The following is a 70,954-nucleotide window of genomic DNA, read 5'->3' on the forward strand; positions in this document are numbered from 1 at the left end:
GTCAAGATGGGACTTGTAGAGGAAGATTTTAAAGGGTCTTTAAAAAATGGTACAGAATCATTTATTTCATGAGGTTAAGTTGTTCAGGGAATTAGTTTCTGGCTGTGTACGCCCAGAAAATTGGCGGAGTCTTTAGAGAGCATCTGGAGGCAGATGTCTTGGGACAGCATAGGAAGGAAGGATGCTAGCAGTAGGTTTTGCAAGTGTTGTCAGATTTGTTCCATGACTTGCTCTTATCTAAGATGTGAAGGGAAGGGTAACTTCTGCAGTGTGTATTTATATTTTTGTTTTGTTTCCCTACATGGAATATGGTCTGGCATGCATTTTTTTATATTCCTCTTTTCTACCTGGGTAGAAGGTAGTTCAAACTGTGCAGTTCAAGCACCAGCATTACACAGCTCTTAATGAGAAAGAAATGAACTGTTCTGCAACATATAAGCAGGTTTACAGGGCTTCTTGTGTTATGAGAAAGGTGTGGAAGTCTCTTATACCCAAGATTACTCTAATTAGGTTAGGCTTGTGGTTTGACAGAAAATTTGATCTCATGGTGGCGTACCAGCATGGAAATTGAATCATAGAATGCAATCATAGAACCGTTAAGGTTGGAAGGGACCTCTAGAGATCATCTAGTCCAATCCCCTGCACACGCAGGGTCACCTAGAGCACGTGGCACAGGACTGCGTCCAAGCGGGTTTGAAGATCTCCAGAGAAGGAGACTCCACAACCTCTCTGGGCAGCCTGTTCCAGTGCTCTGGCACCCTCACTGTTAAGAAATTTTTCCTTAAGTTCCTGGGGAACTTTCGGTGTTTCAGTTTGTGGCCATTACCTCTAGTCCTGTCGGTGGCCACCAGTGAAAAGAGGCCAGCACCATCCTCCTCACTGCCTCCCTTGAGGTACTTCTAGACACTGCTCAGGTCCCCTCTCAGCCTTCTCTTCTCCAGCTGAACAGGCCCAGCTCCCTCAGCCTCTCCTCATAGGGCAGATGTTCCAGGCCCCTGATCATCCTTGTGGCCCTGCGCTGGACTCTCTCCAGCAGCTCCACATCCCTCTTGTCCTGTGGAGCCCAGAACTGGACACAGTACTCCAGATGCGGCCTCACCAGGGCTGAGTAGAGGGGCAGGATCACCTCCCTCGACCTGCTGGAGATGCTCTTCTTAACGCACCCCAGGATCCCATTGGCCTTCTTGGCCATGAGGGCACCCTGCTGCCTCATGGTCACCTTGTCGTCCACCATGTTGACCATGAAGGTGAAATTGAAGGTGGAAATTAATTGTTTCCCTGCATTGTATGCCTTCTGCATAAACTCTAGTAATTGGATCCACCACGGAACATGTAAATTTTCTTGTTGGCCTGAACAGTTCTTATTCTAGGCCACTGCTCCTAGGACTTCCTGCGATCCCTCTGTGTGTTGTTGCACGAGCTACTGTAGCACCTTGTGCTTTTTGTAACAGTGTCTGTCTCCCACCTCCTTTTCTGTCTCTCTAGCAACATAGTTTCTCAGCAACTGGGAGATGCTAAGTAATGCCCCTCAATTTAGAAATACTGCACTCAAACCATAAGAAAAAAAGAAAGTTTTGAAACAACGATCAAATAAGTTTTATCTTTAATAATTCAGAATATTTATTACTAATTAATTAGTGTTCTCTGTTTTGACTGCTGAGATAATTACCTGATACTTTGATCTGGGCCTTTGCCAGGCATTTGTTGTGAGCAGCAGCATTGAGTTAAAAGCAGAACCTTTAGAACTGTGTGTTGAAGTCAACTTTAGAACTGTGTTGAAGTGCTGTAAAGCTATTGGACTTCTCTGTAAAATGTCTTTCTGTGCATTTGTAACTAATTTTTATAATTCTTTTTTGCTTTGGAAACATTTATAATAGTATTAAGGGGCACAGGACACACTACGACTCCAATAGTGCGCCACCGAGCAATGTTAGTTCAGATGTGACACTTGGGTAGACAGTTGCTGCTTCTACATTCATATTTGGTGTGTTATAGGGTAAATGTGCTAAGGTCACCAGAGTAGATCCTGCTCATTTCACCCCAGGGCTCCTGTACTGTTAAGATCCTAACTCTCCATAGGGTGTTTCTATATATGTAGGCTGTGTGTATTTTAATAATGCCTTTTATAACTTTTTGGAGGCAGGGTTCATTGGCATAACATGTAATGACCTTGCTCTGTGACAACCACTAAAACACGCAAGCACATAGTTAATTTTGAAACTGTGAATACCCTATACAAGAGTATAGTGTGTTTATCCATATGGGTAACTTAAAGGATGTTGGTTAGACATTGTGCTAGGGAGCTTGCCACCTTAAAAGATCAAGTGCTAATAGATTATGAATGCTGTTTAATTTAGTGAATTCAGGGGGATCTGTTCTCACTTGAGAACATATTTGAGTTCTAATTGGAGCTTGACTTGTGTGTTTTTATATTCATTCTCTTGCATTATCTTACGTATGTTTGGTGGAAAAGAAAAAAAAACAGATGATTCACACAGTAAACTGTTCATTTGCAATTCTATCTTTCAGCAAATATCTGGACTGTGTGTTGCTCCATGTGGCTTTCACTAAACACTTAACTTTAATTCACTGCTTATAATTTTCTGATTTCATTAATTTCCCTAACACAGTGTTTTTTTTTTTTTTTTTTTCCCAAATTGTGTAAAGTTATATACTGCTGCACTCAGTTCAGGAATGATCCATGCAAAGTGGATGTGAGCTCTAAAGTTTAGTAGAAAAACAAACAGAATAGTGAGGAAGCAGCAGGGTGGTATATCTATATATCTATATATCTATATTTTTTTTTTCAAAGAAAGATTTCAGTAAGAATTGTGGCAGTGTAGTCTATAGTGAAGAAGTAAAGTAAACCTGTATCCCATTATTTTAAATATTTTTAGGTTACTGAAAGCTAAAGTTGTAGCTTTCACCACCTAAAATGGTGAGCAACACATCTGTAATAGACTCAGTAATTATAGAGCATTGAATATTTATCCATCATAATTGGCTTGTTTGCTTTAAAGTTTGTGACAAATGATCAATCATTCTGACTGAAGAATATAAAAAAATTAAACTTTGGATAAGTTCAGCTTTATTTGTTGTTGTTGTTTGTTCTATCAAACCTCCTTTTTTTTCCCTCCCATTATAAGATGTATCTATGACCTTTGGAGAATCATGTAACTTAGTAGATCAGTTATACCCAGGGTTTTTCAACTTTATCAGTAAACAAAATACAGCTACTATACTGAATTTATAGGTATGTTTTTAAGTTTAAAAAGGTGACATAATTTAGCAGATTAATGACACCAGACCTGAGGTAAGACTATAAGTTCCCATTATTATCAGGAATACCATGATCACTGCTTTCAGACATGTCTGAGGAGTTAAGTTCATGGTTTTACTTCCTTTTCCCCTTCATTCTTAGCTCAGAAAGAGGTAATCTTAGCTGATGACTTTACTTCAATTTCAAGATTTTTAAAGATAGAGCTGCAAGCAATAGCAACCAATGAATCTTGGGAAGGGGCTGGTGGAAAGGGAGATTCTCTCTTCCCTGGAATTACACACTATCAAATGTGTGGTAATCCTGTATGTGCACAACAGAGCATCGAATAGAAATCAATCCCATTTCCTACGCTTCAAATTGTCGCGGGTCTGATTTCCTCCTCAAGCAATTGTACAGCTGCTAGAGTTACTTCTAGGTTATTCTGAGTAGAAAGGACTACAGATCCTTTGCAAGCAGTTTGGTCAAGTTTCTCTGCATGTGGCAGCAAGACTTTTATGTTGTTTTATGCAATTTCTATCCAATTTTATCTTTGAATTGCATCCAGTAAATTGTTCAGATTAAAAAGTTTGATTTGAATAGACCTGCATGTCTCTGTCTAGAAACTGTGCTTTTATGTTTCAGTTTGTTTCATTATAGAACACTTAATACCATTTCAAATGGATCTGGACCTGCAGGGTAAGGACTTCTTTCTATCAGTTTTCTCTGTTTTTCTTATGAGACATTTCTGTGTCTTTTTGGACACAAACTAAGGAGCTGTGTTCTGTCCAGGGGATGATCTTCATCTCTATCAGAAATGAAAGGTTTCAGTTGTGTGGCTTCAAATATCCTTGGTAAATAATAATCCATAATAATTAAATTATTAAATTAAAAAATAAAATAAAAATAAATTATATCAATTAAATTACTATTAATAAATATTTATTTGTATAAGTGATTATAATGATTAATTAAATAATTGAATAATTGATAATTAAATTATAATAATATTTTTGTATTTAATTTGGGCTTTTTATTTCTTAGTGTGGCATTTACCTGTGTGGTTTTGCAGGTTAATTTTGGAATTATTGCTCGACAGATGCAGAATGTCCTTCTTTGAGCCCACAGATTGTTGATAAGGACAGACTGAAATAAAAAATATAGTAAAAAATAAATGACTAGCAGATGGGCAATAAAAGAGGTTCTCTATGCTTAGAAAGTGATCTCTCCCAATAAAGGCACTTGAGCTGCATCATCTGTATGTTTCTAACATTCACATTCCTTCTTGGAGAAAGAAAATTAACATTTGAGACTTAAATCAATGCCTGTTGAAAACAATGAGGATCTTTCCATTACTTTCAAAATAGCTTTCTGTCAGGTCACTGAAGAAAAAGGACTAATGATACTACACTGAAAATTCATTTTCCACATTTCATGACATACTCCACCACATCTCCGAATAATAATATCACAAAATATAATCTAACTCTGTGTAGAACAACTCTGGATGGTATAGTAGATACAGGCTTATTTCCATACTCTAGACAGCACCTGGAAACCAGCAGAGCTCATAATTTTCTAGTTATTAATATCAGTCGGGGACATTTGTGGGGAACCATTGCACATATATTGGCCTGTTTCCAAAGTAAACAGTGGAGAGTTTTGTGTGTTCCTGCTACTCGGTTATGCATATTTGCTGTTTGTCCTTCATCAGCAGTTGAGTAACTTTTTAAACTACAGGGATAGATAGTCCCTGAGGATAGGAGGATAAATGATAAATCCCATGCTGGTTTCTAAAGGTATTGTGACCAAGCCTCTTTTATGGTGAAGTTCTAGGTACGTGTGTAAAGCATCAAATATAGGTCGAGTTTTGAGGCCCTCTACTCATATGTCACTTGGAAAAATATCATTTAGTGATGTGAAAGGGACGAGCTGAAGTCGTGTAAGGGCAAGGGATTCAGTCAAGCAGTTTGAATAGGGTTACTAAGCAGAGATGTCAAAAGCCAGTTGCTCTGTTAAACTGCTTATCTCCTGGGAGAGCCCCAGATACTGATCCTGACAGAAAATTTGATTACTGTTTGAAACAATATGCTTCCAAACAATAACCCTGCTGTGTGGAGTGACAACCTGTCCATTGTAGAAGAGCATCTCTATTCTGATCAAGAATGTTTTGCTTGAAGATGTAGTATTTCATTGTAGCCTTAGCTAGAAGTATGCACATTGGATACTGCTTTTTTCTGCTCCGTGAATACACTTGATGCTCTAAGATGTGCAGTGTATGCTAAATATTATTTTTATGATAAACAGTATAGCCGGTCATAAGAGGACCATTTTCACACCAGAACTGTTGAAGGGAGAGGGAAAGAAAGTGCTTTCATTTCAATCAAAATTTTTCTACAAAATGTTGTAGGTTTTGGTCAAGACCAAATTTGGGTATTTCAGGTTTTGATTAAGCAATGTGATCTTCAGTTTTTTTATTGGAAGGAACTGTTCTATTGTAATATGTGTTTGTTTTCTTATATACCTAACGTCATACCTAACGAAGGAGCAGAAGGACCGAGTCCGCTCCTTCACAAGGTGCAGCAGTAAGCGGTAATGAAAGGAAGGAAAAGAGCAATATCTGTAGCCCTAAGACACTCAGGTAAGGAGAGAAAAGGCAGTAAATCCTAATAATTTACAGAATAGGGCCTGGAAGGAGAGACAAAAGATCAGAGTCACCATCAACTCCTAAAGAAGCAAAAGGCATATTGCAAAACCAGCACGTAGTGACCTGATTAGGAAGAACCCAAAAGGACTAAGGAGGCCTCAATACTTGGTATCTCGTCTTCTCTGTTGTCTTTATACTAAAGCTTTTTATACTAAAGCTAAAGAGAGAAGTTTCTGTCTGCTGCAGACATAATTTCTACATCTTTTGTGTGAGACATAAAAGAATTGGTAGTAAACTGGTTTTCTCATAACTTCCACACTGTTGGTGCTTGGCTAGGTAAGTCTTCACATTTTCTTTACCAAGGAGCATGCAGCTGAGTGGGATATTTCGCATGTTTTTCTTTACTGTGCTGACACCTCGTGGTAATGTCAGACCATTTGAGAAGCTGCAAGGACGCACGCTACATGTTTGCTGTGTGTTTTCCTGTTCCATGTGTCAGGGCTTCCCCATGTTCTGCACCTAATCTAGGCATTTCCTGGAGCAGTGGGGTCTGTGTATCATTGTCCAACTTAGCTCTCAGCAGCCGTGAGCCTCTTCAGCTGTCAGGCGGGTGGATCTCTGCTTTCTCCTGGCTGGCCTTTGCCTTGGTCTCTATTATTGGCTTGTTTCTTATTGTTTCTGGGTAGAACTTGTTTGACACTTCACTCCTTTCTTGGTTGTTCATCATTCCAATAAATGTCAGCACAGGCAAATGCAAAACTATTTCTCCACACTGTCAGGAACAACCTATTTCAAGAGCACTGCAAAAGAAAGGCTCAAAGAAGGGCAGGTCTGCAGATAATGGAGAAAAAGCCTTTCCTTACTCTAATAATAATAATAATAATAATAATAATAAAGTCTGTGAGTTTGTTTCCAGTCAATTGTTACTCCCTGAATAATTTGTGTATGCTGTAACAGTCTTTGAGAAAGTGACTTGGTTATGACAGACAAGCATGTAAGTTTAAATAGTAAGTTGCTGCACAGTAGCTTACCATGTTCTATAACTTAATTATGGTTACCGTGACCAATTGTCTTGTAAAATATAACCTGAATTATGTCCTCCTTCACTCTTTCCTATTGTCATCTGTCTTTCTCCATGCCCTTTATTACCATGTTCATAGCAATGCAAATACCTAATACCTATCCCTGAACATGCTTTTAAACAATCCCTCTCTCTCAAACTCACTGGAAATTAACTCTGAATGTTTCCTGCATGTGGCCCATAGTATGTTAGCCGAGTCATTCTCCTGAGTCCTCCTAAATGGTTTCTGGAAGTACACACAACACTGGGTGGCTGCTCTCTTGCATCAGCATTTCAGTTCTTTCTGATCAGTTCTGGTGTGCCTGCTTTTAGGTATTGTGTCCTCCGCCACCGCAGCTCTCTGCTCTCCGGCCCGCCCCCCGCCTCCTCCGCAGCCCTCCAGGACACCCCGGGGAAGCGGCCGGCCCCGCAGCGCTCTCCCCGCCGCCAGGACGCGGCCGCGCGCTCCCGCCGCGCCCCCCAGAAAGCACTGCGCATGCGCACACACCCCAGTTATTGCAGTACCCGCCGCCCGCCACGCGATGGCAGCAGCGAGAGCGCGGAGCCCACTGCGCACGCGCACCGCTGAACTCCCGCACTGCCGACACGTGACGCCGGTAACGAGCCAGGCGGAGGCGCACGCGCTCCCCCCCCCCCCCCCGCAGTCCCGGCTTCGGGCGACGCACGGCGCATGCGCGCCGCAGTTCCCGCCTTCTTGAGGGAGCGGCGCGGGGGCTACCGGGCGTTGCGCAGTGGCAGGACAGCTTTGTTAGTACTTACAAACCACAGAACTGTGGCTGCTTTAAAATTAAAAACACTCAAAAGCTCTTCTATAGATGTAGATGCATCTACCTCTTACTTCACATCTCATGAGGTTCAATAAGGACAAGTGCAGAGTCCTGCACCTGGGCAGGAATAACCCCAGGCACCAGCACAGATTAGGGGTTGACCTGCTGGAAAGCAGCTCCGCAGAGAGGAATTTGGGAGTCCTGGTTGACACCAAGTTGCCCATGAGGCAGCAACGTGCCCTCATGGCCAGGAGGGCCCATGGGCTCCTGGCTGCAGCAGGAGGAGCGTTGGCAGCGGGCGAGGGAGGGGATCCTGCCCCTCTGCTCAGCTCTGGGGAGGCACCTGGAGCACTGGGGGCAGCTCTGGGCTCCCCAGGACAAGAGGGATGTGGAGCTGCTAGAGAGGGGCCAGCGCAGGGACAGGAAGATGGTGAAGGGACTGGAGCATCTATCTTATGATAGCCAGTGTGATTGTCAGTGAGCTGGGCCAGTTTAGTCTGCAGAAGACTAAGAGGGGATCTGATCAATATGTTCAAGTACCTGAGGGGTGACTGTAGGGAACATGGGGCCAGGCTCTTCTCGGTGGTGGCCAGTGACAAGACGAGGGGTAATGGGGCTAAGTTGAAATATAGTAAGTTTAATTGCCGTATGAGGAAGAACTTTCTTCCTGTAGGGTGACAGCCCCCGGGCTACATGATACCAGTTGTCAGAAGGCGCAGGTACATCCCATTTCTGTGGCAGTAGTGGCATTAGAGCAGGCCGGCCCAGCACTGAGCACAGCAAATGCTGGCGACAAGCGTTTTTTTCGGTTTTGCTTTGTTTTCTATTTTGTTTTTTTAAAAGAGTGACTGCAGTCAAGCACCTGGGAGTGTATCAATACTAACAACGTGTGCTTTGATGTTGATATGTATGTGTCCACCACTCTTACCAGGGCTGACGCAGGCCGCTTCTCGCAGGACAGCTCCAAGCAGAACGCTGCCTTCCGCTCTGCACTCGCTGTTTCTAGAAGCCTCCTCGGGCGCTACCGGAGCGGCCGCGCGCCCCATTCGCCGTTTCCGCCAGCGGGCGGGCGCGCAGTGCGCAGGCGCGGCTCCTTCTGCGCGCAGCACCGCCCTCGCTGCGCCGCGTGGCCGCCCTGCCGCGCAGTGCGCGCTCCTGGGCACGCGGGGGCGGTGGAAGGGACGCGCTCAGCACCACGAGTGCTGCCCAGGCGCGGCCGCCGCCGCCGCGGACACCGGCTCAGTGCCGCGCACCGCTCGCTGCCCTCGCCGCCCCTGCACAGGCCTCAGGCTCCCTCGGCGGGAGGGCAGCCGCTGCTCCCGGCCGCGCCCCGCGGCGGTCCTGCGCCAGGGCCTCGCTCCGAGCAGCGGCTGCCGCTCCCTCCACCCGCCCGTCCCGGCTCCCTGGGAGGACAGGGGCAGCTCCCCACAGCGCCGCGGCGCCGGGGGCCTGCGCAGCGCACGGTGAGGACAGGGCCCGTCCCGGACGGGTCCCGCGGGCACAGCCCATCCCCGCCGCGCCAGGCACCAACCGCTGCCGCCGGCCCGGCCCAGACCGGCCCTGCGCGCGGCGGCGCCCCCTGGCGGCCGCTCCGCCGCCAGGCAGGGAGGCAACGGGCGGGCGGGGGGAAACAGACAAGAGCCAGGGAGAAGGGGAGAAGCGGGAGACAGAGCGGAGAAGAGCAGGGCGGCGCAGAAAGCCCCGAGAAAGGAGCGCGAGATGAGTGACAGGCAGAAGGAGCACAAGGGAGGACAAGAGGGAGGCCCAGAGAGAGGAGAAAGGAAGAAGGGAGAGACGACAAGGAGGAGAGTAAATAGGACAGAGAGCAGAGAGCAAGGGAATGAGAGTGAGTGAGGAGGAGGTAGAAAGAGAGAAAGAAAAATGGGGGGGAGAAGAGGGAGTGGGAAAGTAGGAGAGTGAGAGAACAAAGGAGAGAAAGTCCAAAAGAAAGGGCAGTAAAGAGAAGGGAAAAAAGACAAACAAATAGAAGGAGAAAGAAGTAGAAAGAAGGGAAAAAGAGAAGGGGGAGAGAAAGAGAAAGGGAAGAAAGAGATACAAAGAGAAGAAAAAAACGGAGAGAGGGAGAGAAGAAGAAGAGGAAAGGATCTGAAACAAAAAAGGAAGATGGAGAAAAAAAATGGGGAGAAATAAAAAGAAGAGTCAGAACAAGTCAAGAACAAGAAGAGAAAGGAGGAATAGGGAGAGAGAATGAGAGACTAAGAGGCTGAAAGGGAGAAAGAAAAAGAGGCAGAGAGAAAGAGGGAGGGACAGAAAGAGGGAAAGAAATGGGAAAAAAATACATGAGACAGGGAAGAGGCGGAAAAAGGAGAGGGAAAGAGCAAGAAAGAGCAGGAAAGCAGGAAGGGGGGAACATCTAGTTTAAGAGAAAAAGAAAGATAAAGCAAGGTAGAGATGGAAAGAGAAGGGATAAGGGAGAAAAAGGAAAGTAAGAGTGGGAAATAATGAGGTAAAGAGAACAAGAGAGAAGGAGGGAGAGAAAGTAAGAAAAGAAATTGTGAGAGAGGAAGAGAAATAGAGGAGGCCAGAGGAAGACAGCAACTCAGAGAGGGGAAGGCAGAGAAAATGACAGAAGAGACAAAAGGAGAAAGGGAGAGAAGAGGAGAGAGAAAAAGAGAGAGGGAGGAAGAAGGAGAAAGACTGAGGAAGAATAAGAATTAAAAAAAAAAAGGACAAAAGATTGAGAGGAGAAGGGGAGGAAAAGAGAAAGAAGACAGGAGAGTGAGGCAGAAACAAGTAGACTGAAAGAAAAAGGAGGAAAGGGAGAGGTTTCCCACACTGAGCAGAAAAGGGGGATCAAGAAACAGAAAGAAAAAAAAAGAGAAAAAAAAGAAGGGAGGAAGGGTGGGAAAGGCACTGTCCGACTGTCAACATTGGCTGTTTTTTCATACCGATGGGCCTTAAGGAGTATTGCTTACCCTTTGCCCCAGGCACCTCCCCAGGTCCCAGTGATCCCAGACACAATCCAGTTCCCACACTTAACACCAGTCTCTCCCCGTCCCATTCCCACTCCTTCCAGGTCAGGTCCCCAGACAAGGCCACAAAAAGCACACCAAAACACACACCCCAAAGCATATTTCAAGTCAATATAGATATTAGCACGCTTTCCTTTCGGTAACACCTGAGCCCCTGTTAAAGCAATCGACTGAGATCAATTCCTGAGAAACCAGCAGTTGCACATCATCTTCCTCCTCATCCACTTTTAAACATTTTTTTTCCCATCTTATAAGCCAAACAACACCAAGGCACCTTCTTTTTGTCTTCCATTGTCATTAACACGCTTGAATTGCAGGCCAGCAATTCACATTTCTTTCTTGTTTCATGATCAAGGAAAATAACAAATTTACCCATAGGATTTCAACCCACTTAACCTGCCTTCTGCAAAACAACATAAGTTACAAAATTGTGTTATAATTTAATGCTGCCATTTCCAGCCATTTTTCCTCATCCAACTTCACCACCGAGTACAATATTCCTTTAATTTTCTCCTTGTTAGAGGACCCCTACCAAACTTTCCTTATGTTTCAGGATGCATCCTAAAGGAGGACAAGGGGTCACCTCTGCAGATTATCCTGCCCCCATATTACTTCCTCTAAAAGAATGTACTTACTAATCCTGCTTTCGTACACTCCAGTCGTCACTATCCAGAAGTGTACAAAGCTTGCAATATATTAAACCAAGTAATTATTGTCCTTAAATCATCCCTTAGATTATGATCACTACCCTTAGATCATTACCCCTAAACCACTGCCCACATGCAATGTCTCTTAATAACTGTTGCGCAGCACCTTTGAGTCACTTACCTGCTCTGGCTGGGGAGGATGCTCGCCGAGTTCCCAAACAAAAGGCTGGTGCACGCTGGAACCTGGAAAACAGCATCTCCCCATCAGGAACTGGCTAGACAATCCAGGCTAGGCCCCTACAATGGTCCCATCTGGAAAGCTGCTGTCCAAATGCAGATTCACTGCCCAGTGTGCAATCAAGCAATAATACTCAGGTGAGACATTTGCTTGTTTATTTTGGAGTTGTGCCAGCCCAGGTGCTCAGTGGTTTCTCACAGATCAAGCACATGCTCCCGACTTTCCAAGTCATGTTTATATATTTGCAAGAACATCCATCTTACACTGATCAGTTAGTAATTTACCTACGGTTATAATATCTCTTACTCAACATTTCCACTACTATGCATGCTCAGGGGAAGAGTCTTCCTCTGGGCGAGGGTCTTTTTGACCTATGAGCATCGTTTTTAGTATTATGGAGACAGTTCACTTAAGGATACACGGACCTTGGAATTTCCTGACAAGTTTGCAACGTGTAACAAAACTTTTTGATTTAATGTATCCTTATGGCATAGCAGTTCCAGGATGTCCTTGGTTAAAGGATGCAGTCTTTTAGATCCTTCCCTCCTGCCAAAATACAGGGCACATCTGTTTTGCATCCTTCAACACTTCCAACACCATTTGGTTGTGTAAATTTATCTGTTTTTTAAACTATAATTAATAGGTATCATTTACTACCCGTGCTGTAAAATGTATAGATTTTTTAACAGCTTCTTGACTCTTAAATCTATGGTATTTCGATACAAACAAAAAGCATCAACCAAAGCTCATATTGCTTTTTATTACTGTCTGCAGGCTGATGTCAATATTACTACTCAATATTACTACCACAATATTACAGCAATAAAAAAATGACACATGCACAGAAATATTACCTTGTGCAAACTCCTCCAAAATACAGTGGCTTCAGACACTAAAAGAAATAAGAAAGGAAATTCCACCTTACCTATCCATCTAATGGCAAGTGCATGAGCCTCCATATGATGAACGGGTATGAAAGACTTCTTATACTTGTTCACCAAGACATAACACGAGTCCTGGTTTCACTACAGTAGCAATAGCAGCAAGTTCATTTACAGAAACGCCACTGGTACTGAGCACCTCTTTTGCTGTCTGCTCAGTGTTTTCTCTGTGAAGTTGCTTTGTGACCAGCGGAATTATCACACCTCTTCTAGTTAAAAAAATAAAGAATCATAGTACATTTGTATTTCCAAACAGGCAGAATTACAGGAAGAGCAATTTAAAACACCTCTTAACCTTGACATATCTTGCCTCTTTCATTAGTACGTTCTCAACTGCTTTGTTTAATCTAAGAGACACCTATGTACTGAAGAAATCCTCATTTTCACTGGGTGCCCAGAAGAGCATATTACTTGCTCAAGTTTGATACATATCCCTCTTAAATGTAGCCAAATATTGTAGCAAAAGAATTTCTGCAACTGAATACTCAAAACAATTGACCCCTAAGTGTCATTGCAGACATTGAGCCACCAGTTCCTATTTTCTTTAGTTTTCTCTTATAACATTTGAGACATTTAGGGGGTTTAACTAAAAATAATTTGAAGTTTAATTAAGCTAAACAATCAAGTTAAATAACCTGACTCCTTAAAAAAAAAATGCTAGAGGAAATTCCTTAAATTCATGGCATTTCTTACCCTATCCTTTCTAATATTGTAAGAAAAACATGTTGTGGCCCAAAAGATAGGTCTTTACAGCCACACATTTCATATCAAGCATTCTGGAAAAGCAAACAGTTTGCAAAATGAAATAAATCCACGAATAATAATATACAACCACAGCTACAGTGACATAACCAAGCCCTGGCAGTCTGTTCTTACGTCAGATGGATAAGAAAGTTCAGTTTGAGATTTACATACATATATATAAATATGTATCATCTCTTCACAATTTCAAGTTTTACAGTGTTTTTTAATCAAGACCAGGAACCAGCAATTACTGAAGAATCGACAATAGTCATCCAGAGAGTTATTTCCCAAGGATTCATTACATCCGCCTTTAAAGGCGGTTTAAATACAACACCCACCCAGCAGCACAAAGGTGCTACATTTTTTACTTTTCTTTCTAATCTTAAAAAAAAATCCCTATGTGAATTAACTGTGTAAAAGTCAGGATATTTTAACCTGAAATGCTCTGAAAGGGTGCTTATTCCAAATACGAGCGGATACGTGTGCCCTAAAAGGCCCCGGGAAAAGTGTCATGCCCCTCACACGAGCCAGGACATAACACTTCGCTTTACCGGCTGCCTGGCTTCCTGCTTTGCTGAGACAGACTCGGACCGCAGCACCTTCTCCCCGCCGCCCGCTCACGATGGTCCATCCCCGCGCTCCCCTTTCCCTGTGCTCCCCTTCCCCTATGGCTCAGCACGAACTCGACCCGCTCTAGCTCAGCCGCCATTTCAGAGCGTCCTCCCCTGCCCTTCCCGCCGCGCTGCATCACGTGGCCCCAACGGCGGCAGCGCGGCCGTTAACGGTCCCTGGAGGGGGCGGCGGTGCCTCATGGCTGCTCCCAGCACCCCCTTCTCCCGCGCGGGATTTAAAAAGGAGCTGGTCGGCGCTTCGTGCACAAGGAACGTGGAAGTTTATTCACTTCTAGGCCTTTTTTTCCCCCCTCACCTCTTTCTCCTCTCTCTTTCCCCTCCCCGCCCCCAGAACTAACTCATTAGCCTTTTTTTAACATCTTTAACCAATAAGTAAACTGTAATTTCTCCAACACTAACATACAAACATAAATATGCTACTTTGGCTTTTTTGTTTTGTTCCTCGTCACAGGCTGTGGTGGCAACCAAAATGTGAATTGGGGCCATGATTAAATGAAAGAAATTGAGACATCACCTTTGAGGAGTCTTCTACGAATCCTTTTTCACCTGGCAGCCCCTTGATAGCTTTGAAAAATACACCCTTTTCCCCAAAGATACAGGAATAAGTGCTCAGTGCTCTAGTTGGACCTCCACCCCAGTTCCAGAGGCAACAGCACACAAGATTACTTAACAACACAGAGTACCATTATAATGACACATTCCTGCACATTTCCAAGGCATGCAAATTACGTACCTTTTTGTTTGTTTGTTTGTTTTCTGCAAATGCATACAGAGAGGCCATGAGTTACCTAATCGCCCCTTTCTAGTTAGGCTTCTTTCTACTCTAACTTACGCCCTACACAGTTCATCTTACATACTCTAAAACAGTTATTCTCTAATAGAGCTGCTGCTGCTACAACAGCAGCGACTGTCCCCCCACCAAAATACAGTCTGCAAGTTAAGTACCAAAAAAAAATAGTCAAGTTTCAGCTTTTCAGGATGTCTCATTTACACACAGAAAAATCAATGACATTCTTTTTTGCTGGAAAACAAATAGGAAACCGAACAGAAACAACATTGTCAATTTGTAGACACATAGATAAACTGAGCTCATCAGGTTGATATATAAATCCCCTGAGTTGACAGTTAAGGACTTTCAGTTTTTGTGACAAAGATCACAGGAAAAAAAATAAGGCATTGATTATACCATCAGGTTACACTAGTTGTCACAATATTTACTGAGACAAATTTCTCCCATGAAATAACAAAACAAAATCACTTACAATCCAAAAAAGTAGTAACTAGCTCCTTTTAAATAATCCAAGAATGTAGCCTCACCAGATTTAAATATTAAGTTACCATTTGTACTATGGTTGATTGGGTGGTCGTGAAACACTGCCCTCATTTCAACAGCTCTTCATATAGCTCTTCAACAGCTCTTTTTTACCAATTACTTGCAACAGCCAGACATGCACATAGTCTTAGTGTTGATTATGCCACAGAACTGGGCCGACCCAGCTCCTCATGGAAAGCTTTCTTTTAGAGGTTTCCAATCACTTTTAGGTATACGGAGGCATCTTTTCATAAGCTCAACTTTCATTCCAGACTTCGCAAGAAGTAGTAGTCGGATCTCAGAGGTAAAAGCATCTCTCACCGGGTGCTGTCAGAAAAGAGGCACAGCAGCAGACTGCTGGTTTCCTTGTCCGGAGGAGAAGCAGCAGTGGTGCCGGGAGGTGTCCATGTCGCACCTTCTCCTTAGTATTTATTGATGCCAAAGATCCTGACACCATGTAGCTGTGGCAGCTTGGGGATGAGCACCGTCAGCAGAGAGGTTGTGTTGAGGATGAAGTGTGTTGGGTCATACTTGGTGTAGAAGCTTGCCAGGAAGTACCTGTAGGAAAAAGCAGCTGATAACAACGCTTAAAACAAACAAACAAACAAACAAACAAACAAACAAACAAACAAACAGACAGAGCATAGTTTAACAAGGGGCCTAGTTAATCAGTAATAGTTCATTCACGTATTCCTGTACTAGAAATCTCGCTTTAGATTCCAGGTATTTCAGCAAAGCAATGGGCCAAATATCTTCTTCCCACACTTGTCACAGTGCTAAAAAGGACCTCACATCCTCCAACATTTCTCCCCTGCAACTTGGGGGTGTCTAACTGCCTAAGTTAAAGCCCAATTCATTATATCAAATTTAAATAATATAAGACCCATTAGCAACATGTATGTATCACAGCTACCCCAACCAGCTCAGTGACAAAACAACTGGCATTTTTCAATGCACAAGTCACTTATGTTGAGCACATTTGTGATCAGCATCTTCTTGAAATGTTACCAGTCTAACAGATACTTCCAGGACAATTTTCTTCAAAGCTAGTCCATCACTTGTTCAACTGGGAAAGTAAGGGGACATGTCTCAAAATCCAGTTCACATCCAAATTTCTTATACTTTGAACCAATGACTCTACCTCATTCTTTGCAAAAATTCGTTGCATGAGTAAGACTATCAGATTTTTTTTTTCAGCAAAAGGAAAGTGTTTGTTCAGCTTCTTGCACACTACTGGTGTATGCAGAGAACTGTTTACCTAGGTTATGATTATACAAGTCCCACTGAAAAGTGGGACGCTGTCTCTAAAGAAAGTTGTTTTTGCAGAGATGTATTTTGTTTCAGTTTCTATCTGGTGTTGAGACAGCTTTCTAAACTAGAGGCAGGATCTTACCTTTCTCCCCCTTCCTAGCCACACAAATGGCTGGCTTAAAGGAAAAACATCAGGGCTTTTTACAATTATCTATTATTTCCTGTAGTTACACAACTCTATTTTTGCCAAGAGACATGAGATGTAGTATTTCTACCAGAGTTCTGTTTACATAACTTGTGCAAACAGAAAAAGTCTGTACAAAGCAAAACTGATGGGCAATATCATAAAGTATCCCATACACCAAGTACTGTCACGTCTCTCACAGTTCAAAAACTGCAAAATGGTCAAATAAGTGCCATAAAGTAATGTACACATAACTAAGGGTTTTTAGATTAGCTTCAATTTTCAGTACTTGCAACTTCCCAATCTCTTAAAAAGAGTTCATAGCAAGTTTTCTTTCAAGGGTTTCTAATCTGTAAAACCTGTTGCATTAGAAATTGTTAACCAACTTTGATTTCAGTATTTGCATTAGAGTGTTGAAAGCCACATGAGGAAAGATTGTCAACTGCATGGCCTATAAATATGTACTCCCTAAGTCTATGATGCAGAAACAAAACATAAAAATCAAGAGGAAAAAAAATGCTTTTTAAAGGTAAAGTGCAACTCATTTAATTGCAGCATCTGAAATCACGACTTTAGGATTCAATTCGCGCATTCTATAGATTGGAACTCACAGTATTATAGGGGAGATTGTGAAGAATTTTCTTGATGATGTAAATTGTACTCCATAATCCAGTTGCTCCCAGTGTGTTAGCAGCCTTGCTTTCCCCTGATCAGGTGTTTCAAAAGGAGTTCCTTTAACTGCATGCAGAAACACATACATTCCCTGGGGAAAACAAAGAGCAAATATTATTTATGTTTTATGTAACTGTTGCATTGTCCAAAGTATTGTGTAAAAAAAAGAAGAAAGGTTACCCAGACAGTGACATAGCCAGAGTTAGAGCCAAAGTCTATGTGACATCCAATCCTGTGCCTTATTCTCTACATTAGATGGCAAAGATTGAATGAACTCAAGCAAATTTTAGTAGGCATCTTAACAAGTTTAGGGCTGCCAGGTCAATTTTATGTTTTTTTCTAACACCGTGGTTAACTGAGTGATGCAGACTCTGTGCACAGCAAAAATCTATCTACTATTTGTTGAATACTATCTCCTTTACCACACTGAATTATTCTTTGTTTTTGGAGTATGGACCCAAATCATGTCTCTGAAATATAAATTCGAGCCCACTGTTTTTAAGTAGTGGAGTCTGCTCTTTTCTAGTCTTCATAAACATTTTCTTTTCTATAACTAGGAGATACACAGGAATCTCTATCAGCAAATATCAAAGCTTTACATTTTCTGTTCTTCAAGTGTGTTTATTTCTTTTGGCACATATATAAATTGCTAGAGAAAATTTTCTACAGAAAAAAACACAGTTTTTCACAGTTCTTATACAGGAGACAAAGGATAAGCAGGTCACTTCAAGTCTTATTCCACTCTATTAGGAACAGTCTCTTGACTGGTGGCATATTACCACAGATTGAGAACTTACAAATTCTTTAACCCATGATGTTTTCTGTGTTTCAGTTTTAATAATGAAACAGGTATTTTATTTTTGTTGCTCCTTAGGATGTAGTCAAATGCTTACAGCCCATTTTATTTTAGAACCATAGAGTCATTATGGTTGGAAAAGACTGTCAAGATCATCGAGCCCAGCCGTAAACCCTTCAACACCATCCTGCTAACCATGTCCCCAAGCGCCACATCTACACAGTTCTTCAACACTGCCAAGGAATGGTGACTCCACCACTTCCCTGGGCAGCCTGTTCCAGTGCTTCACCACTCTTTGCATATAGAATTTTTTCCTAATATCTAACCTGAACCTCCCTTGGTGCAATTTGAGGCCTCTGTAGTTCTGGAGAAGAGATGAGATCAACGCCCGCCACACTACAACCTCCTTTCAGGTCTCCCCAGCGCCTCTTCCTCTCCACACCAAATAACCGCAGCTCCCTCAGCCGCCCCTCATAAGGTCTGTGCTCCAGTCCCTTCACCAGCTTCGCTGCCCTTCTTTGGACACACTCCAGCACCTCAATGTCCTTCTTGTACTGAGGGGCCCAAAACTGAGCACAGTGTTCAAGGGGCGGCCTCAGCAGCGCCGAGTACAGGCGGACGATCCCTTCCCGGCTCCTGCTGGCTACACTGTTCCTGATACCAGCCAGGAGGCCCGTGGCCTCTTGGGCTCAGGCTGGCTCCTGTTGAGCCGCCCGTTGACCAGCACCCCCAGACCCTTTTCTGCCACGCAGCTCTCCAGCCATTCTGCCCCCAGCCTGTAGTGCTGCGTGGGCTTGTTGTGACCTAACCGCAGGGCCTGGCACTTGGCCTTGCTGAACCTTGTACAGTTGGCCTCAGCCCATCAACCCAGCCTGGCCATTTTGCGCTGGTGCCTGCAGTAAGGAACAACCACAAGCGAGTCCAAGAGTTATCCAATAGCGAAACCCTAGTTTTTGTTTGTTTATCAAACCTTTCAAGATTTTCAAACCTTTCAAAACTAGCTCTGTTTAAATACTGACATACCCAGAGTACAGTTCACACCCCTCTTCGATTATTCCATGGGAAAACTACTCACCAGTGCTTGTCCTCATCCCTGTTGATGACTTGCAACGAATTCACGGAGGTTTGGGGGAAGCTTTCCAGGCTTATAGAGAACATCACACAAGCTTTTAGGGCGACTACCATTTTCATAAGTAAGATTCAGCTGGCTGGCCAGCCTAGCAGCGGCCGAGCCCCTTGGCATCCGCACACTCACCAGGTTGTGGATCACGTTGGTGAGGGTCCAGGCGACGGGCACGCTGACACAGGGCACGCTGAGCAGCACGACGTGCAGCAGGCCCACGCCGAGCGCGTAGCTCAGCCACATACCCCGGCTGCTCATCACCCGCGTGTTGGGGTTCACCTCGCTGTGCGCAACGCCCACGTTCATGGCTGCGCTGCGATGCGGCGCGGCTCGGCTCGGCGCGGCTCGGCTCGGCGGCCCTGCAGCCGCCGCGAGAGGCCCCGGCACCTGCGGCGCAACCGCCTCCGAGCGCGGCGGGAGGAGCGGGGCGGAGCGGGGCCGCGCAGGGGGCAGGGCCGCGGCGCCGCCCGCCCCGCGGCGGGAGCGCGGGCGCAGGTGGCGCAGGCGCGGGCCGCGCTGAGGTGGGAAGGGGCGGTTGGGCCCGCCCGCCCTTCTCCTCGCGTTCCCCGCGGGCCGGGCCGGGCCGGGCCGGGAGGCGGCCGCGGCTCCGGGAGGCCGCGGGGCTGAGCGGGGGCGGCGGCGGGAGGAGGCCGGGGCCTGGCCGGTGTGTTCGCCCGCGCCAGGCGGAGCTTGTGGTCTTGTGGGAGGGTCGGGGCGGCTCGGGGGAAGGGGTTGTTCATAATTTTACCTCAGGTTTTTCTTACCTCAGGCTTTTCTTTTTTTCCCCTCCTGCAAAAGAAGCGCCGTCGCTGTTGGACAGAGGAGTGTTTCTTCTGGGCAAAGGCAGGGCCTGGGTGCACCACCGCAGGCAGCAGGGACCCCAGCTCCCCGAAAGCCGTGCAAGCCCCCTCAGCACCCTTTAATGCTCATTTTTGGCTCTACATCCTCTAAATATCTTAAATTAATCTTTCTCTGAGCAAACACATTTTTTAATATATCTCCTTGTGAGGTGCAGGGGATTTGTGGTCCGTTTTGGCAGAACGTGCTGTGTTTGCGCTGCTCCCGTGGAGGAGGACCCCACTGCCAGCACACTGGGTGCCTATCACTCTGTTTCTATTTTCAATTTTGTTTTCATTCTTTCCATTTTGGCAGGGTGAGTCCCAGGAGCTTTACCAAGAGGATGCTGTGCTGCTTCTGAAGTTTGAATAAGCAGGCACGTATGACTCTGCTTGCTTTAGGGCTCTGATGTGTCCGGCAGCGCTGCGTGTGACCATTCGGGTTCCAAGGGAGAGGAGGCATCACACGGCCCTTCCCTCTCTCCCAAAACACCTGCGTCTCTGATGCCTCATGGAAAATTGCCCCTGCGATGTGCAGCTTTTCTGCTTTGAGACCCTCCCTTGTGTTAGTCAGTGTTTTTAACAGCAATATCCAGCTCCAATCTGGTGTTTGTCATTAGTAAATCACTTCACGCAGGAGTCCTGTATCATGTTGAGTGCATGAGGAAACTTGCTTTTCTAAAAATGATTAATATTTGGTGTTTCCTCAACAACCATTCATCTTCCCATGTTCCTTTTCTGCTATGCTTGGTGAAGAAAAAAAACCTGTCAGATCCTGTAACCACATCTGAAAGGCAATAATCTTTTGAAATGTAAATAAGTATAAATTGATTTGTAGATACTTTTTGCTTTTTTTTTTAAAGTAACTTCATTTTTGTTTTGTCTTCTATGTTTGAAATGTGGTACTCTTTAGAAGCATGTCTGTGTTGGAAAGTGTCCTGTAGATGCGGTTTCAGCTCTGTGCACCCCGCAGGACAGTTGTACTCTGTGGTGTTGACTGCTCCCCTCTTGCCCCGTGCCCCCTTTCCAGCTTCTGACTGTGTTGGAAATGCGGGCTTGCTCCATCCTCTACAAATGCTCGTGTTCTCCAAAAGGATTCTGAGCATGCAGCTTTGGGGAGAAGCAGCCCTCCTCACGGGGTGTCACACTTGTATTGTTCCTGGGGTATAAAGAGCTGTCTCGTAACACTCTGTCTTCCTCACAGCCAGGATCCTGCTATCTGGCACAACACTTTTGTTTTGTAGAAGTTTAGTCTGCTTAAAATAATGTTTTCTAGTCCACAGCCATTTGTTTCTCACTCAAGTCAAACACCCGTTGACTTTACTGCAAGCTGGATCCTCATGTATCTTGAAAAATGTACTCTGTAGCTATGTTGTATTTATTTAAAAGTCCCCGAAAAACGGCTCTCTCAATTTTTTTTTTTGTAATATGCTTTTTACATTGCTTTTCTGTTATCTTTCTTTGCAGCTTCTCCAATCTGAATTCCATGATGAAACAGTTGTCAGCAGAAACTATTCGTCTCCTTTCAAGCTCTCAGGTGATTACATCAGTTGTCAGCGTAGTGAAGGAGCTCATAGAGAATTCCTTGGATGCCAGTGCCACAAGTATTGATGTTAAACTGGTATGTCCTCTCTCTTTTACTTATTACAGAAATTAGATATCAAATAAGATGTGGGGAAAATTGTTGCACTGTCTGTGTATTTTTTAGGGTGCAGTAGTTCTATGGAGGGATTTGATATCACTTGTACATATATATTAACCTCAAATAAAAGTGGTCCAAGATCAAGCCCCTTAAAAATTTTTGAGACTGGATCTGTAAGGCATATTTGTGCTGAATGCGTTTTCAGGAAAAAAATGCTGTTTTCTTCTCTTGCAATATACTTTTTTTTTTTTTCCCTTAATAATAATTTTAAAAGATGTTGGACTTCTGTTTCACTGCTAGACTGGTATAGCTGGTTCTCACAATGATATATTGGTAAGAAGATGAAAATGGAAACTGTGGAAAAGGTTTATTATATCCATGCTCAACATTTTTATAATACAAATCATCATATGCTCCCTAATCAACATGATGTACTCTGGCTGCTATTAGCATTTAATTTTTGTAAGCTTAAGGATGGTTTCTGAAACAAGAAAATACTGGCTATGATTAAAAGATGTGCTCTTCTCCCAAATTTGGAAAATAATAAATTGGTTGGTTTCTCTTTCTGCCGTTAGTATTTTTGTTTTTGCAGTATTTGGTCAACAACTGCGTAATAATGTAATCTCCCACTAGGAAGAAATTGTGTTGTTATAATGTGTGTAAACAGGTGTATCCAGAAATGCAGTTCTTTTTTTTTTCTTTTTTTTTTTTCTGCAAGTGGGAGTGAATGTATAAGCTCTTCTTGAGTAACCAATCAAAAAAGTAAATGTTAGACAATAATTTAATACTTCTAATTAATAGAGCAGTATAATTTCCCTTTGTGGCTTGGATGCAGGGATAGGAACAAGTATCACTGCGGCCTTTCCTGGGTGAGTCTCAAGCAGCTTCTCCCTGAGCGTAGTTTCCTGAGGCTGCTGAGGAAGATGCTTATTTGTTCTTTGCCTTATCTGAACAGAAGGTACTGGTCTTCACAATGATCTGTGATGGCCTGTGTCTTCCCAATACTTACATGGTGTAATGTCTTGCTCCATGAGTAACTCTAAAGTGAGTAGTATATGTATAGTTTGGGGGATAAAAATACCAGAAACTGATTTTGCCCACTGCTTTGTAGTTGATGGAAAGCCACAGAAGGTTTTGGAGCCTTCAGTAATTGTTGGAAGAGAGCTTATGTCTTTTACTGGGGCGACAATACAGAACCTTACTGAATTCTGCACAGTGTGGCTCTCACTGTGCAGTAATGGCTCTTTCTGTAGTGAGAAGACCCAAATCAACTGAAGAGTCATTTCAACCAGAATCCTTAGCGTAAGTCATCCACACTAATGTTACTCCTTGTCAGTTCAACCTGTCCAGATGGCTTCATTTCTATAACAAATAAATGCTATGTTACTTGACTTGACTCCTTTTGTCAATTACTAAATGAGATTTGCTGATTATTATTTGCTGTGTGCTGAGTTACAGAAGAAAACCTGCAACACACAGGTGCACCAAATATCCATTTCTCCTGCAGCCAAAGCAGGAGAGGAGGGGAAAAAAAAAGCCTCAAAATTTTGGAGAGCATTTAGAAAAAATACATATTTTTCAGTTATAAGTCACTGACTTTAAAGAATGTGAGGTTGCATTTGTGATTTGAAAAAATCAATGCCAAACAGGTAAGAAAGGTGAAAAAGAACGAATAGTCTTTAGTTTTTCTGCCATACATTTTTTGTAAGGTACAAAATAGGTAAATAAATAAAGTACTTCCACAAACATAAACTGGGTAAAACTGAAAACTGGAATTTTGTGTTGTTTCCAGCCAACAGGGTATAAATTACATAATTTGAGCGACCATCACTACAATCTTTATGTGTTTGTGTGGGTGTACACACACATGACGATATATATTCATTTTACTGAGATTTTTTTTTGTTGTTCAATTTATTCAAGTAAGCAAAAATCTCCCTTCTGTGTTGATGGCTACATGCTGGGTCCTCAGCTGTTTAAAGCTTGTATCCTAATTCATTTGGGTTGTTATTTTAGTTATTGGTATGTTTGTTTGTTTTTTCCCTTTTAGGAGAACTATGGGTTTGACAAAGTAGAAGTGAGAGACAATGGCAACGGAATCAAGGTTGCTGATGTTCCCGTTATGGCAGTTAAACATTACACCTCAAAAATAAGCTCTTCTGAGGACCTTGAAAACTTGACGACGTATGGTTTCCGTGGGGAAGCTTTGGGATCAATTTGCTCTATATCAGAGGTGAGTAGTTACTGTAAATGTGTCAGACCTATCGGAAAGGACATTTGGTGAGTGTGGTTGAGTTTGCTGTTTGAATTAAGCTGTATCAGCATAAGAAAGTAGAGGAGATGGTGGGCAGAAGTCACTTCAGATGGCTGTCCCTTCAGAGAACTAATGGTCCACGTAGCTCCAGTTTCAGTGAGGGTTTCTGCCTTGATGTTATCAAGGTGATCAGCAGTCACGGGATCTTGCTGGGCTCCATATTGCTCCTTGACAAGTATGTATGTATGTAACTGCTGTTACATAAACATATTGTTCTCCCTAGGAGTAAACAGGAACCTGCTTCTCAGTCTCATCTTTATGTTGGTGTTAACAGGACTGACTGTGTCACTGTTGGACACTTAGGAATTCACTTACTGACCTTTGCATTGGTTCAAAAGTGACTTAAAAGATGATCAAACTGTTAAGGGTGCAGCATCTATGTGCTCTGCTTTTCGGTCCCCTTACTGCAACACAGCCAGATTTTGTGTTCTATGGGTGGGAGCACTCAGCTCTGTGCTACCCTGGGCTCTGTTTGCATTGCTCTAAGCAGGACTGGGCTGTGTGTTTGGATGAAGGATTCCAAAGAAAGATGTTTCCAGAAGTATTGGTGTTTTGACAGATGACGACAGACCTCGATCACAGGCTCGTTTTGATGTGTTGAGAGCAGGCTGCCATTCTTCTGAGCAGTTAATCAGCTCTCTGTTAGGTTTCATAAGAGAGGGGAGGTGGCCTGAATGTAGGTACTTTAATAGGTGCCACTTCAATTCTTGAATCGGTAATTATGCTAACTAAATGCTCCTGGCCTTAGTTGCCGTCTATCTACCTAAATTGCCCCCTGTAGTTTCAGTTAAGTGATTCTATACTATTGGCCCTTAACTAGGTCCATAATATTGTTATTGCCAATTATTTGCTGTTGTTGGTGGGTTTTTTTTTTTTTTTTTTTCATTTTCTCCTCTCCAGAGGTATGATTCAATTCAGAATTAGTCATGTGGGAGACTAAAAGTATAGTATCCTAAAGTTGTGTATGAATGATAACCTTTATGTCCTTCTGGATCGTTATAGTGGCTCTATCATTCAGGATATTAATATTGAACTCAGGGAATTGCAGCTTTATTAAACTTCTAATGTGTGATTGACCATGTGAAAGCTGATCTGTATTACAAAACACACCACTTCTGAGTGCTAGATATGATTGGCGTAGAAAAATAAAACACTAATAATAGTTGTGTGTGTGGACTCCACCATGAATTAAGAGTTGTCATATTTTATCTTCTCTCTTGAAGGATAAAAATATCAATCGATTTAGTTGTTTCAATCTGCTGTGCTTAAAATAGAAAATACATAAGCGTGTGTGTGTTTGAGATATTGAGGCTAGCTATGCTTTATGTAGTATTGTAATAGAAATATGTGGCTTTTAGTTGAATGGCTGGAAAATTCAGATATAATGCAGAACGTTTCTGTGACTGCAAACGACACTAGTGGAACAAACATTTTATAAGCTGATTAAATATAAAAGTTATAGCAAAAATAAGTTGATGTTGAGAACTTTGTGATTTTTTTTTTAATTCTTTATAGGTTTTGATCACAACAAAGACAGCTGCTGATGACTTGAGTGCTCAATATGTTTTGGATAGCAGTGGACATATAACTTCTCAAAAGCCTTCCCATCTTGGACAAGGTAGGATATTATTATTGCAGTGTTGCGTTGCAAAATAAGTATCTCATGTTTCTTTGGGACTCTGATGTTGAAATAGCTGTTCTCTATTTGAAGCCAGAGTATGAAATCTTCAGAGCTCTAAACATTTCTTCCTTGTGTTCGTTAACTGAGGACATGTTATTAGGATAATAAATAGTGTATCTTGGAAGTTGCTTTAGGCGGTAATTATATTAGTTTCTACTTTCCGACTCTCTCTCAAGCTGGCAGAGGTCAAATAAACACCCTAAAAACTCTATGCTGCAGGTCTAGGCAGATGGACTCTGTAGATGCATAAAAGATTTCTTCAGGGCTAAAATAACATTTCTATACAGAGCAAAATTTGTACTTTATTTACGATAAAGCTTTACCTTTATTTAGTGGCTGCTGCTGCTTGCTACTGTAGTTATGTATGTTATGTATGAAAGAAAGTTTTGTACTGCGATCATAACTAAAGAACAGGGGGTTAGAGTTTATGAGGTTTATTCATACATGTTTTGGGAACGTGACCCCTAACTCTAGTATATTTTTTGACTTTGTGCTAACATAATTTAATTCAGAGTTATTAGGGATTATGTGTGTGCAGCTGTATACAGATAGATCTCTTCCAATCAAGTTTCCTTTATATCCAGTCAGTGATATGCTTTCAATGTTAACTACTTGTTTTATGAACTGCTTACAGGCACTACAGTAACAGTCCTGAAGTTGTTTAAGAATCTTCCTGTAAGAAAACAGTTTTACTCAACAACTAAAAAATGTAAGGAGGAACTGAAAAAAATCCAAGATCTTCTGATAGCATATGGCATCATAAAACCAGACCTGCGGATAACCTTTACACATAATAAGGTAATTGTAATAAATAATAAGGTAAAAGTGATTAATAGGTAATACTGGTAAGTGATTAATTTTGTATCAGCTCTCGTAAGAATCACTCTGGTGAATTTTATGTCAACGCTTTATTACATGAAACCTTTAATTCCTAGGACTTCTCTGTTATCATAGGTTTCTCTTGGACTTCTCCTTTATTCTTCCTTCCGTAAGTGTATATATCTGTGATGGTTACAGATCTAGAGCCTAAGCTTTTAAAACTCCGAAGAGACTCAGACCTGCCTTTTGGTTTGCTTCATCAGATATTGGATTAGATATATGAAAATGTAAGAATGATTTTACGTGCTCATAATTAATAAAGATATTGGGGTGACACAGAAGAAAAGTAGTGGAATCTTATGGCTAAAAGGCTGATAAAGTGCTAACCTAAACAAACTGAATAAATTATTGAAAATGTTATTTGGCTGACATAACCTAGGAAGACATTATAACACATACAGGTAGTTTCTTGTATGCTGAGGCATTTGGTGCACAATGTATAGTGCATAACCTCATTTTAAGAAGCTAAAAATTTCAAATAATTTGTTGCATTGGTTTTAAGGAACTTTGAGAATAACTTGTATTGTAATGAGTTTTAGTTGAGCTAGTTGCTATTTGTTTAGACTTGGGAGTACAAATAAGAGGTTGCCATGTTAGTTTTGCCATTTTCCCAGTTTATGGAACTATTTTGGTCTATCAGACTCTTTATTAACTATGCATTCATGCTTCAGTTCCCTCCCAATGGAAATAATGATTGACTCTGCCTTTTTGAGAAGACAAGTCCCTGGTCTAGGGCATAACATGCTCTGATTTTATATATATATATATATGTGTGTGTGTGTGTGTGTATTTATATGTGTATATATATATATATGTATATATATGTATATGTATATATTTTTAAATATCTGATACAGATATTGCAAAAAGTATTAGTATACTGAAGCTGAGTAGCATAGCTGTTTTAGTCTGTTGTTTAAGATTGCTTGAATCCAGAGATCTTGTAGTGTGCACTTAGTTTGTGCTAGTCTCCCTGATACATCTAGCAGTGCTTCACCAAACTGTAAGTTCATAAAAACTAATTTCATCTTTTATTGGTGTTTTTTGCCCCTTCTCTCAAGGATGTGAATACAATTATTCTGTGGTTAAGCTAGGACTTTTATTTAATGTCCTTGACTACTGCAGGGGCTTACTACAATGCATTGCCAGTCATGTTCCACTGACTTTTTTCCTCCTCCTCTGCGGCAACTGTAGCTTGTTATCTTGCCTATATAGGAGATCATAAGTTTGGTATGGTGTATTGGGAAATACCTTGTTTATTGTGGTTCATGGAGGAGTTGTTCAATTGACCTTTCTGCACTAGACTGTTGCATCTTTGCTTACGGTACCTGCATGATCCTTCCGAGTCTGTTTGCGAATTACTGTTGACTCTGGGTGCTAGGAGAGAGGCTTGGGAATGTGATTGCTAGGTAAGAAAGCAATCATTTAGGTGGGGAAGAGGAATGGGGAGGTAGTCTGCAGCGTTGAGGTTACTAGAGAGAAGTTGTAAATGATTTATAACAATATTTTGGTTTCATACTCTTTTGATTTGACAATTACATGTCTTGTTTTTCTTTTTTCCTGTTTTTATTTTAATACAGTAGAAATTGTGTGCAGGATGCTGATCACATTTCTCTTTCATACCACTTAAAATATGACATGGAGAGAAAGAAGCACAAGAGTGCTATTGCATATTGATCTTGGTGTTAGCTGTGCTTGGGTGACAAAGTAAAATACGCTTTAAACTTTGTAAAGTTTTTCTGGGGTTCGAGAGTATTCTTCTTTCACTGATACGTGGCCTTTTGAGCAATGGTCCGAGTTTGCAAAATGACTGTTACCTTCTTTATGTGATCTAAAGCTCAGTGAAAGCTCAAGTAAATGCACAGAGAAACAAATGGCTTTGTCTTACTAACATGCAGTCTTGCTGGTGAACAAGAAGGAACACAAGCAGCATGCTCTGAACTGTTGTTTTGTTGGAGATCATGGTGTTAAGATTCTTTGAGGATATTTTGTTACTAAAGTAACTCAATGCACCTGAAAACCTTCTGTTAAGAAGGTAACATTTTAGAGTATTTTTCAAATGGGGAAATTGCACTCCAAAGTCTGAATAAGCTCAGCAAGCAGGAAGAAAGAAAAATCTTGAGATGGGGAAAACAGTGGTCTGGACAGGTATACGTTACGGTTTACAGAGAAGCAGAGAGCTGAAAGTCGCTGTGATCACATAAGCAAAGAACTTAAAAAGCACTGGCAATGCTCCCTCACATGGCGTGATGTGCCTTCAGACTAGTCATCTCTTGGTCAGAGGATGTTGCATGGATTTAAAATGAGTCTCTGATACAGAACAGGGAGAAAACAAAATTTGTTGGACTAGCACTACCTACCGAATGCGAAGGTAGTAGCAAGTGAAAACCTTCTCATTTAATAGTTACTCAAAACTCATTTCAGGTAACAGTCTCAGTTCAGCTTTGGGAGAAAAATACTCATATTACAACCAAATAGTTTCCAATTCCTGGAAAGATAGCAGGATTACCTGTTTTTTTTTTTTTTTCTTTTTTTTTAGCTTCAGCGGTAAATTCGTCAATATGAATTTATTGCAGTGTGGGTAGGCTCATCTGGTAAAACAAATCGATACAAATGCTGTCTGCAGTCTGTATGTATTCACTGCAGTGGTAGACATGGTGCTAATTTTAGGCTCTTCATTTTACACTACTCATTTATATGTTCCTTTCATTTATGTATTTAAAAATGAACACTGCTTAGGTTTCGACACAAGAGGTCACTCAGTAGCTATAGTTCATCCGGAAAATTAAAGAATTAAAATCTTACAGAAAGCATGGTCTGTGTATGGATAAATGTTTTTAAATAGTCTGCAAAGTGTTTTAATGCTCTGAATGTAGATTTCTATATTTCTGCTGTTGTTGGCTTTCCTTCCAAAAGAAGAGTTACCTGTTTCATTGTATTTTAAGCAATTTAAAAATCTCTAACCATAACAACATAACAGCATAACAATATTCAACAGTTCCACATGCATGTGTTTTACCATAATGTCACAGGATTTAAATCATCATTACTCCTTTTTTTTTTCTTCATAGGCTAAATATTATCACTACATTGTTATTTAAGATCAGATGGCTTTCCGCCTATGGTGATCCTCGAGTGTGTTTGTGTAGAATGATACTGCCTGTGATTATTTATCTGTTTTTTTTTAGTTACATTTCTGTTTGACATGTACTAGGAGAATGAATCGAGTTCTGAGAACAGCTCTATTTTGCAGGGGGCTCATGACTTGTATATATTAGTTAAAATATATATATATGTATATATATATGGCCAGTCATTCAAAGGAGTTCCTAGAATCCCAGATTCTTGAGGCTGAGCCAATACTTTCTGTTGCGATGGAAGAAGATACACATCAGGATCAGGTTCCAAGGCTTAAAAAGAGCAAGAAGGTAGCAGAGATGAGGTAGTGCAAGATGGGGAAACATGGGTCAAGAGAGTAGTAAGGCTTGTACAGTACAGTATGTTTCAAAGAAATCTTGAAAATAAGTGACAGAAGTAGTATTTAAAATCCTTCCAAATACAGCATTTTATAAGAAATGAAAGTACTGTGAAGGAAAACATAGTTCTAGCTTTACTGAGGAAGAAAATATATATATATATATATGTATATGTAGGCCGGAAGATTCATAAAAGCATGAGATGAGGCATGTTGAAAACAGTTGTCTGATCTGAGCAGAAACTAACTATACAAAATCAGGCCTAGTACTGAGCTGTTGAATGTATGTGCACTTTTTAAGTGCACTTTTTAACATGCATTGCATGTTTTATTTCCAGTTGTTTGTTTGTTTTGTGATGTTTGTCTTGCTGCTTTTACAGGTTCTGAAAGCAATTCTTGGCATTTTACCCCATTTCATATCTGTGTTAGTTTGTTTGAATGTATTACTGGTAAAAGTCTGGAGATTTTATTCTACAAAGAACCATGATGCTTGTCCTGCCTTTGGGTATTTCCTAGCAAGTAAGAAAAATTTATCAATCACCTTGTTTATAGTGTACTTTTTGTGAGTGGATTTCTGACATGGAAATACTCAATTACTTCTATCTCTGTTCATGTTTTGTTTGTATTAGCAATAAATAATGAATCACTTTGCAGATCAAGCCTTGAAGTACTATTGCTATTTTGATAACTTGGATTAGTTAGTGCTCCTTCTTTTTATGTAGGTTTATCCTGCCAAGACATTCTTTGAATACTGATAATGTTGATCCTCTTGCCAGTATGGTTATGTTAGAAAGAGGTATTTTTCTTCTTTCATCACCATGTTCCTTGAAAGCATATTGAATAATGAGACAGCCAAATGGAAATAATTTACATGAGTATTTACATGAGCAAGTTTATTTAAAGTTAACATTATCTGAAAGAGTGCTAAGAAAACTCAAAGTCGGCTCCTTCAGCCCAAAATGCCACCTTCTTGACAGCTCCAAACTCCAACTGTTCTACGCTAAGTGCTGGAGGGCATTTCCCTGCAGTGCCAGTTTCCATATTCTTTCCTGTTTAACATCAGCAACCCTTGGCTCAGCCTTATAAGCATGGTAAACAATGGGGTGAACAGATGCTGGTGTTCAAGAAATGCCTTTGTATGGTGAAAGACGATGATGTGAAATAGCATTCTTTCTGTTTTGCTATCTAAATTCCATAAGCACCAAAATGAGGGAGGTGTTTTGTGTGCCGCACGCTAACTGTGCCTGCCCTAACAACTGCAGATACAGCAGGGCTTGAACAAGTTATGGCAAAAGGTGTTTGAGATGGTACCGTACACAACTGCTGCCACGTTTGGCACAAGGCACAGGTGGGCTGCAAGTAGACTCAGTAAATTTTTCAGTTCTTTTTTTAGAAAAAATCTGTGTAAGGGGAAAACTTTTCTCTGTTACAGCTTTGGGGTGCAAGCAGTCCATATTACTGCTGCTGTTGCAACTGTGGATGGTGTTCTTGCCCGCACCTGCTTTGCATTTTTGGTTGGTGTTGGCCCCAGGGATGCCATGAAGTGATGAGCTTCACTAAGTACCATGTGGGGAAATGGAAATTCAAATAATGAAGAGCGGCATGTAACCCCTTTCCTGAGCTGGAAAGGCTACTCCATTTATGTCTCTGATGGTATGAAACAGGAGAGCAATGCTGATAAATTGAGTCCCTCCCTAATCTCTGTGTCCCATAAAGGGAAATTATGGTTAAGAATCTGCAGGGCTCTTCAAGCAACATGCCTTCATGCTGACCTGGAGCATAGTTCCGTCTTCACTTCCACTTGCTGTTCAGTGACTTTGCTGAGAAAGCCAAACAGAGTTAATTATGGTGGTTTCTGTGATGTGGACACCTGTCCACGAGGAAATGCGCTGAGACCCTCAACTCAGTTTACATCAGCCCGTGAACAGCTGCCAGATGGTAACAGCTTTTGGTCACTACCAACCTGGCTGAATTTGAACTGGTGACCTAGAGGTGAAATACTTTATATCCTATTACTAATTCCTTGAGGTTTCCAGTTTCTCATCCATCACACTTTGCAAATGACAGCCCCATATATGTCTGAAATCACAAAACAATTACCGTTTCAAACACGCAGTGAATGCTGCAGTATCCAAGATGTGCCTTTAGCTGCTGTGCTAGTTTGTGGGATGAGAAGCTATGAATTTTTCGAAAGAATTTGAATTGATTTGGAGTGCTTTTCCTTTTTCTGTTATGGAAGTGGAATTCCCCTGACTCACTCTGGTGTGGTTAGAACAGTTCAAAACGCCACAGTTCTCCCTGTTGTGTTGTAGCTCCCAAAAGTCTCTGAAGAGAAGCTGTAGCAGCCAGGTCCTTGGCCCCCGCAGCCGCTGTCTGTTGCTCTCACAGCTTCCATTCCAGCTCTGTGCCCCGCTGCCAAGCTGTGACCCGCTGTGCCGTGTTAGAGGACACCCTGCTGCTGCCAAAGGGGAACCCGAGCGAGCGGTCCCGGTGCCGCGGGCATCGCCTGAAGGCCCGTTCCGGGGTTTTCAGTCAGAAAAGCTAAGAACCGTGCTGGACCCAGAGGTAGCTCTGAAGTGAGCGCCCATACCTAGGGTGATGGGCGTTTTGAAGCGTGATGTGAAACGACAGTTGGAGAGGCTGGGAAATGTACTTTCTTACTGGGCTGCAATAGGTTAGGTTTCTAGTCTACAGTTCACATACAATGCTTTGTGCTACGGGAATTTGGCAGCCTCCAACTGTATGGGATAACTAAACCAGTGGTTTTAGGTTAAGGTCATTCTTTGGGTGGTGGAAATAAGTCATTTATAAGGTTACCTGAAAATCATGACGTACCGGGAAAGCTCGGTTGTGTTCTGCTGTTAGGTAGTGAGGCAAAGCAAAGGGAAGTGTTGAACTTGGAGACACCCTTGCGCGACGGGGGGAACAGTCAGAAGCAGCATCCTGTCCCAGCTCCCATGGAGCATTTCTCTTGTCTGTGTCTGTGGACTATTGCAGCTGCTGGTGGGGCTTTGGAAAGACAAGAGAGAGGTAAGAGTGAGCGCGGGGCTTGCTGCTTCTCTGTCCTTCTGTGCTGTCTTGGAGGAGACAAGGAAGGAACAGCTCTTATTTTCCCTAGTGACATGTCCTAGGGACCCTATGGGAAGACATTGCATACACTTTTTCAGTAATTATACATGTCTTCAAGGAAACCTTTTGGGCTCTATGTGTACATCCTGAAATGAGCAGAAAAACCACGTCCACATGTTGTCATCCAGCATAAAATATGTGTGTGCCTATATCCTAAATGGGGGAGAAACTGTACACACACAGAAGTATTCGTCTTCTGTATATGTGCAATAGATTTTATATGTGGTACCATTTTTATAAGATCTCGTTAATGTAATCCCCTTCAATGAAGTGGGGAAGGGAGATGAGTATATTTGGCCTGCAAAACCTAAGACAGGCCATATGTAATAATATATCTTTGAGGAGGCTGTTTCTGCAGTGTCATCATACTGACTAGAGTCAGGTTCTTCCTTGGCTCATCCTGGGCACCAGGTTATATGACCTAGAAAAAAATATGGGGGGTGTGTGTCTGTATTTTTAACTTAACTTAAGGGTATAATCAAGGTTAAAAGAAAAATAGAATATTATAGGAACCTCATGGAAACTGCTTTTTCTAAAGCAAATGAACTGCAAGGGACACCGTCTCTTACTAGCTTTCATTTATTTCTTCTTTTAAGCCTGTTGATACATCTGGAGGATCTAGCAACTTGTTTCCTTTGAGATTACTGGCTATTCCTGTGTTGTTTCTTCAGAATATTTGGCCAGTCTTAGAAACACATACACAATCTGTACTGTATTTAATTAGTATAGAAATTTAGGAGCTGACTGGCCTCTTTCATGTAGGCTTTAACTTAACCTTCAGTGATGACTTGTTCCTGTAATGTTGTCTGTAGTTTCCATTATTAATATTTGCTAAACAACATGCTAATAAAAATATATTCCTTGAACTTATTAGCAGTATTCACTTTTACCAGGCTTGCATTTAATCACTTCTCATGTTCCACAGCTTTCTTAAAAGCAGTTTACTGCAGCGATCTTTTTACAGTCATGTGTATTGGCCTTTCAGCAGGTCAAGCAGTGTAATAACAACCTTGCATTAATCGCGGCTAAGATTTATATCTGTACCTGTGGCATCACGCTAGTATAACCCAAAATAAACAGCATGGTGTTTATATTAGTCACATAACAAGTCTCTTTCTCAGTTTGGTCACGAGCATTTAATTTAGAATATATCTAGTAAAGAAGGAATTGTTTGGTACTTTGTGTTTCCATTTTAAGTCATTGCTTTTAAAATAGAAGCAGCACAGGATATGTTTTATAAACTGCGCTCTAAAGGAGGGGACAAATTCTTTCATCACTCCAAAATGTCTCTGGGGAGATTTACAGCAGGTGTAGCAAGAGGCAGCATCTGTGGGCAGTCCTCACCACGGCTGCAGCAGGGGTGCCGCTCCTGCAGCCCTGCTGCCTTCCTCTTCCTCCTCCGGATTTCCAGCCTCCCGCCGTCCCGAAATCCTGTGTTTTGTGCCAGGGGGTTAGTCAAGCTCACTGCAGGGTGGCAGTGATGTGATCACAGTGCAAAAGTGCCATACGTGAGGCAGAGTCGGGCAGGACCGGGATGGCCCTCCTCGCAAACAGTGTGGAGTGTATTTGGAAATGGAAACTAAGGATTGGGGGAAAAGATCTTTAGGCTCCACAGTCTTGAAGCTTTAAAAGCCCACCTGTCCTGTAAGAAGGGGAGTATTATCTTACAGGAGCACCGTGTTCTTCAGTGGCATTCACCCTTCAGGCCAGCAAATATCCTCACAGACAAGTGGAATTTTAAGGCTATGTATTGCGTTTCTTGAGATTGGTGCATGTATGTTCTATGCTCACTCACCATGCTTTCACACGTGCCCACAACTCAGCTCAAATGTATTGGCTACCTAGCAACTTTTTAAAACATTTATTTCTTAAATATGATGCCAGGTTTCATTTGCAGCTCCCTGCATTTTTTTTTCCTTTTTGTGTTTGAACATCGCATGTCAAAGTACACTTAGTCAGCTAACAATGTCAGAAATAGATGGGAAGCAGATCCGATTCTAGCAGCCTTGGTTGCTCGGAAGCAGACGAAGAAGGTTAGCTAAGCACTTTTATCACTGTATAGCTTTAAAAAAAAAAAAAAAAAAGGCAGATTCAGAGCTCAGTTTGTGGCTGATTAATATAGGACTTCTTGTCAATGGGATATGGCTTTTACCCCTCAGAGTAGTTAATATTCTCCATATAAGTGGAGTGAACAGGAAATTTTTTTCTGATGCAGTTCACAGGTCATCCTGCTTTACTATAATTTTCAAAAGTTTTACAATACTGCAAGATAGAGCAAGCAGCCCTCCTTGTTTTTATCCTTTTGTCTTAAAAAAAAAATCCAGAAAGCTTTCAGTAAAAAAAAAATCAAAACAAACAAACAAAAAAAACCCTGCTTTCTTTATGACCCCTTTCTTAGAAACTGCTTTCTGGTCTAAATTACAAGACTTGTGATAACTTGGATCTGGAGACTCATGGTCTGTGAACGGCCATCTAATATCCTGATTTCTACCTAAATGGGTTATCTCTGGAGTACCGTAAGTATTCCAGTGCCTAACTTCAAATCCTGAGCAACAAGCTGGAAGCTTTTCCTGTTTATATGCTCAGTAAAACCACATAGCTCACTGCTACATATTGAAGAGAAGTTATTGCATTATTTATTGATCTGTTTGTTTAGCAATTCTTTATTTCGGTTGCTGAATTTCGGATAAGCATTGTAACATTCATAAATAATTTGGAAACACTTTCCTTAATTTTCTATCACTGCTCATCTAAGCAAGTAATATAATATGAGAAGACATGCCATATTGTCTCCTATCATGTATATAAAGTACCATATCGTGTGTGTTAGCACTGAAAGTTGTGAATGTAAGAGGGTCAAAGTACAGAATGTTACATATACAGTATGTGTGCAGTTGCGTATGCATGTTCATAGACATGACTTGGGTTCAACAAATATAAATATAATGTCAAAAATTTGACTCTGTGCCATTTGTTTCAGGCAGTTATTTGGCAAAAGACCAGGGTGTCGGATCACAAAATGGCCTGTATGTCAGTTCTGGGAACAGCCGTTATGGGCAGTATGGTACCTTTTCAACACTGCTCTGAAGACTCTGAGGTGAGTTTAAGCTTCCTTCCCCCAAATCCGCATAAAAGCTGTCAATGAAAAGCTAAATCATTCTGCAAACTGAAAAGGTGCTTTAAAAAAAAAGACTATTATTTCCAGGCTGACATCTGATTAATATGTTTGAATCTTTTACTGCTCTCCCTGTAAAATTAATTAGTTTGGTGATTGAAAATGTACTCCAAGAATCATCTAGTCGGGACTCAAGTGGCACTGATCAAATGGCAGTAAAAACAGTTGCAATGACAAATGCAGAATTGCTGATTACTCAGAGCTGTCTCAGTTTGGATTCCTGGCCTGCAGGCAGGTTGTGGTCTGACTGATATATAAGCATTTGTGTCGTTCTTATCCTCACAGCCTCTTAGCATTTTATTCTTAAAAAATAGCTCCTTGTTTTTACTTGAATAGTAAAACAAGCAGGTATTTGAAAAGCAAGTTATACAAAATTTCCAGTAAATATTCATTTTAAGGAAATAATTAGTTGGCTTTGAAGTTGACACACTGAGCTCTCTTTGCTTCTATTGACATTAAGGAGACAGTTCCTCATGATATTTTCTCTGTTATTTTTTTCAAAAACATTTTATTTGTTCTGCTTCCATTTTTGTTACAGACATTCTCACAAAGGAGAGTTGTCTTATGATCTCTCAAGTTAATTTTGTTCTGTATCTTATAGTAATAGATCCTGACCAGAACAACACAGATGGACTCCATCACCCTCTATAAAGTCTCTATTAAGCCCTTACCAAGCACAACTTGTTGTGCTGGAAGATTTTTTTTTTTTTTTCCAAAGCACCTTGAATTAAGTTGTTTAATTTACCTGGACTTTGTAAGAATGCTTATGTATATGTTCAGAGCAATCAGGAAAAAAAAAGTGGTGTTTCTCATGGTTTGCAAAGTTTCGAATGTTTATGTCAGAACAGACCATCTAGAAAGCGTTCTCACCTGAGTGCATGTGGGAGGTGAGCCCTGTGTGACAAGTGGCTTGGAGGGAGGACGTGGGGGCATTTAGAAGGGACTGCTTGGGGCAGTCAGGTCTCACGTTACCACTCGCTATATCATGAGGCATCCGTATTCCTCGAATAGAAGTTGGGGAACATTCCATCTCTCTCTCTGTCTCTAAATAGTGTGTAAAATATCTCGTGTATCATTTATAGGTGTATAAGTGATCTATATGTATTGCTCATACGCAAATCTACATTCAGCAACCACAGACTTTTTCAAGTGAAACAGTCAAAAGACTATGAAATGATTGAATTAAGGTTGTCTAATCTTAATTAAGGTAGCCCTGATCTTTTTCCCCTCTTGTGCAGCTATTCAAATGAAAAGTAGCATATGCTCCTTTTTTCCTTCCCATTAGGTTCATGGATCATTCAGACCCAAGAGTAGCTGTTTAATTTTTGCCCTCTCCTACTTGCTTGTGGTGTGGCTTCCTATTCCATTTCCTGAAGTATTCAGGGCTACCCTGAAAGGAAAACTAGCATTAAGTGATAGCTCTGCAAGCTGTGTCTTATTTACAGTTAAAAGCTCTGCACCAGATGATACAGATGTTGTAAAGATTGACATTTTCAAAACATGTTCTGAGCACTGAATGAATCGAGAACAAATTCCAAGTCAGCTCCAAAGCTTGGAAACCTAGGAACTACTCAAAATAAATAGAAAAACAAAATAAAGAAATTACTTTCTAATGTGTGCAAAACACCATGTAAGTTTTTCTTGTCTCGGTTCTTTGAAGTGAATGGACCCGTTTTGCCTGAAAACTTTCACGTAGGATATTTTTCCTGTCTCCTATAAGCACCTGGCAGGTACAGGCTTTATGGGAAGGCAGAGTTTAGCAAATTTGCAAGCTGCTGGGAAAAGAGTTTGTGCTGTCTTTGCAATGCAAGTACACTTTAGCATATTTAAAGGTATTTTCTTATTAAAGCCTTAGCAATTGATCTAGTATAAAAGCAGAATTTCTTGATTATATTCCCAAGTTCTGTAATTCTGTTGTTATTAAAAGAATGCGCTTTCGTATTTAGCAATTCTAATGCTTAAGACCACTTCTAGAAGGTGCAATTAACTTCTAAAGAGCATACTGATATTCCACATGACTTTAAATAGTAACGGCAGTCAGCCATTTCTAAATCTGGCAACTTCTTAAATGACTTATTCAGAGACTTTCAGTTTTGTTTTAATGTTGTCCGTGTTTTAAAAATACTCTTTGAAGTGGCCAATGTATTTGTACAAATATTTGCAAATTAGAAGAGGAAAGATAAGTATCAGGAGAGATGATGTGACTGGGATGTGGGAAAGGTGCCGAATAAAAGGTAGAAGCGCTGCGTGTTGTTTCTAATGGTCACCCAACAGACATTTGACACCTCTTTAATTTGTGCAGGGGTGTTCGGTTATGTGCAGCGTTGCCGACCGGAGCACTCCGGCTTTAGCACAGAGCGCTCATTACAAGGTCAAGAGGGAATAAGGGAGCACACGAATAAGGAGCTGAGGTGACGTAGGTGAATGGGAGGGATGGCAAAATCGCAGGGATTTTTACACCCTGGTTCAAAGGCAGGGTAGTTCTGCAATCCTCCCTGCTCCCAAAATAATCTCCGTTCCTTCCCCCAATCCTCCTCTTGGCTGCACCCGTCTTCCCTTTGCTCTTGTTTGGGCAAGAGGCTGTGGGCAATGCATGGGCTAGTTGACAAACTGGTGCCTAAGCACTGATGGATGCTGCCTTTTGAAAGGTTACAATTGCCTTTTCCTCAGTGAGGTCCTTATTTTGAGGCTCTTCTCTCCAAACAGCTGTCAGTTATCACAGAAGTGGTTGAAATACAATCTCTTTGGGATTTCTGCTTCTCCATCAGATTGAATTGAAATTGGTCCAAGAGCATTAAGTTATTTGGTGGAGGCAAGGGGGAGTGATGGGACAGACAGCACAAGTAGTCAGCCTCGCTTTGGCCTAGAGCAACTAAGCTAAAGCAAGCCTAAGAGAAAAGGTTTCAAGCTCAGAGCTAATGGTAGGCACTGAAAACATGGGATTCTTTTGTTTTTCTAGGCTCCTTGTCCTAGGGTCTGGGGCTCACAGGTTCTGCTCGAGCCTCTGGATTATGGGTGATTGGCACTCTTAAAAGCCGGGTGGTTGGGGTATAGATGCTGTAGGTCACTTTGAGTGCCCTGAATAAATGCTGGGTTGCAGGCTGTGTAAGGCCCTGTGTGTAAAAAGGAAGGAACTGTATGCATTTTGGTTTTCCCCACTTGAACTGCTTTCTTCACCGCTTTTGATTATCCCAAGATTAAGTCATCAAGTCTGCAAGTGTAAAGAAGGAAAGGGGAGCTGATGTTGTTCTGTTCCCCTCCGTAACCATCGTGTTTTACTGCCTGGTGCAACAGACACTCTAAATGTTTGTCTAAATGTCAGTCAGGCACAAACAGTCCTTTAGGTTTTTGCAGAGCATTGATGATAACTTTTTAACACAGATTGTGGAGGAGCCAATGAGGAGAGGTGGGCTACTGGACCTTGTACTAACAAATAGAGAGAGACTTGTTGGAGATGTGAAGGTGGGGGGTAGCCTTGGCTGCAGTGACCATGAGTTGGTGGAGTTCAGGATCCAACGAGGAGGAGGCAGGGCTGTAAGTAGCCTTGTAACCATGGACTTCGGGTGGGCCAACTTTAGCCTCTTCAGAGACCTCCTCAAAAGAATCCCATGGACTAGGGCCCTAGAAGGAAGGGGGGCCCAAGAGATCTGGTTAGGATTCAGGCAGCCCTTCCTCCATGCTCAGGAGCGGTGCATCCCTTCGACTAAGAAGTCAGGTGGAGGGGGCAGGAGGCCTGCATGGATGAGCAAGGAGCTGCTGGCAAAACTCAAACAGAAAAAGGCACTATACAGAAAGTGGAAAAAAGGACAGGCTTCTTGGGAGGAGCATATGAATGTTGTCAGGGAATGCAGGGATGGGACAAGGAAAGCTAAGGCACAGCTGGAATTAAATCTGGCAAGGGATGTTAAAAATAACAAGAGCTTTTTCAAATACATCAATGGTAAAAGGAAGATTAGGCAAAACGTGGGTCGGCTGGTGAATGTTGTGGGTGCCCTGGTTACAAAACACACAGAAAAAGCAGAGTTACTGAATACTGGGCCTGTTCAGCCTGGAGAAGAGAAGGCTGAGAGGGAACCTGATCATTGTCTAGAAGTACCTCAAGGGAAGCAGTGAGGAGGATGGTGCTGGCCTCTTTTCAGTGGTGGCCACCAACAGAACTAGAGGAAACGGCCGGAAACTGAAACACCAAAAGTTCCACAGGAACTTAAGGAAAAAATTCTTGACAGTGAGGGTGCCAGAGCCCTGGAACAGGCTGCCCAGAGAGGTTGTGGAGTCTCCTTCTCTGGAGATCTTCAAAACCCGCTTGGACGCAGTCCTGTGCCACGTGCTCTAGGTGACCCTGCGTGTGCAGGGGGTTGGACTGGATGATCCCTAGAGGTCCCTTCCAACCTTAACGGTTCTATGATTCTATGAAATGGGACATTTCTCAATAAATTGATCATGGAAAATAGGTACATCTATCCTTCTCAACAGTTTTTCTCTAAATCCTTTCGTTTTTTGAATCATAACTTTCACAAAGCAAGAAGTGTGTTTGACTGGGCCACCTGTACGATTTTGTTTTAATATTCCTCCACGCTAATAAGCCTTTTGGGGATTCTCTTTTAAAGACCTTTGTATTTTTCTTGTTCTATACTTACAGGTACGTCTTTCTGGATTTCTCCCAAAAGCCGAGTCAGACAGTTCTTTGACAAGTCTCTCAAGTTCGGAACGGAGTTTCATTTTTATAAATAATCGTCCAGTCCATCAGAAGGAAATACTGAAGGTAACTTTTTAATCAAGGAATAAAAACTTGATGTGGAGGATCGAGAGACCTATTTGCAGCTTTTTGCCTGCATAAAATAACTAGAAGAAACTCTATATGGGTGAAGATACTGGCATTTATGATAGAATCCTTTTCCACAAATCTGATATATCTGGTATCTTGGTTTTGTTAGGTTTACTGTGTTCACTTGTGAGCCCAGAGCAGGAGGTTGTATTTACAGCTGAAAAAGTGCAATTTGAAATCTTCAGTGCAAGGAACCAGAAGAGATGGTTCTTCCTTTGTGTTAACTTAACTCCGGAGCAGTTTTCTCTGAGGGAACTTCACCTGGTTTTCTCCAAGAGAATTCCGAAAATGAAGTTTTGATCCTGCCTGCTTCTTAACTGTGGGCTTATTGAACAAGCATGCCCACTTTCTCTTCAGATTTGCGTGCGCTTTCAATAAAAATGAAAGTGATAGTCCTCTGGTGCTGCCTCAAGCCCATCATTGTGTAGGCAGAATTTGATCCTCTTGGGTTTCTCACACTGCTGAGCCTTGCAGCATCTCACTTGTAGCACTGTTGCTGTTGCAGTCCTAGCCCTCCCCAGGCAAGAAAGTTGTACGTGCAAGGTTCTAAAGGGGAGACAATGAAATAAGGCTTCCCTGGACAAGCAGAGCTTAGTAGACGTAACACCTGCAGTGGTGTTCGTATTCCAAGTGTCTGACTAATGCCGAGGCAATGCTAAGACAAACTATTAGCTGCTTATTTTTAGCATCATTGCTGCTTAGCGTCATATTGCCGTTACTGTGCGAGGGAAGAAGTGCTGGTGGACCTCATTGCTATAACTCAATGCCTAATAATGTGGAAACATTTAGTTTAAATGACTTTAAAATATGTAAGTAATGTTAATGTTGTTTAAAAAATAAAAAATACCTTAAAAATTGAATTATACTCTACAGCAAGTCCTCATTTTTTTTTATGACAACTCTTTAGTTTTCTGTTGTGTAAATGCAGTGTTTTCTCTAGTGTGTACGTCTGCTGAGGGTCTGTGATACCAAAGGAAAATGCAGACATCTTTGATCCTTCTAGTTAGCAAGATCTAAACTTTGAAACAACTAAATAATTGTGTAGTCCTTTAGTAGGTGTTTTCAAGAGGATTGCAGAGAAAATATTAAAGGCAAATAGTTTGAGAGTAGTTGTAAATTTGTAATTGGGTTAATAAATGGAACAAATTAATCACTGTTGTGCGAAAACGGCAAGTCTGCGATGCAAGTTCTGCTTTCTCAAACAGCCTCTTTTTGGCTGAAGAAGGCAATAATGCAAGAAATAGTTGTGTCCTTCATAGAGTGTTTTTGTTTGTAGGCACAAAATAATAGGATTTGTATTGAAAAGGGTTTGAAATTACTGTCCACTCTGGGCTTTTTTAAGTACAAGTATATTATGTTTTTTCTCCAAAGGTGATCAAATATCATAGTAGCTACCATTAATGTCTTGGAGCAGATTTTTTTTTTTTTTTTTAATTTAGCTCTGAAGTTATGGGAACTACCAGTATGTACCATTTGGATGATTATTCTGGAATGTATATATGCCCGTGAAGGTCTTTTTAGAGTTCCTTTAATTTGGGAAAAGAGACACAAAAAATAGTTTTGTATTGTATTTTTTTATGGTTAAATATTGTTTCTGTGCTTTTGTGTCTATTTTAATGCCTTTGCTGATACCTATTTACTAAATGAATCTGCAGTTGATTCGGCAGTACTACAGTGTGGTGATGCCTAAGGAATGTACTCGTTTGTACCCCATTTTCTTTTTGAATATTACTGTACCTGCCTCTGCTGTGGATGTGAATTTGACACCGGACAAGACCCAGGTTTTACTGCATTGTAAGGTAATTAATATCTCGATCCCCCTATGAATTGTCACCTTCTTACTTGTGTGAATGTAGCCAGAGTCTACTGAAATGGTTCAAAGCAAGCAATGTTGCTGCAGTGTTTTTAGTTATGCGACAGCTTGCCGTTGTGACAGGACTGTTTTAGTTGAAAGTCATTGAACGCACAAAGTGGAAGGTGGCCTGAAACTCATTTCCCAGGTGATTTTGGTGATTTGTATGCTGTCAGGTACATGTGTGCATCACTCTGTTTCCAGCTGGCTTTGCAGAGACCAAACCTAGATAGAAATCTGATGCAAATCCATAAGCAAATCGTGTCCTGAGCTTTAGAAATATACTAAGCAGGATAAGCAGCTTTTTAACACTGCATAGTTTTGGTGGGGAGGGAGGGGGAATTTAATCCTTCTACTGAAAGCAACATTTTGCCATTATGCTTATAGATTCCTGTCAACATGACTAAGTTTCAGGATTTCCTGTCCATGCCATCAAGACTGAAATTTAGACCATATATTTCCTTATATTAGTGGGTGTGTAGAAATAGTTTTCGTTTTTCATCAATTCAAACTGATTGGCACCTTGTATCCAAAACAGTGCCAAAAAAATGAAGAAGGCTTCGTAGGTGGTGCTGTCACTCCCAATGGATGTAGGTGATACAATAACACCAGTGTGCTTATGCTTTTCTTCACTGAAAGTCTTTGTGTGTATTAATCTTGTAATGTATTGCCTGTTTAGTGTCACTTCTATGAAAATCATCATAGCATCCTCACATTTGATCTAATTTAGAATTTTCCTTTGGCTTTGGAGTCCGTCCCCCCATCGTTTAATACAAAACTACCTTGCAAACATGCACTGGAAGAGCACCTACACATCATACTTACGTGCTACTGGTGGTGCAATATTTTGCGATAGCAGAATAAACCAGCAAATCAAAGTACGTAGGAATTACTTAAAGACCTCCAGAGTCTTTTTAACTGTGTATGAATGAACAACAGAAGTGCAATAATCTGAATGAGTTATTCGAAAAAAATGTGCTGAATAAGATCACTTTCCTTATAATTTCATGAATTCTTAATGTGTGTCAGTTACATTCTCATTTTTTTTCTTCATGCTTGTGTGTGTGTTTTTTCTGTGTTGTTTTTTTTTCCAGGAGTCTGTCTTATTTGCTGTTGAAAATGTGCTGAAATCGCTCTATGGGCCACTGCCTGCTGCAGTCTCTAGTGAAACTAATAAAACAGATGTTACCTCTGAAGACATGTTTGTTCATAAAACAGAACAAACAGATGTGGTTGTTAATGCAAGGGAGCCATCTGGAAACAATGATCTCCATGCTCATACTTCATTCCTTTCACTCAGCAGTGATGTGCAAAATTGTCAAGCAGGAAAAAACACAGAGCTCTGCTTAAATCATCAGCCATTCTGTGATGATAATATGCCCAGTCACCTTGATGAGGAAGAGGTTACTGAGAGTGATGCCTTTCAAGGCAATTCTTTAAAAACTGTCTTCTGTGAGGAGAAAACGGGTGGACAGAATATTACTGATAGTCTCAAGAGTGCTCCAATGGACCCTAAGTCTAAAAATGCTGGTGAGCATCTTTGTAGAACTGATGATATTGGTGAATTAGAAAAAAATGAAGATGTCTCAGCTTCTAAAGATTCACCTGAAATCTCTGCTGATCATTGGAGTATGGGAAAGGGGTTTAAAAACAGTACAGGAGACAACCTGGAACCTGTTAAGATTTTGATACCTGAAGCTGAAGAAGCAATTAATAAGCAAAGTGAATATAATAATGACCCAAGCCATAACTCCGAGGGCTCAAATCCAAGTACAAAGAAAGTGAGCCTAATAAATGATAAATCAGGGCAAATAATGGCTTATGACTTGATTAGTAGTCAAGTAATACGGAAACCAAAGTCTGCAATAGCACTTTTCACCCAAGAATGTCGTGCAAAATTATTAACTGATAATCCAAAGGCCAGCATGGAGGACATCCTGATGAAAATTGAAGAGCAGTGGAAGAATATAAATGAAGAGGAAAAAAAGAAGTAAGTTTCCAGACTACATCTTATTTCTAAATCTAGTAGTTGCCAATGAGTCATCCACAGTGAATATATAAATATATATATACACACACACACACACATGCTTTCTAGTGATTTATGAAAAACAACAGAAAATGATTTTCTCGAGATCAATTCTGATACCATGAGTTGTCATGTTAGCTGCATGCAGTCATCCTGTTTCTTGATGGATTCATTTTACTACTGTATTTAGCGTTCAGCAGTTTTCCTGAGCTGCGTTCAGAGATAATGGGCAAGAAAACGTGCGCTTTTGAACCCTGCGATCTTCAGTTTTCTCTGGCTGCCTCTGTATTGTCACTCCAGATGCAGTGTCAATGAAAGCCATCACAGTGATGGATGAGGCACTGTATGGGTCCTCCAGAACTTTTTCCTACCCTCTTTTTTCTTTTTATTGCTATAAAGTGAGAATTCCTCTTTGGGATCTTTAGTATTTGAACATTTGGTAAACTCCTCTCCTAAATTTAGTAAGTGTCCCAAGCTAGGATACCCCATAATGGTATTCATAAAACCCAATCAAAGGACATGAGGAATTTCTTTTTCCCCTGAACAACTATTCCAGTGCTGGTTCAGAGAATATGAACTTTAAATTCCAAACTTTATACTGTCTTTTTCCTTTTATTCTAAATCAAATTGTTTTTCAGATTACAACCTGAATAGCTAAATTTAATAAAGGAGATACACCAATTGAATTACTGTTAATGCATCTAGTTCTTCCTTAACCCTGTGCTTCTTGACCTTCCTTTATTTGAAAACATACGTGTTGTTTTGTTTGAGAGTACCAGGTATATCAGAACGGAGCAAAACCTTTTTATTTTATTCTTGATTTATCTAAATTTAAAGGTCACTTAGCTAGCAACATGTACATTTGGCCATCTCTATCCTAGCAGAAATATTAATATTATAGTAGAAATCTCCTCCAATAATATCCAGGCTTTTGATGAAATTAAGCAAAAGATTCTACCAGCTGCTTCAGGAAATTGTAATTTTCTCCTCTTTAGCTTTTGAAATTTCATGGTTGCTTTCCTGATAAAATTGTTATGCTTAAGAGTGCCTACAGATTCACCTTGTACTAGTTCAGGAAGGAGACCTATCTGCTGATGATGTTTTGCATCTTTACAGTAATGAGCGCAGTCAGGTCCAGTGGGTACCAAAGCATATAAAAACTTTACTGTTCCTTGCACTAACGTGTTTCTCGTTTGGTGTGCCTCTTTTGCACTTGTAAACTTTGCACCTTTTCAAACTGAAAAGAACAAATGTGAAGAAGCAAGCGGTTCTCCTTCCTCAAAGGCAACCGTCCAGAAGAATTGTTGCACGCCTGGCAGAAAAGGCACATCTTGCCCTCTAGATACTCTGGATAGACTGGGCCATCTAGAGGTAACGAGAGCTGTCCATGCAACAGGGCAGCCAAAGCTGCTGTGTGGTGTGGCACGCGGTCCTGCGGAGCACATGGCACCTTCATGCAGCCCGTCTGGCAAGGCGCTGCTTTTCCAGGGCCCTTCACTCTGTTCTCCTGTGATTTCAGTGACACACTGGTGGCCATGGGTGTGCTTGGCTTCAGCAGCTCATGTTCTCTCTGTGGCTCCTCCAGGAGGTCTAAATGAGATTAAATCCCTTTTGGGAGCACTACAACCAACAGATGGCTCGCAGTGACACAGGATAGCCTTTTCCAAACAAGCCAGCATTTATTACTCAACCGGAATGTAAAATGTTACGGTCTTTAGGTTATAATAGAAGAGGAAAGCTTCCATACATGTCCGTGTTGGCAGCTTTGCATAGCCTTCTGCTTTACGACGCCAGGGCTCAATTTCTTACACTCGCTTTCCTCTTACTTAATACAGCTTGTGTGTGATTCTGGCCTTAATATTTATTGTGCTTAGGTAGGAGAGGAGGGAAAAGCTCCTAGCCGCCCCTGTAGCAGAAGCAGAAAGTGTCCTGAAGGTGCAGGAAAGGTTCAGAGCTACACACGCGTTACTACGGCACTAAGAAATTACCTTGTCGCCTCTTCATGGAGGTGTTTGTACCTCAGGGGACATGTAAGATAATTTCAGGTAGCGTGGCCTCTCAGTACATTTTAGTGTGTCTTCTAGTCCAGATGTTCTCTTTCCTTTGGACAGTCCTTGGATGGTAATGTCTGATCAGTGCCCATCCATTGCAGCTCCGCTCATGCTGCCAGGTATTAATAACTGGTATCCCTCCTTCCGTGCTGCCCAGGCATCTCCTCACTCCCAATAGCACTTCCCTGTTCTCTGCCGTTCGGAAACGGTGCTTGGCACCTGCAATCCGTGCAGCCGCTCGTGCTGCCGAGCGGGCAACGTCTCGCTGTCCTGCGCACGCGTGAGCCCGTGCAAGAGGCTCTGTCTGTTCAGGGTTTGCTACGAGTAGTCAAACTAAGGAAACTTACCCGTCTTCCCAGTGTAGCAATCTAGGAGGCCTTATGTTAAAACTTCATTTGTTAAATATTTCATTTGGGTTTAAGATAGGAGGGGAAAGAAATAAATCCTCAGGTCCCTTTTTTCCATTTAAATCCAAGCTGCCTTTGAAACTAGGCTTCATCTTCGCCATCCACTTTCCTCTTCCCACCCCATTTTGCAACTTTGCTTTACGCTTTTGCAGTTTGAGGAGAGGATCCTGAATTTACAATCTTAATTCACAAAACAGAGATGAAACTTTACTGTTCTTTTGGCCCTTCTTGATTATACTTGCTTCTGCTGGGGGATTTTTTTTGAAAAGGAAAGGAGTTCCTCTGCAGTTTGTGAACCTGCTCTTTTATTTAATTTTGGACAAACATTGTTAGTGGTAGGAACTTAATCCTCCGTAAGACTGGATTTTTCTTTTTTTTCAGGTGGAAGTCTAAAACAACAGGCAAGTTGGGTTTTCTTTGGAAGCAGGGTGTTTTTTTTTTGGATTATCAGCTCTCTCATAATTAGTTATTCTCCTTCCTAACAATTGGGTCGCTTCAAAACAAAGGATTTGTCAATCTGGTCAAAACTCTAAGCATATTTCTGGATAAAAATTTTCTGTTCAAGTGATTTCATACATTCATTTTAAAAAGAGCAGATGGTTTTTGTCTTAACATTTACTCCATATTTTCTAGGACATGATTTATTGCAAGAAACTACTTAAGCTGACTTTTTTAGTTAACTAAATATTGGTACCATATGTGAATGCTAGCACGTCGTAATTAATTGCAAATGGTGACCCTTTTGTTGACCTTAATTTTCCAGCGTGCATACACATAATTGAATCAAACTGTTCCAGCAAGTAGCAATAAATAAATATGACCAACTAAAATACTTATTTCCAATACTTATGTATGATAATACTACTTTATTTGGAGATGAGACTGGTTTGAATTACCTGACCAAACTCAGAGTGTCAGAGGAGGGAAATAGGAGGGAGCTGAGCAAATCAGTACTTTGGCTTTCTAAAAGTAAGATTCTTGTGCAGCAGGCAAGTATAAACCTGGCATCTATAAAACATAAACTCTCTCCTGATGTTGGCAAGCTCATTAAGAGTCTAACCAGGCTATAAAACTTTACCATAGAATAATGAATGAGCATTTAGAGTAGCTTGTTATCAAATCCTTTTTGAAAAATCTCTTAACTTCATCAAGGACACTGCAGTTGTACCAGTTTGGGATTCTATGGCTTTGTTTATGTGGCTAATTTTAGGCCCTTTGAACTGAAATTTCTTTATGTGAAACAAAGGATGAGACTTATACAACTCCTTATGCTCCAAACTCTTAGTTAAACACTTGGACTTGCCTGGAGATCTGTAGAGTTCTGAAAGCTTAAATGACTTTGTGCATCAGGCTGTACGTGCCTATGACAAAACTGCTTCCAAAACTATGTGTTTGATTACAGATTAGGGTCAGACGTAATCTTCAGGACTTGATAACCCTTTGGTAATTCTGGTTGTGCCAGGGACTCCATCCCTGATCTCCTTCCCACCTCGCTCATCATGAAAAGTGTGTTAAGTGGCACCACAGAAATCTGTATCTATATTGTTATGGTTACCTTGCCTTTTGAGATAATGTGTTAGGAACTGGGGCTTGGGGTTGTTGTCTGATTGTGTCTTGTTTTGTTCTCTTAAAAGCTACGAAGTGAAAGCCACTAAGGACCTGGAGCGCTACAACAGGCAGATGAGGAGAGCCCTGGAGCAGAGCAGCCACAGGGCTGCGAAGGAGACGGCGAGGGGGCACAAAGGCAGGCTGAAGGCTTCCCTGCCTCAGCAGCAGAAGCTTGATGCCATGTTCCATTCTCAGCTCGAAAGGAAGCGGAAACCTGAGCAGCCCGTGAAGACGGTCACGGTGCCCTTCTCCGTGCGCTCCTGCAGGCGCCCGTGGCACGGCGAGGCCGGCGCCGCGGAGCACGAGCTCTGCCTCATCCGTCGTCAGAGCTTCCCCGACGTCTGGATATTTGCTACTGAGGAAAAGATAATGTTGCTGAATCCGTATAGGTTGGAGGAAACCTTGCTGCGTGAAAGATTACTAATGAATCATAAACTTCCAGTAGAGAAGCTGGACAAGCCCATTGTATTAACAGACAGGTAGAGTAGAACTGGCCAGAAAGTTGTACATCGTTTGAAGTGTTGTTTGATAATTATCCATAGTAAACTCTATTAAGGCCCTCTTTGCAAATTCTTTGGGTTTTCTTCTTTTTTCCCCCTCCTTTAATTTATCTTTATGGCCATATTAATGTGCAGGCCTGGTCATGTTCCAGATGAAGTACTAATTTTGTTGAATTTCATTGGTAATGCAGTGAAGACAAATTTCTTCCCTTGGAGAAAGAGTAAATGTTCTGCATTTTCACAGCTTTGCTCTAGCTAACTTTCCCCTGTGGATTAGAAAGTGTCTGATGCAATTATTTTTATATGTCTGTATTTTGTTACTTTTTACCATATGGTTAGTTATTGTTTCTTGTTTAAACAAATTCTCTTAGATTTTTTTTTATATAAATCTACGTCACTCGGATATTCTTTTTTTCTTCTTCTCCTTCTTCTGTGATTTTTCACACTTTTAATTTTTAAATTAAGATTTTTTTTTCCAGTCTTCTTGGTGGATCTCACTATATGGCTGCTCTATATAGAATGCAGAAGGATTACCAGAGATTCGATGGATCAAGTTATTTGTCGGATCCAAGGCTTGTAGCAAACGGATTTCAGATAAAAGTGATACAAGGTATGATGATGATTTGAAAATCTCTTTTGGTATGACTGAGGCTTGTTTTTTTCTCTTTCAATTATTTAAATGATTCTTAATCTATATTATCTTGCCATTCTAGATCTTTTAAAGAATGTAACTGAACAAAAAAAAATAGTGAAACATGAAATGTCTATAGACAATACTGCAGTGGACACTTCCTATTTCTATATCTCAGCATTTCAAAGAATGCTTCCTCACTCTCTTCTCTGGTACTTTTATTACAGGATAATGCAGAATAAGAAGATCCTCTTAGTTTAGTAAGAGAGAGTGAATTTTGGTACCTTTTTTGGGGGCATGGCTTGGGGTGGTGCTGCTGGCAGCGCAGAGGCAGCTCTTGCAGGAGGCAGCTTTGCAGAAGAGGTTCTCCCCAGCAGAGCTGCAAGGAAGGCCAGCTCCCCTGGGAATGCTACCTAGCTGACAGCTTGGAGACAGGGATTTCTGTAAGAGCTGTTAGATACGCTATAGCTTCGTGTATTACAGCACCCTGCATATGTACAGTGATGACAGATCTGCTGTAACATATGGGTAGGTACAAAAAAGGGATGCAGAACAACTCCCTCCATCAGAGGCGAGTGCTTCTCTTGGGAAGAACAGAACCTGAACTGTTTTCTGGTTCACACAGAGCGTAATTAAGGGCATCTCTTCCTGGCAGGCAAAGTCCCTTGATAAATAGGAAGAACTTTGCAAAAGAGGTGTTCATGCAAAATAATCATAGATTGAATAAATAAAGTGTCTATTAAAAAAAAAGGCTTATCTAATCTGGCAAAAAAAAAAAAAAGTTAACCAGATTTGTCCCTAGAAATACAGGGGAGGCACTAAAGTGCTCAAATACTTTTTTTTTTTTTTTTTTTTTCTTTTTTTTCCTCTTTCACCACATGATATTTAAGTTTGCACAAAGTCTAGTTATCATAAACTGGAACTTGCTTTAAAATGGTGTTTGAGATCTGAATGTATAGCGTATTAATAATATAATTAAAATTAATTATTTGTAAATGGTGATTATATTAGTAATAGGACTGCCTATTGCAACACGAGACTGGAGTTAATGGCACAGATTTGGCACAGTCTCATCCTACACTACTAACTATGTAAAATGAAGATCATGATAACCTGTAAGGACATTTGTTTGTGTTTGACTTTAAAGTTATTAAAGGTAAAACCATTGTGGCATTGACTTCAGTATGGACTGTACAAGCCAGGGACTTGATGAGGAGCATATGGCTGCCCTTAGGAAGGCTGGGAATATAATTTGAGTTTTCCTTTCAGTCTTGCATTTTAGCTACTTGAATGACATGTTAATAATACCTGAGGCTTGTCAGTCATATTTATAAGCTTCTGCTGATGACATTAAAGCCGTTATGGCCTCTGATATTAAAAGAGTATACTGTTGCAGATGAGGAAAAAATACCAGCAAACAACTGGAATTTCATCCAACCTATTTTCCAGGTGACCTAAGGATTTTTACTTGCTGCTTCCCCCAGTTTTCCTTTGCTTTTCTTTCTTCTTTTTTCTTAAACTAGTCTCAGAAATGTGCTGTCATCTACGTCTGCTAAAAATGCTTGTTAAAGCTGTTTTTCAAAAACACAGGCATTATTAACACTCCTTATGTGCCCTTCTCTGGGACATACACTGTCCAGTTCAGGGTTCTTTATAGATATTTGTTTTGTATTACGTAGTGACCTGCAGGCCAGACGATTTGTCTAGCTTGCACCCAAGGATAATACCCTCTTCACTACTCTTATGGAAGCATTTTTTGTTTTATTTTCTGAGTTAAGTAAGTATTTTTCTGAATCTTCCATGTTAGCAATAGAGGTTCCCTTTCAGGCTTTTAAGTTGAATGTGAACGTACTATCTCCTCGTAATTTCTTCTGGCAAAATAACAAACTCTTCTGTTAATCCATGTGCATATGGTGGTCTCTGATGCCATCAGGAGCCTCAAGATACCCGCTTAAACAAACAAACAAAAAAACCCAACAAACAAACAAGCAAAAAAACAAAAAGGAGGAACCAACCTCTTTCGGTGCCGCATCTGGCGCTGCTGGCCCCAGTCGAGGAGGCCTTCCTTGAGCCTTGGTGACATCTGAAGAGCATTTTCAACCTAATCAGTAAGTTGCACTGATTATTTGCTTAAAGCTCCACATGTTCTCCCGAAAGAAGAGAAGCAACCTGAGTATTGCTGTCCGTTATCATAAATTGAGTTCACTCATGATGCCCAGATATTTATTGATAACACAGGAGCTCTTCCACTAGGACTGTTTTGTGGGCAAACGTAATAATCTCAGGCTTGCGCTTGGATACAGGCGTCCTGAGGTATTGATAGGTTGTCTCACTACTGTCTCTTTAATTTGCCAGCACTGTTGAGTCTTTTTATGAGCGAAGTTTCTTAAAATAGACTTTATTCAGCACCTGTGACCTATTCACGCTGCTGCTAAGAAGAGTCTGAATGCCTTCGGAAGGAATAAATGAAAAAATTTTGATTTTCAGCCCAATATTATTTTAATCCATATAGTAATTCTCCATTTAGGGCTCATTTTTGGTGCTTTCCAGGCAGCCTTGTAAGAGAAATGATGAGAAGCCTGGCATGTGCTTGGGAAGCCATACCTTACCATCTCTTTTATCACCAGCGGATTCCTCAGCTGCGTGTTTTAATAGTTGCCATAGCTCCCAGCCTTTTAGGATCGTTCTATAAGTTGTCCCTGTTCCTGTGAGCCTTTCCTTTCATTAGGAGGACAAGCTCTAACTCCTGGGTGTGCTATTTCACCTTTTCTCAGTCATCTCTCAGGAGACAGAACCTAGGAAAGTATCTCCCACGTTGCGGTCAGCCTTCAGAGGCCTCTGTTCCCTTGCTTTCCAGCTTATACTGAGAAGCCAGCAGTTGCTGTAATCATGGTCTCTTTCTGAAGTGAAAATAGAGCTAGAAACATTTAAGGATTTTGTGTTTCTTAGCCAACACAGCATCCTCTACATTGGCTCCCTAAGTCTCAGTGGCTAGAGCCTACCTGCATGTTAATTCAAAGGTGATGATGTTAATTCCTTTGCTGTTCAACTTGGGGAGACTGTGTGTGTTCTCTTTCGTTGTGATGGGATGTGATTTGAATGTACAGCATTTCAGTGACTATAATTAGAACTTTTAAAAAAGTTTTCACTTCAGGAGGCTGTGTCTTCTGGTTAGAAACCCAAACCTCTGCCCTTATTGCTGTATCTTCTGTTGCTGCACATGGACCAGTTCATGCCATCTTAGAGTCTGGATGCTGAATTGCTCTTGAAGTCAGAACAGGACTGATTGTCTTTCATCACAGATGATCTTTTCAATGAGAGAAAGGTTTTTGAAAGGTCTAATAGGATTTCCTAAAAAGGACTTAGTTGCACATGGAGTTTGAATCTTGCTCTGTCATCTTGATGGGAAAACTGCACTTCTGGCAGAAATTTCCATCTTCATTTTTCATTAAAACTGCCTTCGGATAGTTACCATTTTTACAAGAGTAGGAGAGTTCTGGATCTTACTTTGCTGTTGTTTTCTTTAAAGGTAAGTCTGGCCTCGTAAGACAAGAAAGTAGTTTACCTATGTGCCATATTGCTCCAAGACTGACCACAAAAGAAGTTGCTTGTAGGGATAGTATCCACCATGTAGGATACTATCTATATTGTTTGACCAAGATCATCTGGAATGTCTCCTTGTCTCTGTTTTTATTGATTACTCAACAGCTTAAATATTTTTTGATCACATTTTTCAGTGGATAGCTGACAGTGAAAAACAGACTATGAAATAGCTCACAAAAAGCTTCCCTGCGTAAGTACATCCTACTTAGGCAACATCAGTGGTTCCTTTTAGGAACGTGTCAGTTGTTGGGATAGTCAAAGCTGGGATGCTGAGCTCCAGTCTGTCCTTCACCACCCATGGTCTGGCCTTGCAGAGGCTTCGTGCAGTGATGCTGCCTGCGAGAGGAGCGTCCATCTGTGCTGGCTCAACCCTGACTTCTGGGATCTTCCAGGCACCTGTTTGATGGGTAAAGCCTGTAATGACCCATGCATGTAGACAAGCTTTTAAAAAAGATCTGTACACTTTTCCTAAGATGTTTGCTGTGTGTGAACACAACATATGTGTTTAAAGAGAGTGCACTTACACATTCTTACAGCGGCTCCAAGAATACAAACAGGTAAATAACACATCTTTCTAATAGAAGGCAATAGAAGCACGGTGAAATCATGCTGCTACTTTATTTCAGTTGGGTTTTGATTGCAGACTGGAAGATAGATGGTCTTAGAGTGTCACCTAATCTAGGTGTCAGCTGGAAGAGAAGGACTTTTCCTGGCCTTCAAGAAGGAATTATCCAAAGATTGATTGTGAATACTTTGTTTGGAAAGAGAAAGGGGGAATTTGTGACAACGAGAAATCCACATTTTTAGTCAGTTGAAAACTAGTTTATTTGTTCATGGAACTATTTTCCTTGGAAGTTGCAAAGCATTTCACAGAAATTCCCATGGAAACTGCTTAAAGACTGCTGTTTGAATACTCAAACATCTTAATGTATAAGTTGTCAAAAATTTACAAGTACACTGAGGTTTGGGCATCTGCTTTTATCATCAAAAATTGCCAATATCTGAATCCCTGCAAAGACTTGCAGATAAATGTGTATTAATCAGCATGCAATGGGCAACTTTTTAACCTAAAAAATGGAATAAAAACAAAAGAAATTTTAGGTTGAAGCCCTGTACTACAAAGTTTTAAAACTGAAAATCTTAAAATTCTGTGTCTGTTCTTGAGTAGCATATAGTGTTTTTAATTGAAAGGCTGTCAAATAAGAAGCATCCTTATTAGTATTGACTGCTCATTTTAGAGAGAAGGAAGCACTGGCACTCAAGTCAAGTCTTACTTTCATTAAAACAAAATTTGGGTAAAAATGAAGAGGAAAGAACTGAAGGAGATTAAAAACAGATTTTATCTTTGCTGTTGTCTCTTACTGGCAGCCTTTCTCTTGGAGAAATATTGATATAGTACATGGTCATATCTCACCTTTAATAAACTGGAAAACTCTCAAATAGTTTAAAGTTTTGCTTTCAGATGATTCCTATTACAGGCTTGGAGCAATACCTAAAAAAAGTATGACTGGTTTTGCTAGCCAAGACTAGGGAAAGAGAAGGAAGATAGTTCTAGGTGAAAAAGGAAATTAGATTTCAAATGCCAAGTGGTGTTAAATGCGTAGCTAGAAGGGGGTTATGCAACTTTTTTGATTCTTTATGTTGAATTCCCACCCTGGTCAAAGTGTTTCCTGCATTGAAGCTTGAAAACATCCAGCAGTAGCTACCTGGTGAAATACCTGTACTTACAAAACCTGGCAATCTGTGCAACCAGTCTGTATATCTATACTGTCATTTAATGCCTGTCAAATATAAAGTGCTTGGTAGTAACTAACTATTCAATTTTACTAGCTTACGAAAACATATTTCATATTTTCATTGCAAAGATTTCTCTTGTTTCTAAACAGGAATGATGATATTAGTCTGCTGATCACAGTTGGTTAGTTTAATCCGCTCTGTATTAATCTGTTATTTGCATCTTTTCTCGATTTTGCAAAAGCACTTCATGAGTGAGACTGAATGTGATTCATCCTGCCTTGGACAGCATAAAGCCTGGGCCATTGTACAAAAGTGAATTTATTTTCATTAGGGATCATATTCCTCCATGGTGCCCCTGTTACGTTAGCTTCGTAGTGGAGGAAAAGGGAAGGCGCCGTGCCGGTTGGGTTGGGATTTCTAGACATCACCATAAATGAGGTGAGGAGCTCTGTGAGGAACTGCAAGCCTGACCCTTGAAGAAATTATTTCTGATCAAGAGCGGAAGACAAATTAGCCGTACAGTAGGAGTTCCTTAACATTTTTGGTAGTTGGTGTGAATAAGAAGTGAAATCTCTTATGCACCAAATAATGTAATTTGTTGGGAATTTGATTTAAACATTTTTTTTTTTAGCATCCCTATTCAGATATTGAGCTGCAGCAGCACATTATATGAACAAATGTGAATGCTGTCATGGAGCCTTTAGTTGCATGGCCTTGGATTATTCTTCTGGTATGGTAAAAGCAAAATCCAGTTTTCATTCCAGTGGAAGTTGAATTTACCGTGATAACATTTGAACGGTTGATCTTTAAACCAGTTGTGTAGGAAGTAGTGCCAACACTGTGGGTTTTCTTTTTTTCTTTTTTCTTTTTCCTCACCCTAAATTGCAGTTTATTTCTACTTTAACTTCATGTGTGTTTTAAGCAAAGCTATAGACAGATTAATTAAAGCTGTGCTCAATGCTGAAAGTGCTGCAAAACGCTTGAAGCATTTGAACAGTTCCAAACTAGAATTTCAGTTAGATAGGTTGAAACTTTTGTGATGTGAAAAGGCAGATATCATTGGTATGAAACCTTGGACAAAGAAACTCTTTTCACCCAAAGAAAGGAGAAAAAAAAAATAGTTTTATTGAAGTCCTGAGACTAATTTACCGAAGTGGGTTTTTTTATATCTCTGAATGGATATTACTCTGTCTTCAGACACCAAAGCAGTGTATGAAATAGATTGTTTTGGTTTTGTATTTTAGGTGCTTCAGCTACAGAAAGTCATCTGGAAATAGAAGGACTGGCTAATTGCCTGTCATACTATGGTATTTCTGATTTGAAAGAAATTCTGAATGCAATCATTAATCAAAACGCGAAGGAAGTATATGAATGTAGACCTCTGAAAGTGATAAATTACTTGGAGGTAAGACATACTAGTTTGCTTTTAAGTATTGACCATCCAAACTTATAATAACTTTTTAAATTTTCAGAACACTTCAAAATCATTCTTCAACTTTCTGTTTTAGTGAAGTGTAGGTCCACTCTGAATAGACATTACTGTTGAAAAGAAGCGGAATGCCCTGTCCTCTTCCAGGTGTGCTGCTGCTTCGTTGCTTACCAAAATACCATCAGTTGTGGCTAAAACCAGCAGCCACCCCGCACGACACGCTTGCTGAGAGCTGCTCTGCACCAAATATTTCTGTGCAGGCAGTTTCAGACTAGAAAGGCAAACTGAATGAATTCAGTATCTCTATATTATTCTGCAACTCTGTAGACAGGCATGTCTCCATGTTAAAATACAGAGAATTGCTTAAAAACTCTGGAACCCAATTGATTCCAGAATAGTCAAGAACTTTTAACTCTTTTAGAAATGAAGATGTGAGAAAAACTTATACAATTACTTAAAGTACTGGTTTATGAAAATTAGGTGTTATTTGAAGCTTAACTTTCATATATACCTTAATGAAACATGCACCTCACAACAATAAGAAATCATGCCGTTTCCATTTAGCTATTTTATGTGGTTCTAGGTAGAGTAACTAAGAGTTACAGTTGTATATATATTTTGCTCATGCTACCTTAAATCCCAATCTCTTTTTATAAAAAAAAAAAAAAAAAAAAAGTCCATTCTTACTCAGATATTTTCTAACATACTCTTTTGAATTGGGCTGCCCCAAGATGGAACCTAGGCTTTCACACTAGAGCCTGTGTTCTAGCTTTTAAGCATTAGTTTTAGAAATCTTGTGCTATCTTTTGGAGGCAGTAAATGTGCAGCTGCTGTGGGGCCAGTGTGGTTCTGTTATGGACTCTGGAACCATCCTGGTGCACCCATGGAAGAAGTCTAATGAAAGGGTGGGATAAATGTTGAAACTGGGAGTGTGCTTTGACCTTTTTGGTGGACTCGATAATATGGAAACACGGTTCACTGTGTTCAGATTTGTAATTTGTATTATAAGATTGACATTTGAGCAGTCACTATGCCCGTCTTTGGGGAGACTCAGAAGAAAGAATACACATGTGGTTGAATGGTGATCTTCCTGGGTAGAGAACAGTCTACAGTGTTCCTAAACCTTGGAAAAGGGAAGGAAAATCACAAGGACAGTATCCAGTTTAAAATATTATAAACTGCCTCAAGTTTGTACAAGGTTAAGGAGAGCGTGTTCCTCATTCATTCCTGTTTAGGCACTGATGCCATAGTACAGGAAATAGAGAGTGGCAGGAGGGCCCACCTGGGAGAGGAACCACGGAAACGGGACTAACTCCCTGTTGTAGCTGTTGGGTTCTTTGCACAACACAAGCCCTCTAAAATTTCAGTTTAGTATTTTCAAAACTCTTAGTCAACTATGTATGATTTCATTTAGGTTGGGTCTTAATTTGGTGATGTAGAAGGGCCTTGTGAACTGGGAAGCACCTTTGGTTGCTACTGGTGCCCACAGGAAATAAAATATTCAGAAACACTGAGCATCTTGTCACAGTGGGCCTGAAAAGAGAGCGCAAGCATGAGCAGGAGGCTGTTGGTGGGAATGTCATGATGTGGCCAGGAAGGTATTTGGGTTACTGGGAAGCAGGGTTTTTGACAACAGAAGTGAGAATGAGCTGTGAAAAACAGATATTCAACAGGTATGAAAAAAGTGCCTGTTTTCAGGTAGCCCCAGATCCAATGCTACAAAATTATACTTTAAAACTATTGGGGTTTGTTTTGTTTTGTTTTGTTTTTCCATAGGGAGAAGCAGTACGTTTAGCTCGGCAGCTGCCCTTACATTTGTCAAAAGATGATGTTCAAAACGCAATTTACAGGATGAAGCAACAGCTTGGAAAGGAAAATAAAGGCTGTGTTCACGGTCGTCCTTTTTTTCATCACTTAGCAGATATTCCAGAAGTTAACAAGCACTAGGAAATCCAAGGAAATTATCCAGTAAACAGAACATTTTATTTGGATTGTATTTCTCTTCCTTAATTTTGATCATTACTTACTGTATAATTTCAACATGTTTTGTGCAAAGCTTTTGTATAGTAACTTTATCATTGTAGGTTAACCTTCTAGAGCTTTTTCTGGTTTAAATCCAAATGCTACTTGTAAACTGAAAATAAACTTGTACTGTATAGAGCAACACATCACTATTTTTTCCATGATAAATTTATTAAAGAAATATCCAAAACTGTTTTGATCCTTTTCTTATTGCTGCAGGTTTCAGAAATATCGATGTATCAATATTTTAGATGTTAAAAGGTTAGAAGTTGCTTCCAAGGAAGCCTGGCACTGTTTATGGCCCAAAAGACACAAAGTGGTGTACAAAGGACACAGGATGTTAAGTTTTTCAAGGAATGCCTTCAGCATGTAAGTATTTGCTCTGAGCAGTTGTTGTAGGTGCACTTCCATGGTGGAGCATTTCTGCTTGGAAAGGGTTTACTTAGTAAAACGAATATTGAAATCCTAGTGCCCCATCTCCAAAGAGCTTTTCTCTGACTCAGACCGTTTAAAACTTTGGCGTGTGAAAGTGCATTTCTGAGAACTGCAGTGCTCTCTCTTCAGAGCTGGCCCAGGGCTTGAGAAGATGTGAGTCACGGGGCACCAGGTTGGCATTGCCATGGGCAGGCCTGCGAGTGGCTTCTTTTTAAGGCTTTTTTGCTGCTTGTTTCATTCTGTTTCTGAATACATATTGGCATTACTTGCATTAAAGTAATCATCAACAAGACCAGCCTAATTTTTTGAAAGGGTTGTAGGTCTTCAGAAATCTGATGCACAGCAAGTCTAATGCTGTGTTTTTTAGGCTTTTGGTGTTAATTCCAAGTTAATCATTCAGCCTTGGTAGCAATATTTAAAGTAGGAAAGTTTCTAGATTTTTTTTCTTTCGGTCTCTTTTGTACCTAGCACTTAAAAGGTTGCATTAACAATTGTCTTGCAAGAAATTTGTGGTACATCCCTTTAATTTTGCAGATGGAGAGCTACCAGATGCAGCTTTTATTTTCTCTAAGTATGGTGCATCATATCTAAAATTCTGGAGAGTATAAATGTGGAAATGTTAAATCTTTTGTTAATGGCTTCGAATTAAGCACACATTGTTGCAGATGATTTGGAGGACTTATTTAAAGTAAATATACAATTTCAAGCTCAATTATCATTCATAGTTTGACCAAACATAGTGAAATATTAGTTCTGTGAATTTGATACAGTGTTACTTCATAATTGTGATGCTTTTTTGTGGTAAATTTGATATAGAACAGTTGCTAAAGGAAAGCTGCTGAATAGTGTGACCAAACATTTTATGGAAAACATCTGGTGAATTAGTTCAGGATGTGCACTGCAGAAGAACAGAGTCTTTTGCACAAAACGAGAAGGAAACTAACTCCACATGTATATGTTTTGTGGACATGAGAAGAGGTTAAACAATTGTAAGTTAATTGTGTAAGCTAATAGGAGTGGTGCTTACAATGTCATTTTGAAATAGTTACGGAGGAAATGGATGAGAATTATTGTTGTAGCATCTCAAATGAACGGTTTACACCTGTTAAAGTTATGTTTAGAGCAGCTGTTTCTTTTATTATCAGTAAACAGATGCAGAAAGTAATGGAATGTTTTAAAGCAATATGTTAATCCTGTCTTCCACTACTGAACATTCTCACAATATCATGATTAAATATTAACTGTAATGCTGCTGTCATCTGAAGATACAGAATTCCTAGTTATGTTTTTTAATCATTCGTGTGTCTGAAGCTCTGAATGTTTATCTGAAGATATTGTAGTCTTTCATCGATGATTGGTATTTACTTTTTCCTATCAGTAATTTTATTGGGCTGAATTACTCAGCCAGAGCAAACCCAAATTTGGGGTTGTTCAAAGCGTTTTTCTGTATTTATAATTTTGCTTTGAAATAGCATGAAGCAAACTTTAAAAGTAGCTCTTGAGGGCTCAGGCCAACACACGCTGTACGAGCTCCATGCGTGGTTCCTTGGCCCTCCATGTAAAGCTTAGCCAGAGCCAGTACGATGGTGTAAAGCTTATCTTAGTATATCACAGATTTTCTGGGTGTCTTAGGCAAATGTGCTATGCTACTAAGGTATCGAAAGAAGTAACCACATGGTTGTGGCAGCCTCGTGGAAAAAAATACCTTTAAAACTGCAGCTACAATATTCCACTTAGCTAGAGAAAGGTATTTCATGATACTTAAGAATGAGTGCCTTATTTGGCCTGAAGCTTCATAGAAACCGTTAAGTGTTCAAGGGCAATGACAGTTTGTCTTCAACAGAAAATCTCTCTGTGTTAATTTAAAAATGATGGTATCTGTAAATTTCTTTTTAAAAAAAGCTGTAGCATTTCAATGAAATAACATGCAATTGAGGAGCATTACTAACTCAGCACTCAACGGAAGCACAGAAGATTAATACTGTAAAACTTGTTTGGCAGATTAGTTTTCAGGAAATGTAGAGACCAATGAATATGACAGCTGTGTTATTAAAAGACCGTATTCAAGCCTAGGTCAAATGGTTCATTCATGCACGGAGTAACTCAGCATTAATAGAATCATTACATTTTTAGATGTTTCTGATCAGCAGCACTCTGTGATTCAACACTTAAAATAATTGTTTAGATTAAAATATTCACAAGGAGCAAACATTTTGACAGAGGAGCACTGTATTAAGGATTTATACATGCTAATGCATTTGTCAGATCATTGCAGTAATGAAATTGTATTGGTAGAGCAAAGGTTCTACCTCCTTCAGAATGCCTGGGCTACTTATTTTTGGAGGGTTTTTTATGATGGTAAGTCAGGTAAAGTTATCTATCTATAATAATATCTGTCTGTCATCTAATATAAAATAATAAAGAAGTTATGTCTTCCCTTGTTAGCCTGGTGCTGTTTATATGAGATAAATGAGAGTGTTTCTGAAAAGGTAAGTACTTATTTTCTCAGTAAGAAAAGAGGTGGGGGGAAAATCTCATGGTCATCAGGTAGTGTTAAAATAGAGTTCTGTTATCCCACTTCCAGAGAATATAAATGATTTATCTTTTGGAGTTAATTTGATCTTACCTCATATAAAGCAGTTAGTTGTTGGAGAGCAAATTGTTTCAGCTGTGAAGACCTGCTTCTCAGTAGAATTCTTGTCAAACTTTGGGCCAGAACAGATTAGTAATAAATATTTCTAAACAATGTTGGAGTTCTGCTGTACTTCACTTAAAATGGGCAGTTTGGCTACGCTTTAGTCGGTTGAAATTCCTGATGGTTTAGGGGTGTGTAATTTAGAACAAGAACCCTGTTAAGTGCTTCCTAGGAAGGAAGAAGTGGGAAGTGCTTCCTTTTTCCCTCGTGCCAATTCTGTGCACATGTTAGTGCATGGCAAAATGCTGAAGTTATGACAAGCCTGAGGGGAAATGGTAGGAACACTATGCGTTTCTATCAAAAAAAAAATTTTTTGAAGCTGAATTTGAACTTTGTTTTTTGAAACTTGTTTTTTGAAGCTGTTTGGCTGAGCTCACACTGCCATTTAGTGGAGCCTTAACTCTGATGCTTTGATTTGATGTCTGTGCAGTTAAAATGCTGTCAACTCCTTTAGTAAGCGTAGGTTTGCAATTCTAGTTTGGATCTACTTCTGCAAAGGAGTGATTCGGTGTCAGGGATATAACAGTAACACAGCACTAAACTGATAGTTTCCTGTTAAAGCAGTAGTATTTTACACTAGTGAACTCTCTTTCTGTAGGGTCTCAACGTACTTTACAGGAGACGGAAGAAGCTGGGAGACGAGCGGAGCTGGATGCGCAGCCGCAGCGTGGGGAACCCGGCCTTGGCATCTCGGCTCCCCTGGCAGGTTTTCGGGATGAGGAGCCTGAGCAGCACAGCTACCTGTGGAAGTCCTTAATTCCTGCCTGATCACAAACTACTCCTGGAGTTGTCAAGACTGTGTCACTGCTGATTTCGTACTGATTTGAGTCATCAAAAATCTGCATTTTGTTGCTATTCTGTGTCCTGTTTCTTCCAAGTTTTTGACTATATAGCAAGCGTGTTGTCCAGATTCTTTAAATCGTGTAAAGTACAGAAAGTTTCAAGCACAATTTCATTTTTTTTTAAACATGTACGTATGCAGAATTAGACAAACATGAAGTCTTTTCAAAAAATATACTGAATGGTAAGAGTTTTACCAGTTTTCTTTTTCATTATCAGTGTACGTCTTTTAGACCTACAGAAATCTGGAGCAAGTATTTTTGCATAGCATAGTTTGTTGTAAGGAAGATTTAATAGCTTGTTATGTCCTATTTCTATAAACAGGAGTCATTTAGAGTTCAACAGATATATTTAGAATCAGCATTTGTGCTTGTAGTTACAGGCTTAATGAAGTAATCTTTGCAAAGTTTAATAAACAGAAGGGAATCTACCAGTTCAAACTTTTAACTAACTCCCTTTTAAGAAGCTTTTACAACATTCATTAAAGTTAACCTATAACATTAGGAATCCACCTTGTTATTGAAAAGATTTGTCAATGAAGTGATAATAAATGTGAATGCTGCATGCATACATGAGTGTTTTTAGGAGAGTTTTATGATTACTGTTTTGTGAAAATTACTAAATTGTGAAACAATGTGTGATCTTGCAGACTTTATCCTGGCAAAATCCCTAATCTCCATCGAGACTTTCTTGGTCTGAAGGAGGCCCGATGAAACAGGAGGCTGAAAGGTCTGGAGAGCTCTTCTCCGGGCTCCTTGGGATCGAAGCACTAATAGGAGTGTACAGTAAGTGGTTTGTAATCTCATTTGCGATTTCTTGATTTCAGGGTATGTGTAATACCTGAAAGACATATGCTAAATCTGTTTAAGATAAAAAGATACATATATATATATATATATATATATATATTTACACACCAAATAATAAATTAAAACTAGAGCAACCTTTTGGTCTTGTTGATCATCTGTATAAATATATTTATTAGTCTGTACTAATCATAGCAATAAGGCTGCTGCTCAGAAGAGAGCAGATATAAGCAATGTTGTTGTATATTTGCTCTTTTGCAAGTTCTTTATTTAAAAAAATGTAATTTAGATAGCCACATTGGTGTGGGGTCTGCTAATTTCTGCTATATCATTCTTGGTATAGATTTTACAGAACATTTGGGAGATGATGGACTATTTTGAGCTAAAAGTATATGTTAACTTTTTTCTTGTTGTGTTTTGAGAAAATAACAACTGTTACCATTTCTCCTTTATTAAGTGGCTCTACTTCCAGCATCACAAATGTCTCTTGATCGTGTGGTTACCTGACCTAAATGAAGAAATATCTTGCAAGGTTTGCTTTGTAAGTAACTAAAAGTCTGATTTTATGTTATCATATATCAGTAGGATTTTTTTTTCCGATTTTTACCAGGATTGAGTTTTTCTTGTTTCAGTAACCATCAGAGAAGCTCTCATTTAATAGTGCATTTCTTCAAATGCCATTAGGGAAGAAGGAAAACTTAAATAGGCTTTTCCCACATTACTTATGTAGACTATAAAAATGATACTTAACCGTATTCATTGCTGTTCATCCAATAGTCTGAAATATTAAGCTGTATGCACAAGCATGAGGAAGGTTAGTTGTTTGTCCAGTGATTAAACTCACATATTGAGAAGTGGATATGGCCACATAGCTGGCTGGTGGCAAATCTGGGAACACATCTTAACACACTGATAGTGTTTCCCCACTTTAACTGCATTAGAAGTCCAGCAGTTTTTTAAAAAAATATATAGTGGTACAAAATGATATATATGATGTGCAACACAAAAGATTTCCTGTTCTCAATTTATGTTCTTCAGTCACTCCACAGGTCATGTAAAACGTCACTGAGAAAGTGCTATATCTACATATACAAGTGTTTCTATTGATACGTTATTTTTCTAACATTTTGCTGAGTAAAGCTCTTTCCATACATAAGCATTTTGGCCATCTGCAACTGCTTGTCAGTGAGCCTGGTTTGAGAACACTGCTCGTAATTGTAACCACAGGAATGTGTGACCAGCTCGCAGCCAGCTGTGTGTGCCCTGACTTTTCCCAGGTGTTAAGATACATGGCCAATTTTGTTCACTTTAATCAATGGGGCAAAATACATCCCTTGTTTTTTGTTTTTTTCCCCACCTTGCATTAAACACACAAACTACTGTTCACTTTTTATTTATTTTCTTTTGTTTTCTAAGACGTCCTTGCAAGTAACTAGACGAAGCTGTCAATGATTTTGAATGCATGACACGGTGTTCAGTATCGGTATGAGAGAACCTGTTTAGAGAAAACTCCAAAAGGTCCTCAGCATGCTGTGGTTTTCTTCTAAAAGTAGTTAGCGAGCATCTTCAGTTACTTCTTGAGGAGCTGATGATAGGCATTTTGATTTAAATATTGAATGTATTTGCATTCAAGAAGTAGGTTCTACATTGCTGTAGTTATATTTCAGTAGGAAGAGAAGCACTCCCATTGCTAGATACGTGTTGTCACTGAGGCTTGTGTTGTGGGCTGAGGCTTTCCCCTTCACCTTGTGGAAAACTGTACTATAGTATTGTAGGAAGCAGGGATAACTATTCAAAACTTTCAATTACAAGTGAGAATCTTTACGTTATAATACAGTCTGTATGGAAGAGGTTAGGAATTAAATAATAACAGTGGAAAAGATGAGAAAATACTTAATGATGGCTTTAATTGAAGTGTTTAGATGTAGCAGTATGACTGGTGTGCTCTGCGCAGGCTGCACACTGCGCCAGCAGCCTGGGGTTGCGAGCAGAAATAAAGATGGCAGCAAAGCCTTTGCACAAGGTGACGTTTCATGGGGAAATGCTGCTCTCCTGTTAGGCAGGTCACCCCAGACCTTGCACACAGCAGCAAGGCCGTTGGTACGGGATGTGCGTGCCTTGCTCCTTAAAAAGCCGTAGAACCGTGTCATCTCCAGCCACTACTACTGGCTCTTCCTTGCTGAAATGTTGGCCTGATCCCTAAGTGGCACCTAGGGATGAGAATCGACTTTGTAGCCTGGAAAAGGCAGGAGGCAGCTCTTTACATCATTGTTTATCTCTAAAAGCAACCTGCCTCTTCCAATCTTTCTAGTACCCTTTCTAGACAAGATAATTGACATCTAACTGATGTTAATACAAAGAAAAGAGAGAGCACGAGTTCACTCAGTTTTGTTTTTCTTGGAGTGATTTAGAGACTGTGTGCACATGACTTTAAATTACTGTTTTTTTACAGCTTTCAGTGTCCTTACACTGTTGGGTTTGGTGAGCTTTAAATGCCGTAAGGACACACAGATCCTAAGGCAGAGGAGAGGAGCGCACCGATCTGATGCAGAGACCTGCTCTACGTAAGCTTGTAGCAAGAAATGTTCTCCCTTAAAACTGCAACGTTAAGGAGTGCTCCTACATAATGATAGTAAGTTGTGAGGTTATTTAAGGGTGTTTCTGAAGTTAAGGTACAGGTGTGTGAATCCTCTTTAATATGAAGAAACCACACAGTCTTCCTCAGAGCGTGTAGGAAAGCCAACAGTAAGACCTGACATAACATTTAACGTTAAAAGTTGCTCACAATAGTGACTCGTACCAGTTTTATAAGATTCTTTTATAAGATTCATATAATTTTTGATATTTCCTGTGAGATTTAATGTTCAGAAAGCTGCATAAACACTGACCTATTCTAACCTGTGTTTTCTGGTTGTCCAAGCAGCTTTTCTGATTAGTGTAAATCACAGAGGTCCTGCAGCAGTGCTATTGCCTGTATGGTACTCGGTATCTTCTCTGCTTAAGCCTTACTAGGGCAGGAAACTCTCTTTTCCCATATAGCCTTTGAAGGTTTGGTTAAAATTGCTCTGATTCATTGCAGCTTTCAGCCTTATTTGTCTTCTGCTGCATTTTCATCAGAGACTTCAGGCTAAATAATCCATTTAGTAGTGGGATTGGAACGGCAAGTAATGCCAAGAAGTGCTTTCTTCCCGTTTGGGCTACGTGCAAAGCCAGTTGACCAGCGCTGCTGGAGAGCCTTGCTCCAGAAGGCTAATGTAAATTAAAGGTTCTGAGCACTGGTGGTTGTTAAAATTACCATAGGGTCCTTTATAAGTATAAGATGTTAACCCCCGTGGTCTGGCCAGCTTCCCAACTGGGTAATTACATTCTTCCTACCTAAATTCCCCCTGCAATTTTGATTAGACGTGGTGGTGTTCTCCGCTTCCTCCCCCGGGCCGTCCACCCAGCAGTTGTCGCGGCTCATCCCGGAGCCGCTCGCCTGCGGTGACTGCTGGAGCGAGCTGGGCCTGTGCTCCCGAAAGCTCTTTAAGGTCCTTTTGCATTAAATTTAATGTAACTTACTGTGTCATTTACTTGTTTGTTTGTTTGTTTGTTCTTAATCCACTGCTTAAAGCACACCGGGTTAACCTAAGCCCCAGAAAACCTGCATTTGTATATATATGTATTGGCCCCGTAACAGTTCAGGGTGTTAAGTACATTGTAAATCTCATTAAATAATTTCAGTGATTTTTTTTACTAATTGGAAACAGTCTACGAGCTATTTGTGAATTTTAATAAAACTTGTAAGCAAACAGATAGGGAAATAATACTCTTCATTTTTTATCAAAAGAATAAGCAAAACTCTGTATATGCCAAATATACTCATGTTTCAAGTAGAGCCTTCTGAAAATACGGGATTTGTTTGAATGTATATGTAATGTGTATAGCATAAAGTGATGTTAAGGAACACTTTTGTAGGTTGATTACTTTCAGGGAAATCCTTGTACGTGGTAACCTGAATGAATGCACTTCAGCCCCTTTCTTCCCTGCCCTCTGCCAGGAGGAGCATGAGATACAACAGATCAGGCCGTTATATTTCACTTAGCGTCAAGCTTCGGAAGTTGCTTAGGCCAAATATTTCTATTCCAGAATATTTGTATTTTGTCCACAGGTGGAAAGCAAAGAACGCTCATCTGTCCCCAGACATCCCGGTCTGGTAAGGGGCTGATTGAGATATTTCAGCATGGTGCAAACAGGTGAGCTGCTCCCCAGGCTGCGGGGAAAATGGAAGGTCTCCTAGCTCTCCTGTAGCCCAGGAAATACACGTCTAGTCCCAAATCTGAAAATGCATATATGATCCTGTGTGAGTGAGAATGCATAGGTTCCTTCCGCCCACCCCCTGCAAGCACTTGTCTGTGCTTGCAAGATTTTTGGGAGTGTTTCAGTGAAAAATGGTACTATTACAAGCAATCTGAAGGAAATCCTTAACTCGGGGGTGGGTTGCGGTGGGGGATGAATTCAATTGACTTGACAATTTTTTTTGCCAGCAAGTTTAGCTTAATTTGTTCTACCACTTCTTACTTTGAAAGCAACCTATACTAAGTTTGTGTGTAGTGTGAATAGTTTTATTAGAACTGATCATCTCCAAAATGGCCTAAAAACAAAGTACTGCCTTTTGCTGTGGAGACAGCAAAAACAGACAAATATTCTAAATATTCAAATGTCTGAAGATTTTTGCTTGTTTTATTTGCCTGAGATTTTTCAAATGGGCACCCTCTTCCTGTTTCCAAGACAAGGTTAAAATCCCTGGATCCTTTCATACCACAAAATAAATATTTGAATATGTATATTTCATATGTTTTAATCCTGTAGCAACATTTCCTTTACCAAGTTTTCACATAAAAGCTCCATGACAGAATAACCTGATAGATAATTGATTTATATGGGAGGTCATTTGTAGGTAGAATCTGTGGGGCTATAGCTTGTATTTTCTTTGTATCTGTCTGATCTTTCTAACTTTCCTTGTTTTATATAACTTTATACCTAATAATGTGGTATAACTATCTCAGTGCCTTCTTTTCTATTAGTGTAATTATCTCATGTTTCCTAAATGAGTGTCAAAAAGGTAATGTATTAAACTTAATCCATGTTTAGAATACTTTAAATTTGAGTTTCTTTTCTCTTGGCAAGTTCTCTGGTGTGTGAGTTTTGGGTGGATTAGGTTTTCTCTTTTTTATTTTTTCCTCCTTTTTTTCCCCCCTCTTCTGGTTACCGGTCTTCCTTTTTGCACTAATCGAAATGAGATAGATTTTTCCAAAACATCAGAAAGGCATTGAAGCAATTTTTCTCGCAGCTCAAACTTTGTGTGCATGACTTAACTGCTAATACAGTGATCAAGTTTTGGCTTAAATTTGACGGGGAGGAAAGTGTTCAAACATATAAGTAAAGTGTCTTTAAAGGAGCTCTTCCTACAAGCTCCCCTCAGGCACCTCAGTAGCATGTTTTATTTTATCTCACTTTGTAGGTGTGTGGGAAATTACTGAATTACTGAATTGCTCTGAATTACTGAAATGCTCCCTTCATCTTCTGTGCTGCAAAAAGACTTGGTATGATCTTAAGTTTCTGTAAAATGTGGTTTTAGACTTTGACCTTAACCAGGTGATTTATCTTCTTGTTTTCCTCTCAAAACCCATGTTCTGAATCATGCAGTCTTTCACACTCATTGTGTGAAAAGGCTTTGGTAGAATTACTTAGAGCAAATTTTCATTATTTTTTAGTGTTTTTTTTGTTTGTGTTTTTGGTTTTTTTCGTCCCCTGTATATCTGCTGTCTAAAAGCAGCAGGTTTCATCAATCCTGTGCTGATAAAGGCAGCCTTCAAATGTTTCAGACCCATCTAACTATATTAAGACTAGCTATCAAATGACAAGGAAAGTATTAAAGCCCTGTTCCTTCAAGGCTCCAGCAGTGCCTGCCGCTACCCTAGGAACTACAGCTGTCCACTGGTTTTCAGGTATTGCTTTTTGGAATTACATGAATGTATCGATTTCCTTTGCTTGCTGCTGCGCAATTTTGGAAAGGGTTGTCAACGAGCTCCTATTTTCACTCTTTAAATACAAGCACTTTTCTACCAGATAATCTGTGTGGGCAATCATTTGAGGAATGCAGGATGCCTCTTTATCCTGTAATACGTATATATACGTTCAGAATGCATTTTTTGTACGTCTGCAGTTATTCTCTTCCCCTCCTCGACTGATTCAAACATTTAAAGTGCAGTTAAGGCTGGTTAAGTGCAGTTTTGAAGATCTCTGGAGATCTTCAAAACCCGCTTGGACACAGCCCTGTGCCACGTGCTCTAGGTGACCCTGCGTGTGCAGGGGGGTTGGACTAGATGAGCTCTAGAGGTCCCTTCCAACCTTCAGCATTCTGTGGTTCTCTGATTCTATACTGTGTTTATAAAGCAACAAGGAGGGTAAATGCTGCACAGTCGCACCTAAAGGAACACTATTATTCCAAAAACAAAACAGTTGAATGCTTATAGCAAGCTGCAGCTTAAGCAAAATCTATGTGGGCAAAACATTTGCAGTATCTAGTCTTACTAAGTATACCTTTATGTCGTGGTCTTTTGAATGGAAGACTGTGATAAGAGAAATTTTCTAGATCATAGCTAATAATTGATGACTACCATAAAATCTTGGTGTGGTCACATTCATGTTTTTCTTAGCATTGTATTTGTTCCTCAAATAACCTTCTCTATCTTTATTTATTCTGAGCTATGATTTCAGCATCTTTGTCAAACTTTAGCCAACTTTAACCATATAAATTCTAAATTTTCCCAACAGTTCTTTGTGTCATATTATCACTCCAAAATAACTATATTTGTCAGGTTTGTTTTGTGCTTCTAGCTTGCAAATGATGCCGCTCCAACATCACTTGAGCCTAATTCAAACTCCTAGAAAAAGGAACTGAGGAGTAGGGTCAGTAGCAAACTGTGGTCTTCATTGATAAGAGTGTTTCTGATCAAAAGGGACATCTAAGAAGGTGGAACGTGTGGAGTAGGTTGACAGAGGAGTCGCTTCAGAACAGAGCTTC

General features: G+C 40.5%; 2 protein-coding genes across 2 annotated transcripts; one reads left to right on the forward strand and one right to left on the reverse strand.

The window, feature by feature from the left end:
• Nucleotides 1-15,537: 15,537 nt before the first annotated feature.
• Nucleotides 15,538-19,602, reverse strand: ORMDL1 (ORMDL sphingolipid biosynthesis regulator 1). The gene is made up of 3 exons (XM_010212236.2): nucleotides 19,417-19,602; nucleotides 17,305-17,456; nucleotides 15,538-15,816 (listed from the first exon to the last, which is right to left on the reverse strand). Exons 1-3 carry the CDS (start codon nucleotides 19,588-19,590, stop codon nucleotides 15,681-15,683), a joined length of 462 nt encoding a protein of 153 aa, XP_010210538.1. The 5' UTR covers nucleotides 19,591-19,602; the 3' UTR covers nucleotides 15,538-15,680.
• Nucleotides 19,603-21,560: 1,958 nt separating this feature from the next.
• On the forward strand, nucleotides 21,561-59,299 carry PMS1 (PMS1 homolog 1, mismatch repair system component). The gene is given in 13 exon segments (XM_010212235.2): nucleotides 21,561-21,741; nucleotides 23,813-23,995; nucleotides 25,592-25,694; nucleotides 26,392-26,555; nucleotides 36,221-36,337; nucleotides 41,055-41,177; nucleotides 42,896-43,039; nucleotides 44,187-45,082; nucleotides 49,214-49,666; nucleotides 50,167-50,297; nucleotides 56,903-57,063; nucleotides 58,864-59,031; nucleotides 59,033-59,299. Coding segments are annotated over 13 exon segments (2,805 nt in total). The 5' UTR covers nucleotides 21,561-21,606; the 3' UTR covers nucleotides 59,060-59,299.
• Nucleotides 59,300-70,954: the final 11,655 nt, after the last annotated feature.

Source organism: Tinamus guttatus, unplaced genomic scaffold (genome assembly GCF_059628265.1).
Source record: "Tinamus guttatus ecotype Peru unplaced genomic scaffold, ASM5962826v1 Tinamus_guttatus_pri_ptg000197l, whole genome shotgun sequence".
In the NCBI taxonomy this organism is placed as follows: Eukaryota; Metazoa; Chordata; class Aves; order Tinamiformes; family Tinamidae; genus Tinamus; species Tinamus guttatus.

Excerpts from the sequence above, each read along its gene's own strand:
- ORMDL1 (XM_010212236.2), bottom strand. The coding sequence starts at position 19,590 with ATGAACGTGGGCGTTGCGCACAGCGAGGTGAACCCCAACACGCGGGTG. Across the intron at positions 17,457-19,416 it reads CCAACGTGATCCACAACCTG|GGAATGTATGTGTTTCTGCA; the intron begins GTGAGTGTGCGG and ends TGTTTTCCCCAG. Across the intron at positions 15,817-17,304 it reads ACAATCTCCCCTATAATACT|GTACTTCCTGGCAAGCTTCT; the intron begins GTGAGTTCCAAT and ends TTTTTCCTACAG.